At 39.1% G+C, this 72,089-nt stretch overlaps 1 protein-coding gene and 1 long non-coding RNA gene across 2 annotated transcripts; both read left to right on the forward strand.

The window, feature by feature from the left end:
* Positions 1 to 14,678: 14,678 nt before the first annotated feature.
* SYT10 (synaptotagmin 10) lies at positions 14,679 to 59,819 on the forward strand. Its single transcript, XM_042050784.1, has 7 exons — positions 14,679 to 14,944; positions 27,434 to 27,791; positions 33,768 to 34,332; positions 45,214 to 45,334; positions 45,691 to 45,862; positions 47,356 to 47,485; positions 48,580 to 59,819. The coding sequence occupies exons 1-7, from the start codon at positions 14,794 to 14,796 to the stop codon at positions 48,649 to 48,651; spliced, it is 1,569 nt and encodes a 522-aa protein (XP_041906718.1). The 5' UTR covers positions 14,679 to 14,793; the 3' UTR covers positions 48,652 to 59,819.
* Positions 17,345 to 24,665, forward strand: LOC121675373. Its single transcript, XR_006020064.1, has 2 exons — positions 17,345 to 20,995; positions 22,626 to 24,665. It is a non-coding gene; the product is annotated as an uncharacterized LOC121675373 (long non-coding RNA).
* Positions 59,820 to 72,089: the final 12,270 nt, after the last annotated feature.

Consider the following 72,089-nt stretch of genomic DNA (forward strand, 5'->3'; position numbering starts at 1 on the left):
CCTTAGTGAGCTCAAAACCATTGAATCATTGAATGGTTTGGGTTGGAAGCTTTAAAGGCCTTGTTGTTCCAATCCCCTGGCATGGGCAGGGACTTCTTCCATAGGTTGCTCAGAGCCCATCCAGCCTGGCCTTGAAACCTTCCAAGGATGGAACATCCAAACCTTTCTGGGCAACCTGTTCCAGTGCCTCACCACCCTCACAGTAAAGAATTCATTCTCTCTTCTCCAAAGCCAGGAAAAAGCATAAGATTTTTTAGGACCAATGTTACTTTAATACTCTTCTAGAAATTAGGAAATGGGAAAACTGCTTTCCCATGTAACTGTCAGATAAAATTGAAAATAAACTGTTTATTGGGATACATCTGATTTGAAATCTAATGTTTCTAACAAGTGAAAATGTCCTAAAAATGTTTCTTCCATAAAGTGTTTTTTCAAAGTAAGCTCTAAATAGAATTATAAAAGAGAAGATAAAAAAAAATATGTGAATGGGTAATGAACATGCTCATTCATTACTCAAGAACTTAAGGCATGTATTTTCTTGAGGTAAATGTGAGCACAGAGTTGGTGTTACAAAAGTTTCATGCCAAACAACACACGGTTAATTTACCATAGCTTAGTAATTGTTCTGCTTTGTGCTTACCATAAAAACTGAGCCATTAAATCTCTAAATGTCCTGAATAGAGATCAGATAAAACAGTGCAAAGACCACAGTTCTGCAGATGGCTTTGTGCTGAGAATCTTCTGTACCTACATGGAGACCCAGCAACAGAGATCATATAGAAAAATTTGCAGGGTAAAATTTTTGCTCTTTCACTAACATATTTTGTTTAAGAATTAAGATTAAAATAAAATAGAGTGCTGTTTGCTTATAATTCCTTGTGAAGCCTAAAAAGCCTGTGCTGTTGAGGCATCTATCAAAGCTTGTGCACATTCAGAAACTTGTTTTAATGTAGCTGTCAGGTACAGTTTCTTCTGCACTCCCGCTTTGTCATTTATCTAAGCAGGTATGGCATCTTGGTATAAAAATCCACATGAGAGAGTTTACAGCTGTGTTTGGATGAGGGCAATGACTTAGATATTTAAATAGGGATACACATTGCAAAAAATCATGTTTTCAATAATGTAAAACGTGTTGTGTTAGTAAAAAATGGATAATAGTCTTCTCTTTTGGTATTTTATTGTGTGGCTACAGTAGATGTTATTATGTAAAACAACAATGATTCCTCCAGCCATCATTAACATTTTATTTTTCAAGGGATGATAATTAAGTTCCCTGTAGTTATTAATATTTTAACATTATAAATGTGTATTAAAACAATCAAAAACTATGTTGTCTATTGTTGAAAGAGATGCAGAACAAATTAATCCTGGGCAAAGAGTGTAAAACCATTTCTAAGAAGATTAATTTGCTCTTACAATGCTTATAATCATGAACCTTTTTGTGTTTGACTTTTACAGCAAAATTCCTTTTGGCAGAAATATATAAAGCATTAAACTTTAAGTGATCACTGGAGAATATTTGCAGAAAACAAACTGAATTTATAAACATAAATATTCCATTCCCATCTTCAGTTAATCAGGATATGAAGCTTCCCATCTGATCTGAATACACATTTTAAATCAACCAACACAGTGCAGATTTCAGCTTTTGAATGTATGTGATAAGCTGCCTCTGCGTGGTTTATGGACCAAGAAATACTAATGAGAATTGTTAAGATATCTAAAGCATATCTATTTTGGGTTGTTTCAGCATTGCCTGTGTTACAAGCAGTAGAGCACAAAAGAAGAGTTGTGCAGGATGAAACCATTGGTGCTGAGAGCCCAATACCCCTGTCACACATTTAATGAAGTTTAAGGTGGTCCCCTGATGAATGAATGAATGAATGAATGAATGACTAATGAAAACTCAAGAGTGGATATGGGATGTTAGGCACATAACATCTCTGGATCTCTTCTTCAAGGTTCTTTCCCTAAGAAAGGAATTCAGTTCCTAACTCTGAGCCCACCCCAAGATGCAAAGCAAAGCACGGAACAAGGGAAGAGCTGGAATTGCACATGTGATCTGAAACAGAACCAGGGCTGTAGGTGTGCCCTGTGTGTACAGTTCTTTGAGTCAGAATTTATACTGCAAGGTACTTCCATGCAATATGGAAAAAATCACTCAATGTTTCTATTCAGCGTTTCTATTTCTGAAGCAGTCCCAAGTATTATTGTAGGAGTCTAAAATACTTGCACATGAACATAAAATACTATACACACATGGATGCTTCAAAGAGCATAAGCATGTGTATGTATTCCTTTTTGGGTCACAGTCCTCAAACATAACACATAATTTTATGAAACACATTTAAATGACTTTGTGATAAAGATTTTTTTTCCCCCTAATCAATCCAGAGCACAGACTAGCTTCCTTTTATGAGAAATGGTGTGTTACTTTAATTTCACAGTATGTACTTGTCTGACATGGAGGAGAGATAATATAATAAACTTTCTTCTACGGTGATCTTTAAAGTCAATACCTAAACCACCAGGGTTATATATTTCAAAAAATAAAAGCCTTGAATTATGTCACACAGTGATACAGGACTGGCTAAACCTTTAGAGTTAGCAGTTTGGTAGATTAGTTTTCTGGCTTTTCACCTCTTCAAAAGCAGCCTCACATCCTGGTGCCAATTTAGCTCAGAAATAAGCTTGCAGTTTGCCTGCTTATACCCAGTGGTTAGTTCCAGAGAACTGGTGCCTGGTTCCAGATGATTACCAGTGCTAGTTTTAAAGAACCTTATCACTAGCATAGCAGGGGGAGTGCCATATTAGTGACACACCAAATATCAGTGCTCCTCGTCCTCACAAACAGTGTGCTGGAGATTAACTTCAGCATGGCCAGTTTTCAATAAGTTATGCCCAGTGAAGAATTAGCAAGCAGATGAAATTTCCTTCTTCTCCAGCAGATCAAATTTGAATCACCCACTGGGAAAGCTATAAGAAAATTTGCTGTCTTGGTGTACATAATCTGTAGATAAACAGCAGTTTTAGCATTTCACAAGGATTAAAAAAAATTGTTTAAAAGTGTATAAAAAGGTATAAAATTATCTTTGGAAGAAATAAGTGAAAGTCTGTGACTGATGTTTCTTTCAATGAAGATACAAATGAACACACTACCATTTTCTGGCTTTAATCCAGATGTAATAGATGATGGACGCACATTTCCATGTAGGCCTAGAAGCCCTTCACGAACAAAAGCTAAGTGTTCATGGAACACTTTTGTGTGTACAAAATTTGTGGGCTCATGTTACTAAGTATTAACTCAAAAAGCACCCATTTTATAAACTACAGATACATAATCTAAGTTTAGACACTTGTATGGGAAAAACAACAACCCCAAACCCAAGAAATATAGTTTCTTTCCATTTATTGAGCAAAGCAGAGCTCTTACATAACTATGAAAAATATCACAAGATTTCATGCCTTAAATTTTTTACCTTGACTTCTTACATCGCCTCATAAAAGTCTTCTAAGTGACACAGGTTGATTCTTTTCTTGAATTTTATTTAAAATAAAGTTCTTTTGAATCGGCAGTTTCTCTTTATAAGTTAACATAATCAAATTGCTTATCCAGATTTACACAGCACTGCTCTTTTTATAATGGTGTGATAGGTGCATTCATTAGGATTATACTGGTATAAAAGCTAGATAAAGCTAGTAAGGAATCAGGACCCTTTTCTTCTCACCTACAGACCGGTTTCTGCTGGAAACAAAACGTGCATGTTTTCAACTTTGCATATTTTAAATTATCTGTACCAAAAAAGGGAATGATGTCTATTTCCAAGACCCATACACACCATTCATTATATCTGGAAAGAGAGGACAGGCTTAGTTCATTACAAAGCTGTTAAATTTTTTATTAGACCCTGGCTAGTTAATCCATTAAATGGAACAAACTGCTTTTTCTCAAAGTTTAATAGCTTGCTTACATCACGCTGTGAAACACGTAAGAATGTGCACAAGAGACAGCTCAAGTTTTGAAAAGTTTTATCTTTTCATACAGCTGCTTATCATATGAAACAGATGTAAATATATAGTAGCCTTGTTTAAGCCACAGGAAATTTTTTAATGAATACTTTGCATTATGTTTAGTGTCTTTTATACATTATTTTGATCTATGATTTGTTCTGAGTGCCCTCTACTGAAAAGTAAGATGAAGTGATTAATTATTTAGTACCCAAAGATATAATGCTAACAAGAAACAGTAGAGAGTCGTACATTCTTAAAAGACATATGTATTGATACACGAAAGCCTTTAGAGCAAATTTACTGCTTCGGAGATAAATGTGTTTATATATATATTAAAATATGCTGTATTTGTGCCTTCTGCTTCCAACTCTCTGAGCATGTTTTTTTATTATTGTCTAAGATTGTATAACAGCAGAAATCCAGTGCATTTGTTGAGTAACAGGCATCTCTTGAGAGCTTGCTCCAAAACCCCTGGAACTCAACAAGAATCTGCTCATTAGTTCAAGTGGCTCTGGATTGGCCCTGAGTAGGTATTGTATGATATTAATCAGTTACACAGACAACTTCAGGTCTGTTGTGCTACTGTAGGACAATAATAAATTAGAGGAAGCAAAAGCAGCGGGTGGCTGAAATTTGGACACCAAGAAACCAGCTTTAGATGTATGTTATGCATATACATCTATATAAATATCCAAATCTCTCTCTAAACAGCTAAATGAAAGGTTCATCTTGAATGCTAATTGAATTGCTACTGTTCAACAAGCTTCCCATCCACTGTGAACTCTCATGGTTTTACTCAATAGAGATTGGACAGAATTCATACTTTAAAGAGCTGCGTTATTATATTTTTTTTGGGGGGGGGGGGAAGGGGTTGGCATATTGGCATATATTTTTAAAAAACAAAGTCATCTCTGATTACTCCCAGCCAAACAGATTTTTGGTTGAAATTTAAAAAAAAAAAAAAAAAAAGTATAATTTTCTGGTTGATAAAACCAGCAAATGATGCTTCCTCAGCATACTGTTCATTAACTGTGGGTAAGGGATTGCTATCTGGTACTGCCAACCAAAATGTATGAGCTAGAGATCCTCTGCCAATAGAGCTGTCTCCAGCACAGTGTAATAAATAGGATGTGTCACCTGCTCTTGAATCACAGCTAAGTGCCTCTGAACTTTATTGGCCACCTTCACCAATTCTCTCCGGACACAATGCACTGTTCACTGATATTTTGGTGTCAATCTCACCTCCTGTTCCAGCCTGCTTTTCTTCTTCATCTCCTCTCTTACCGTTTAAACAAAGTTTTCTGCTTATTTGGTCTTTTTTTTTCTTTTCCTAGTCAGAGCAGGCATAATTTTATAAATTCACTTATCTTTTATTTCCCCAGTTTACTAGTATTTTCTTTGATTTTACCTTCTCCAGTGTGTTTCCTTAGTTCCTCTGAAGAATTTCTTTTTGTTGCTAATTCTCACCACTCAAGTAGCTCACATGCTGACATATACTACTCATATCATGTCAGTCTTTTTTCTATTTCACACTTTATTTTCTTTAGATATGTTCACCAAATACCATATAAATATTGTGCACTGCAAGTTTTTCTAAATGTTTTGTAACAATCTTATGATATTTATATTTATATATATTTATAACAATCAGTGTAGGCTCTGCGTGTTCCTTCAAGTTCCAGTGACACTCCCCAGCACTGGTTACTCCAAGGGAAGGGAAGTTAGGCAGGGCAAACATAAAATTTTCAGTTCTCCCTCCCGAATCAGTCCCATTCCCACCCCTTTTCCAGCCCTACCACTAGCAGCTGTCCCTCTGGCTCTCTGTAGCAGGCTGCCAAAGCAGCCACCATGTGCACAAGGTCAGTGGAAGGGTTCTGGCTTCCCAGAAGATGAGTAGCTGAAGGAGAAATCTGTGCAAGGAGACTCCAAAACTGTTTTGGTCTGTGTCTTCCATCACAGATGATGTTCGGTATGGAAAAAAATCCAAAAACTCCCATGAGATCAGTCTGTGTGAGTACTGGAAGGCTAGTGAAAGGGAAATCACTTTCCCTAGAACCTCTCACTTCCTTAGTTGTGTGGAATATTGCAACATCTTGATGCTTTCTTGATGCCACTGCCTTAGAAGACTGAAATTCTAGATCTCAGAGTTGGATTTATTGTCCTGCACTGTGATTCATGTGTCTGTTAGAGCTGGCCATTCCTCCAAAGTTGATGGAGAATAGGTATACTAAAAGAAAAATTTGTCTCATCTTAAGGTAACAAGAGGGCTCAGATAATGCCCAGTACAGTACCCACTTCTGTCAATAAGCTAAGAACAGGTGACAGATAACACATCTGCACTGCAGATAGCTAAACATAGGGGAAGACAAATAAATCCTTGTGCGCTCTTCTGTTAGAGGCTAAGGCCTTCAGCACTCATGAGCTCTGATTGCTAAATGATTTTAAGCTGATGGATAGGCACAATGGATTCACTATCTATTAATATATATTAAAAAAAGCTTTTAGGCTGCTCTGAAATAGAGCAAAATATCAAATCTTCATCAAAACATGAATATAGTACCAGTCTCACAGCTAGACCTACAAGTGGCCTTCTCTGTGAGCTACTTTCCATTAAATCAAATGACAACATGAGATGGAGAAGAGTGCAGCCATATATTTATCCTTTTTGCACAGATGAAGCTGCTGTCTGCAGTGCCTGACGCAGAATTTATGCAAAAGCTTTTAAGTTTACACAAAAAGCTTGCTTTTATTTTTTTTCCACTTTCGCTTTAAAACCTGCATTTTTAAAGTTCCTCTCCAAGTTTTCTCCTTAAGTGTATCATTCACAGTTAGGAATATGAAACACTCCATGTTCACAGTTATTTGGCAGTGATTGTCCCCTAAAACTGTCTCTTGATTTCTGAATTTTGCACTAAATGGAAGATGCTGTAATTTCAGTGCTCTGGAAGTTTGCTCAGTCAGGTAATATATGGTTAATTCAAAGCATCACTATATTATTTTATTATTATATTTTTTGCTTTTGACTATGTGCATTGTAAACCATTCAGGAAAAACATCTTTTAATAGAAAAAGTACTAATTCTGAAAAACAAATGTAGCAGTGCCATTTTGCAGGTATAGATTTTCTTTTGAAATGGTAAAGTACCCGCTACAAAGCTATCATGTTCCTTCTCAGATAGGTATTTCTGGAATTAAATAAATACTATAACACCTCCCTGTAAGGACACAGAGACCAGATATCAGGACAAGCTGCCTGTGCAATTTAGTGAACTACATGTTTTAGAGACTCAGTTGTCCTACCAAGAATGATTGAAGCCGCTTCCACACCTTTCACTTTGTGTGTCACCAGAATTTATTCATTTAGATACTGTTCATATATATAAATCATGATTGAATGACAAGTTAGAGGCCATGATATGAAATCTTTATGAAAACAGTCATGATTCAGCCACATTTGAGACATGATTTTTACATGTGTGAGTTGTTCCTGTGGGTGTACTTCCCTATATCCTTATCCTTTCTGACGTCTGCATATCCATCCCAGGACTCTTATCAATGTGGGGGGGCAATCTGACAGCATATTCAAACAAGCTGAAAAAATATTTTCTTTCCATAAACACAAAAAAAAAAAAAAATTGTGCATAAAATAAATAGCCCTGGTACAGCCTTCACAGTCATTAATTGCTGTGACCTTTAGGCAGGTTCTGCTGCTGTCAGTCTCCCCAGTGTTCACACACCAGATCAAGAAATTTGTAATTGTTGTACTTTGTGATGTGATAACTAATTCAAGATGGGTAACCAGACTTGAGGTGGCGTGGAAGGCATCAACATTCCCACCATTTATTTGTGCCATTTGCAAAACCAGAGTTGCAGCTCTCCACCAGGAAATCTTGCTCTCTTCAGGCTGAGTGCAAATACTTGCAGCACACTTTTTCCAGCGAGCCAGACTTGCTCATTTTGTCAGCCTGTGCTGGAAAAAAAAACTGATGCCATGGCCTTGTGCTCCCTTCCCGTCCCTTCTGGGAAGCTTTGTACACTGGAGTCCCCACGCCTTCCCAAGACCCAGTCAGTAGCAACCACACTCTGCTGATGGAAGAATCCATAAACAGTTCTCTGCATAGTACTCATGCATTGTCTTTGGGTATTGTGTCTGACTTATTCCCCTGACTACAAACAAAAGAGAGAGCAGTGATTCAGGGCTAGGAAGAAATCCCTGAAATGAATGATTATGCAAAATTGGAGTTGTGTTAATCACAATTACCAGGGATTAGTTCCTCTCTCTCACTGAAAAAAAATTAAATTACAAATTATTAGAGAATGGAAAACATCACTTTAAACCTAACAGAATTTATTTACCATAATTCAGATGGGAAACAGGCTCTCTGAGAACCAGAACATGAGATATCACTTTATGTCTGGGCACATTGCTAAGGGACCAGGGTCCAGCCAAAGTATAAAGCAACAGGAGTTTTAAGTTAAAAAAGGCACAGCTGGGAGAATCTGATTAGTTCTCAATTACCTAAGAGAACTGCTCTGGCTGAGGATGGTCAAGGAGAACTGCATTCTTTGCTGCCACTATCAGACCTTCCAAGAACACCTCTCACTGTGCAAATGGCAGACCTGGCTTGCAGGACATGTCAGAAACCCTGTCAGGCAGCTCTGCCTGTCCCCCAGCAGAATGTGACAAGGATGGGAGGAAGAGAGCAGGGTGACACTCATCCACAGATATGTGAATGGCATCTTCTCATTCTAAAAGTTAGTTTGCTCTGTTTATTTTCCAGCATCTCTTGTGAACAAGGAAAGTGAATCACGAGCCACTGGTTAAGAGCTGAGAATTAAGCAAAGTCCTGACACAAATGAACATAATTTCTGCTATGAGTAAATGACACTGTACCCACTTAAGTCAGAGCTGAATTTGGCCAGTAACATATACCAAACTCCAAACTAGTTATGACAGAGCTAATTAAGAAATAATGACAGTGGAATAGAACAATGTCACAGGATAAAGGTCTCCTGCACTCAACAAATGCTGAAATGAGGTTCATTTATCATGAATGAATGTCGAGGCAGAGCTGCTATCTTCTAAAAGCATGGAGCTTTACTCTTTTGATGATGCTGAGTAGTAATTATTTATGTGGAGCTAAATGATTTATATAGATGTAATAATTTTATTATCTATATATCTATAGATGTAATAAATTTATTATCTCTACAGTGACTATTGATAGTGTAGGTGAATAGGTGTTTATTTCATAAGAGCTGATCTATTTTATTTTAGTTACTTTAGGATATGAATTAAATGTATTGCAGCAAAAGTGTTGTCCTTCACAGCAAAGGTTTTTGCTGTATCTGCACTACCACAAATTATTTTAGTGAGGTTTGTGCTGTTTCATTTGGACCTAATCATACATTCACTAAATAGTGTTGCTGTGAGAGCAGGATGCAACAAAATAGGCTACAATATCCTTAATTTATCAGGACTTTTAATTAAATATTTTTTAAGCAAAATAAATGTGGAGCTGTTATAGGAGGCACTCTACCATGAAAATCAAGTACAGAGGAACAAAACTGGAACAAAAATTATATTCACCCAACAAACTCCTTGTGTCTGGGTTCAGGTTGATAATAGAGCTTGAAAATCATTAAGGAGCATGCTCACAGCCATCTCACTAGAAGGCACACAGAGACAGAAATTCGTTAGGTACAGAAGAATAGCCCAAATTAATCAGCAAAACCTGGCTGCACTGAACAATTCCAGTAGCAAAAAATACCTTATTTCACCAAAGTTTATGGTTGGCTTGTATTAAAAGACAGTATTTTAAGAAAGTTGGTTTTCAGGAGAAACTTTGAAAAGTATGCTGAGAGAAGAAAAATATTTTTTTCTATTATTCTATGAGTTCTTCAAACCAAACAACTTTGCAAATCATGAGAATATTATTTTAGTATGATATCTTGTCCACAGCTGAAGAAAGCTTACTAATGGCAGTCACAACCTCTTTCCTCAGTAAGTGCAACTCAGAAAGAAGGGAAGGCAACAGGAAGAAACAAGGCAACAGAGATTGTTAAAATGCTATGATTCAATGGAATATGTCCTTTTAAGGCACCATGTCACCCATACGTGCTCAAACACGTTGCTTCTGTGTGACCTTGCTTTTCTTCTTCTTCAAAAATAAGGTGAAAATGATAGAAATGAGAGCTTGTGTGGTGCAGGTGACAGAGCCACAGAGAGGAGACAAGGAAGCCCTTCCACTGAGAAATGGCAAACATAAAAGTTTAATTAGAGCCAGAAATACTTCATTTGTTTAAAAACAAAAAGCAAAACAATCAGAGAAGGAAACTGCCTTCAGTCTGCCCTTCTTGCCTCTTCCAACAGTCTGTCCACCAAGTGAGGACCAACTGCATCCATTCTCCCCCTCAGCCAGGATGAGCTCTAGCGATCTGCTGGCTTCCCAGTTAATTGCTCTGCTCTTCCTCCTGCTCAAATAGCCATAAAAAACACCATTCCCCATGCTTAGGACATAGCAGTAAAAAAAAGGATTTTATGTAATTACTTGCCAGAAGGTAAAAAGCAAACAACTCGCAGTGGATGCAGGGCTCCAAGACACCAAAAACTTGTCTATGCCATGTATCACTTACAAAGCATGATTTGAAATAAAGTAGGGTAATAACCACTTTTTCCCCTTGCCCTCTGACCAATTATTCTGCAGGACTTATCTTAAATCTTCATAAATTATTCCATGCCACATATCTTGTAAAAAATGTGTTCACAAAACTGCCAACATTGTTAGCTGCTGGCTCTCAGAAGTGGCTTCATCTCTTTGTGCAGGTCCTGAAGGACTTTGCTCAGATTTGTAGTCTCAAGTACCAACTGCACCAAATCAAGTGGAAAAGAAATAAAGTAACAGTTGCTCAGCATTTTGAAAATTGAAGAAGCATCTGTTTGAAGAAAACATGGGAAGGTCTCTTCGTGATTATGGCTTTTATTCACAGTGAACTAGAAGTTGGAAAAAGCAGCCCAGAGGAGGGGTTGTAGTGCCAGATATTATGAAAGTGTGGAAGCAAGAAGAACAAATTGACAAGAAGGGTAGAAAAAAAAAATTTTTTTTGTATTATTGCTAAAACTAACATAGGGTCCCTGTTCATATGTGCTCACGGCACCCTTCCTTTCTAATTCACAGGTAAGGAACATTCAGCTTTGACTGTCTCCTGGACTGCTGTATGCCTTTTTTTTTTCTTCACTTCTTACTCAAAAGTAGAAGGTTAAAAATAAGTAGATAGAGTAAAGCAATCTTTAATGTTTCAGGGTTTATTTTGGTGTTTACAAGGAATTTTAAAGTTACCGAGATGCTATCAGGGAAAAAAATGTATTTGTAACTGTGTTTGTAACCTATGGTTTCAATCTTTTCTTGTAGAAGAAAATGTTGAAACGTTTCTTTTCCCCCAGTCCCAATGCTTTTTTGGCATCCTTGTTGGATTCCAAATCAAGAGACCAAGGCCAAAATTTTTATCTGCCTTTATATGTAGGCTACCTATATTGCCTAAACTTCAAAACTCCCAACACAATCTTCATTAAAGGATACATCTGACAAAACTGAGCAGTTTTGCCATGTTTTTCCTGTCCAGAACTTAATACCCTAACCACTGGTTGGATAGTTCATGGACAACATGAAGATGTGAATATGTGCAATTTATTTGAAAAAAGAGAAATTTTCTCCATTAGTCAACAGGAAGCTTGAGCCAGTATGAACCTGGTAATGACCAGCAGCCAGTACAGCAAGAGTTGATATGGTCTGGTCTGGTCTGGTCTCACTGACTGGAACCCATGAGGCAAGAGGTTATTGTGTCCTAAAACACCATGTGAGAACACTTCCAAAGGGGAAATTAATGGTTTTTGTGGATCCAAGGGCACACAATGCAGCTGCATATTAATTTAAAAACTGCCAGGCTATTGAAAATCAAAGCAGTGGGAGTTGTAGCTAGAAAACAAGCTGTTATGTCCTTTCATATGCAGAAAAAGTAGTTTTCCACTGAAAGAACATACTGGAGAAAAATGCCATGATTGGTAATCTGAATTTACATTTAAGATTAAAATCCTCAATAGAAAAGTGAAGCATTTCCTCATCAATAACTTAACTCCAGCAACAAAAGTTGCTTCTGGAACTGGTTTAGGACAAGTCAGTCAGCATATCTCACCAGAAGAATCATGCATCTCCGAGTGAAACTAATCTCATAGTACTTAGATTGAGAAAAATTATTCTATTGATTAATTTAAGTTTATATCCACGCTACTTAGCGAAGAACAGGATTTAGATCCTTTAGATGCCTCTGATAAAGGTACAGTAACACTAGCTAGTGTGGCTGGTGTTTTCTGTATGCCTAAAAGGATCTTTTAAAATATTTAGGACAGTTAAGAGAGGTGAGTTGGGTATCCACTTCCAGATACCTAGCTGAAAATCTTCAAATGGTGGGGTGTTTTTTTTTTTTTTTAATTTACTGATGTAGAATCTACCTGTTTGTGATTTCTGCATCTATGTATATATCAGTACTATCAGTAACAACAACAATCTTCACTGAAATGAAGTTCTTGTGTGTGAAGACGAGCAATATAGAAATGCACCAAAGTCTCACTAGATAAATAAACAAGCAGGATAACAAACTGCTCTATGTGTGAAACATTACTGCAATCAGTGGCAATTCACTTCAGAGACAGAAAATTTCATTCATGGACTGTGTGGCACATCCATAGGCACAGTCTGTAGAAAAGTTCAGACGTGGAGGAGCTTTGGTCTCAGCCTTTCAATGCAGTCCTTACTCTCATGAAAACCAATTTCTGATTAAGATCCTTTCTTAATTAGGAAGTATATGTGTCTCCTGTTAGCTTTTGCTAGAGTTCTGGGTATGTCTGAAAGATAAACAGACTGCTTAATTATTAGTTGGTGATGCATGACAGAATTTTGGGAACAGGACTGTAAATGTCACACAGACAGTAAATATGTTCATATTTTGAAGTTTGTAAGTAGGCAGCAGTTGCCTTCACTGTAATGAAAATATCTACATACTTTTTTATTGCTAGCAAGCCTATTTTAATAATTATACAAATTTAGGTCCCTATGAGGGTGAAAGGAGTCTTCAAATAGACCCATACAGTTCTGTGCCCTGACTAGTTACAGTCTAAACATTCTAAGATTTGACAGAACATTTTGCAGCATTAACACAGGGTTTTGACAAAGCTGGTCTCTGGAAAGGCATTGAATGGAGAACAATTTCTTTAGTAGCATCTGATATTTCTGAAATATGTGTTATATCTGTGAAAAAAAGCTCTGTGGAACAGATTTTGTGTTGATGTTACAGTTTGTGTACAACTCGGTCTATTACTTTCCCAAGATCTTGAAAAGTGCATGTGCATGAATTGATCTGTATAAATGCATGATCCTTCAAAACACCAAAAGGCTGGGGTTCAGAAGTATTGTCCTGTGTTTTTAACAGGTATCTATGCTATATAAAGTACAGAACCTCAGAATTAAAACTGGAATAATCATTCATTTTATCATTCCATAATTCAGTTATTGAAGGATAGTTATAAAGTTTTCAACAGCTAAACTTTACAGTTTGTTAGAGATATTGTTTTACAGGTGACATATAAAAAAAAAAAATCAAAATCCAGAGGGGAAAAAAGCACAGCAGCACAGAAGTTAACTTTGCTTTCTTGCCTATGAAAGACACCCAAGCAGCAGACTACATGTACTGCTGCTAAGTAAACCCCTAGCAGACATCCTTCTAGCTGTGCCTAGTCAGAATTAAGTATTTCAATACATGCATGCCATCGAACTAGAGGATTTTTCCCTCACAAATATAAAATTGTATCAGAATTTCAGTAAGTAGATGAACAAATTAACAGCTAAAATCTTCTTCAGCTCCACAGTCAGTAACTGAAACAACCACTAGTGTTATATGCTCTGCTGATTTCTAGAAGTATGTTCAAACACACGCCGTACCTGCAACTTTTTTACCTATAAAATAACCCAACTTTACAGAATTTGTTGGGGAAACAGACCAGACAACCGTAAGGTTCCTCTAACTCCTTTAGAAGTTAAAGAAATAGGCAAAGTCAACTCGTCCCCCTCCTTCCGCTGCAGAGAAGCGGAGTGGAGACGATGATTTGGTCAGTGAAGTTACTTGACGCGGCTCGGTAGCCCGTGCTGAACATCACCCTGCCGAGGTCACCTCGGAATTAACGCCGGGGGAAGAACGAGCGGAGCGCCGGGGAGCCAGCTCTGCTCCGTGCTCGCAGCGCGATGAGCGGCCGCGGATGCTCGGCCCGGAGCGCCCCGCAGCCGCCGCTGCCCCGCGGGGCCGGGGGTCCTACGGCGGGGAGGGGACAGCGCTCCGCCCGCCGCCCCCCGCGCCGCCCACCGCACCGCACCGCGCCCGAGCGGGGCCGCGGGGCGGGGGAAGGAAAAGTTTCCCGGGGGATGCGAGGGCCCCCCCGCCCCCCCCGCTCCGGGCTCCGGCAGGCGGCTCGGCCAATGGCAGCCCGGCGCCACAAACGGCGTTGCTAAGTGGATGTTTATTTTTTCCCCTCTTTTTATTTTTTTTCCCTCCCCCCCCCCTTTTTTTTTTTTTTTGCCTCCACCCGCTCCTTCACTACTTCTTCGGTTCACTCGCGCCGCTCCCGCCGCCGCCGCCGCTCCGCCCCGCTCCGCTCCCCGCGGGAGGCAGCGCGGGTCGGGAGCGGAGCCGTCCCGCGCCGGCCATGGCCTAGCGGCGGCGGCCGGAGCGCAAGATGAGTTTCCCGGCGGAGAACGGCGTGGGCAGCCTCTGCCACAAGGCGCTGCAGATCATCTCGGAGCTGTGCCTGGGCGGGCAGGTGGAGCGGGAGAAGTGCGCCGGCATCTTCCCCTTGGAGAGCGCCCGGCAGGGCATCGGCGGCGCAGGTACCGACCCCCGCCCCGCCGCCGCCGGGCTCGTCCTGCCGCCGCCGCGGGGCGGACAGCGAGGCGTGGGCGGCCGGGGAGCGCAACTTTTTTCCTTTGCTTTCCCTGCGTACGGAGGGGGCGGAGGGGGGGGGGCAGGCACGCAGCCCGCTTTAAAATCCGCTCCCTCTCGCAGCCCGCCGAGGCTGCCGAGGAGCGCTGAGCGGAGCGCCGGGAGCGCTGGGGCGGGGACCAGCGCTGCGGGGAAATGTGGGGCAGCGGGCGAGGGTGCGGGCGTGGGGACGGGGAGCACGGACAGGTGCCGAGGGGACGGACATCGCCGCCGGCTGGAGCCCCGCCGCCGGAGACGGTCCCGTACCCCCGCAGCTCGCTCGTTTGCCGCCCGCAGCTCCGCTCCGGCAAGGTTTTCCCCACGACGGGAGTTTCTCTGTATGGAAAGCTCTTTACGGGCTGCTGCTGCATGTGTTTGCGGGGCCGTGCGGGCTGGGAGCGGGGCAGAGGGCTGCGTTCGATGCTCTTGTCACGGGTGGGCAGCGGTTCCGTGCTCCAGGCGCGGCACGCGTGGGATGCGCTCGCTCGCTCTCTCGGGTCCCCGGCCGTCCCTCTGGGTTTGGCGTGTGGCGCTGGGGGCCCGGGCAACAGGTTGGGCTGAGGGGAGTGCGGGCAGCCGGGGAGCGTAGCCGGGGATCGGGGCGCAGGTCGCCAAGCCCCGGCTCGCAGTCTCCCCTTTCTGAGTGGGGTTTGAGTGTTTTGCATCCTCTCCGCTCATCGCTGGGGGCGACAGGAGAGCTATCTGAGAGCCGGTGGGAACCTGTGGAGTCAGGGCAGAACTTCGCACCGGCCCAGGACACTTGCCTAGGAAAATTTGAGTAGGGTGGAAGGAGAAAATCCGGGTTAATTTAAACATTCCGTCACTAGAAAAATTGTCATACTGAAACTAAGATTTTGAGTCGTAACAGTGGTGTCTTTGGTCTTCTGGATTTTCTGCAGCTTTTGGAACCGACTCTGCACTTTTGCACTATCCTGTGCAGTGCTCTGTGGACACCTTGCTTTCCTTGGCACTTATTTTTAGGATGGGGCTTGAAAATCAGTCGAAGTTCTGTGTTTAACTTCTGCCAGAAGGGATTGATAGCCTCTACTGTCTGTCCATGAATGCAGATGAACAGCTTGCATTATGGCCAGAAAATGCCAAGTGTAACAGTGCAAATTAAATAAATTAACACCGGGTCATGTAAAGCAGCAGGTTCTCAGTGTGTGCCCCAGCTGCGCTGTTGCTGCCGCCGCAGCTGATGGGCTTTTTGTTGTTGTTTTCTTTTAATACCCACAGATTTTACCACAAATCTCGGGTTATTTGTAGTATCTCAGATCAAAATCGCTGTTGTCTGACCCTGCCCTACTCAGCCCAGCCCTACACAGCCGCTGGGGCAGGGCAGCAAGGTGAGGGGGGCGAGGGGGCTTCAGCCTCTCCCCCAGCACGGGTCATGAATATTCTGATCATGCACTGTGTTAGTCTTCATGGTCTGAATGGTAGAAGGTTGAATGAAAATAGCATTGCCCTATGGAGCCTGGAAAATTGGGCTCTGCAGAGTTGTTATATAAACAGGTGGGATTTTGCATTGTGTATAATAAGAGGAGCTGCTTTTTAAACATTCCTTGAAAGCCAACGATCTTCTTAGGTTTTCATTGGCAAACCCTAACTACCTTACAGTTGTTGGATTAGGAAAAAAATATAGTTAACAGACCACTGGGTTCATCTCAGCTGAATTCCTGAATCTCACTTTTTCTTCCTTAAAAAGAAACCAATATTAGATGATGGGTGTCAACTTTATTGAGATGCACAGTATATTGAGCATTGTGTCATTAATAACACTGCTAATGAACGTATATTAATATTCTGTCTCCAGAGAAGGAACAGACGTGCTGTCATTGTTGATAATTGACAATATTTTAATATGTAAACACTTGAGTAGACAAGATGTAAACATAACTTGCATCAATTTTATGAGCAGAAAGATTCTAAATATGGTTTAGGTTGAGAGAAGTGGTGTCACTGAAAAGCAAGCCACACCATATCTCCTCTTCAAATGGACATAGAGTTCCTTGTCATCTCTATGGATAATGTTGCCCAGAGCCTTGAACAACCATAGATCCTCCTCATTAGAGGTAGAAATGTTAAGTTCATTCAGTTTTCCTCATCCCAAAAAGATGCCTAAAAGTGTCACAAAGCTAGCATAGGCAAAAATCACTAACAAGATGTCACTAAAGGAAAGAAGTCTAAACAGTATCAAGCCTGACAGAGCTCAAGAAGCGTTTGGACAATGCTCTCAGGCACATGGTGGGATTCTTGGGGATGATCCTGTGCAGGGCCAGGAGTTGGATTTGATGATCCTTGTGGATACCTTCAACTCATAATATGCTGTGATTCTGTAAACCATCAGGAGACACATATTTGGAAAGGAAAGAGCGACCTTTCAGAAAGTAGAAGAGTAGATGATAAAAAGGAAAGCAGACCATTTCTATTTAATACAAGAATAAAAACATGTTCTGGAAGTTGAAAACACTGTGAAAAGCAACTAGAACTGCATTGATATGTTATGTTAGTGAGTGTGATAATAGCTTTCTGTTCAGCTAGACCATGAAAAGCAGCCAAGCTTCTCAGAGGAATCAGCTACTTGAGGCAGAAGATGCATCACCCTATCACAGGCTCAAAGCAAAATACGAGATTATATTGACCCCATGACACAAGAACTTTCAGAGGGAAGCAGAGAGGCTGGGCAGTGATTTTTTTTTAATGTAGATGCCTAGATTGGAGAAAGAAGCATAAAAAAGATAACACAAACACAAAGAAGAGGGAGCCGGAGACGCAGAACAAAAAATGGTGAGTATGGCTCTGGGAAGGCAGAGTATAACAAAATAAAGCAACAAAGTAGAAAGGGGAGATATTCAGGTTTCCTGCCAATGAGAGAACAGACAGGATTAGATCAAAGAAATGACTGATTATTCTACAATTTTTCCTCTCAGTGACACCACCAACGCCTTAGAACCCTCAATTACTGCTCACTACTTGGATCAAGAAGGGGTAATCATATTCAGTGTAATGAATAATTAATCTACAGAAGTCATGCAAATAATCTTCATGAGACAGATAATTTTTTAAATTTCTAAGAACTTTAGACAAGTGAATATAGACATCTGTTGTTATATGTTCTGCCCCAGTAATTACAAGAACTATTAATTTGCTCATCTCAGGGGAATGCTCAAGTGAAAAGATTAGGAAGCTGTTTACGTTTATGGTACCTTTGGATGATTAGATAGCTGTGAGCTTTCTTCTGAAACTTACAGCATTTTGGCAAAATGCTCAATTATATGTGCAGATGTTTTGTTTTTATTCTACACCTCCAGTACATTTGGGCAAAATAATTATGATGTCAATTATAAGAGTTCAAGTGGAAAATAAATGGGAGCTGGATGTGCAGCATTTTACATAATAAAATTTATCTCTAAACTTAGTAAATTATTAATTTTCTATAACTGTCCCAAACTCATATATGCAGTGTGGTTATACTGCTATCTTGTCTCAGGTTATCTCATTAATAAAGGACTCTAATTAATTTTTTCCAGCTAAGCATCCCTCCTCATTTTCAATGGAACCAAGCACATCAAAGGTCCCAGTTGTGAGCATTTCTGAAGATTAAGCCAATTGCATACAGCATAATGAGAGGAGTTGGGACATTCTGCTCTAGGGGCGCGTGTTTAAAATTCATTTTATGTCCTCTGCAAATGGTGGGTACTTTGTGCTGTCTTTGCCTTTTTTAGGCCTGCTGGTCATGCAAAACTTTCCTCTCTCATTATCAGTTCCCATGGGTGACAAATGTTTATTACAGAGCTGGAAACCCAGCTGCTTCCCTGGCAGGAGGGCATATTTTAGCCCACTAGAGTGAGTAGAGAATATCTTGAGAGTTATGTTTACTCTTGCTCCTTTGCTTGTCAAACAATTGATTTTTGAAAGTTGACCATGCAAAGAACATCAGCTTCTAGGGGATCATTTGTTATTAATCTAAATATTCTACTCACAGTTATTTTATTAACATAACAGTTTAACCTACCAAGTTTTTAACCCTACCCCTGACTGACAATTTGCTATGGAAGTACAGAGGGAGTAGGAACACACTGGAGCATCCTGCACATGGCCAGTCTGTAACACAGGCTGTAATCACTGTAATCATTCTTCCACCAAGAGCAATGCCTTGTGTCCTCCTGCTGTAGCTGGCATGAGCCTCCTGTTGGCTGTCAGAAGCTTCCCTGACAGCTCCCAACCTGCTGGATGGCAGCTGATGGTTTACATTTAGTCCTGGTTCCTTTGAACACACCTGTGTTCATGCACACAGTGCACACACATCCACGCCCACAAACAGGGTAAGCTGTGGCTATGCTTACACTGCCTGGATATATTTTGGGGAGGGGGAAGAACAGATTTACCCCATAGAGTGCTTGTAAATTCTTCTCAGCAGTGCCAAAGTAAGTAAAGAAGGGCACAAGAAATGGCATGAACAAATGTGAAGGCTACTGCGATCCGTGTAGGATAAGAAAGGGGCATTTTTCTTCCCGATAAAGTAACTGCTGTGTGAAACAAGTGAGCATTCTGTTACAGAGAAATGAAACTGAGTATTTCTGCTAAAAGAAACATTTTAGCAGTTAACAGACCGACCAAATTATTTAGCATACAGTTCATCACCTGGTTAGATCAATGTTGCTACCAGAGAAATAAGGCTTGGTGGGTAAAAAGAGCAGGGTTACAGAAAAACATAACTTATAAAATCAGTGTTAGCAAGCTGTGAAACTCAGAAATTAATCTGATTTAGCAGTGTAAAGGCAAAACAGAGGGGTAAACATACTACTGAGACCAGCTTTATTTACAGCAAATGTGAAGGCAGTCACAACAATGCAGACAGCAGCAATACACAGTAAGAACAAGAGGTTTACAAAAGAATCTTCCTCTATACGCATTTCACAAAGAAATACAGGGGGGGAATACAGAAAGATTTATACCATCTGGAGGACAAATCTGTAATGACAAAGAGACATAGTGTTTTCCTGGGTCCTGTCATATGTGTGAGGTGTTTGTTATATAATGCTGGGTAAGAATAAACATAACCATGACAATTGAAAGATGACACTTGGGCTGCATGAACCTCCTTACAGCTTACGGTAGGCTTACAGTGAACAGCAGTCCAGTGATCTTAAGATCAGTTCTCATTTTCTTGTCTCAGCTGAAAGAGGATAGTGAGAGCTTCTTGTAGACACAAAGAAATCCTCTCAAGTGTGAGAACTGTGTGGGACCAAGCCTAAGGCTGGGAGTTGTTTGTTTAATGAAAAGCTAAATGGGCAGGTGTGGGTCAAGCGGAGAGTCTCTCCTGTTGAGATTAAGTGAGGGTCAACAAGCAGAAAAGCATGTCAGCCAGAGAAAGCCTTGGAAGTGAAGACCAATAATTTACATGTGGTGTGTTACAGTTGAGAGGACAATGTGCAACATCTTCTTCTTCCTACACTTAGCCAAAAAAAAAAGACCCAGCCAGACAAAAGTGAGAGCCGTCATCTCTAATATAGCTTAGATAAATTGATTTTGACAAGAGATTAATAATTCTTTGTGTAAATCACAGTGATACCTGACTTCATGTGGTTCCCTTTCTATCAGGAAACAAGCTACCATAGAGCTCTGCTAACATTAAGAAATTATCTGCCAGCCAGAAGATGGTGGTGGGTGTGGGAAAAACTCAGACACCAGAATGAATTAACAGGGAGGGAACACATTGACAATAGGGCCAGAGTAAAGGTTTGAGGAAGATCCTCAAAGGATGCTGCTCCATGAGAACAGGAGAGGAGGTCACACCTACTCTTTCAAGTGAAAGGTTTTTTATGCCATTTGATATCTAAGTCAGGTGTTTTGACAGGTTCACGTTAAGAGAGAAAATACAAGACTCTGCACCTGCCACTTTCTGAGGCACGCTAGAGCATCATGTCCCCATCTGAAGGGATTTGGATGAGACAGAGGTAATTGTGGAAGATCTGCTAATGCAGAGTAAAAGTTAATACCAGCAACATTTTATGTGCTTAAAATTTCCCCAAGGGAAACAGAACAGCAGAAATGATGCGTTGTACCAACTAGTTCATCTACATGGGGATAAGAGAGATTTATTTGCCCTAGACCTTTTATAATTTATAAGGGCCCTGCTTCCCTTCAAATCCTAGAAAATCAGAGACATTAATTTATCTGATTGAGCTGAATCCTGGTATTACATACACAAGATTTCCTTTATTATGGAAAGAGTGAAGTTTTTTATGTCTTGATGAACAAGCAAACAAATTCAAAGTTAAAGAAAAAAAGATTTGAAGACAGGTTACAGACATTGAGCTTTAAATATTTAAGAGAACCAAGACCAGATATAGACAAAGAAATGTGTCAAAAGAGACTAGAACCACCCCCCCCCCCCCTCCCCTTTCCCCAGGTGTTCCTTTCATCCCTGCTCCTTTTCTGGCAAGAATCCATTCTCTTTAGTGTGGTTCACATCAGATGTGCCTGACCCTCATACACCTGGGCATCTACATCACAGCACTATGGGGTGTTTCTGTCTCCAGTCAAGATCATGGGTTTGTGGAGCATGTTTTTCCAAAGTTCAGCCTCAAGAGGCATATGTTGTCTAAAATGTAAGCGACCCTAATCTGGTTTTGAAATTGAAGTCTACCAATGTGCATGTTTGCAAACGGATTCATGGGCAGAACTTTTCTGAGGCAAGTTCCAAACAAAAAATTTTTGGAAACCGTAGTACAGAAACTATGCTCAAGACATTACCCAGAATCCAGACAAGAAAATAAAAAAAAATAAAAAAAAAAAAATAAATAAAAAATAAAAAATAAAAAAAAAAAAAAAACCAACACATGGGGATTTTTCTGAAGTACTTGCCTGATACAAAAGACTTGCTATCAAGCAGACTATTATGGTACAAATGTATCAGAGGATATTTACAAAAATACGGAGAATTTTTGAGGCTTCTCAATAGACATGCCTTTCTCAAATGAGAAATAAAAAATTGTCCAGAATTCCATACCTTGAAAGAGTTGTTTTAAATATAAGGCCATGAGGAAACAGGATGCTTTTATTTATTAAATTTTATCAAGACTAGGAATATGACAATAAGGACAGAAGTCAGTAAAGGGAGTTCACCAGGAGTGAAGTAGTAATTTCACTGAAGTCATTGGAAGACCTCCCACTGACCAGAAGGGGATGGTGTGAGAAAAAAGATCTTGGCATTCCTGGGTGTACCAAGCGTGAGAACAAGAGTGGGAAATGCATAATTCTGTAATATCCCTGAACATTCAGAAGGATGTCCCGTTCTGTGCAAATCTAAATCATTGCAGACAAGCTGCAGTTACCAGTTCAGAGAGTAGTTTGAGATGGTTTTTGTTTTCTTTTGGACCAGAGACCAGTGAGAACATTGTTCACAATGCTGACAATTAATGCTGTCCTAGCAGAGTGTCTATTTCTCCTTTTGCCCCTAAAAACTTAGGCAGTCTTTGAATTTGTCAGCAGTCCTATATCTTTAAATAATACTTATGTATGTGAAGTGCAGCCCTGGTCTGATGACAAATCCATCCTTCAGTACCCATTTTTCTTCCCAAACAGGTTTCCTTGGCAAGGGTGTGAAGAAGTTCCAAGTCTGCACAACTGTCTCTTAATGTTAATGTTTTACAGTCTTTAACCAAACTTTCTATAAAAAGTTAATATAAGAGACATATCCAGCCTAACACACGAAGGGTTTGACTGCTTTTCAGATGGTTTCAGTCTTCACATAACAACAAATCTCTCATAATTGCTCCACTGAGTGACTGACAGAAGGAAGGACATGAAACAATTTGCTTTCTATGTCTATTTTTATGGCATATTAATTGCTTTTTAGTAATTGTGGCAATAAATGTAACTAAATAGGTTTTTGTTTTGAACTATTTTTGGTCAATTTTTTTGCAATTCAAATATTTCATGTATTTTCTGCATTATGAAATTCAATATGTGAAGTTGCTTAATTCATTAATAAAATAGCAAAAATTGAGACTGCAACTGTTTGCAGAATTAGTTCCTTATCTCTGCTCTTGACACTTTAAATGTTTCATGGGATCGTTTTATGACTATAAAGCATAAATTTTCTGTAAAGATTTTGGAAGCTTTTTCAACTTTGAAGTAGTTTAATGGAAATACAGAAAAAGAGCTTAGAGAAAGTTGAAGTATAGGAGTAGGTGTTGAAAGGAGACAACAAGTTATTTGAAGGCTTGAAAAATGTCTTGCAGTGAAAAACTTAAATTAGAATTGGCTAGAAATGCTTTGATGCAATGTTTTTCAGCTGATAATATCTATTCATCAAATTGAAGCCCTGCTGGAAGGGATCAATTTTCATATTTCTGGTTTTGAAATATTTCCAGCAGTTTCAAAGTTGTTAAAACATTCTCCTTCAACATTTTCCAAATGAAAAAAACCCTACAATTTTCAGCTCTAAAAGTCTTCCTCTCAAAATATAACCTAATTATGCCAACCATCCCTAAACTGAGCTGGAAATATTGTAGATCACCCAAAATTGAATTTCTTTTTGTTTTTCTCTTTTTTATTTCTTTTTTTTATTTTTTAATTTATTTATTTCTGGTAAACCATCAACATTTTCAAGAGTTCTTCTTTGCATGAGGCTTTAAGAGCGGGAAAAAATTTGGCCAGGTTGCCTGCCAGTTCATCTGGTTCAATCTATCAAAACTAGTCCTTCATTGAGGCATACCTCTGTATGAATATATTAAATTCACTTTTGACTGTGTATTGGGTTTGCCGGGCCAGGTTTTGGTAGCAGGAGGAGCTTCGGTGGGGTTTCTGTGAGAAGCTGCTGAAGGCTTTCCCCATGTCCAACAGAGCCAAGGCCAGCTGGCTCCAGGATGGACCCACCCTGGCCTAGGCTGAGCCCACCACAAAATGGTTGCAGGAGAATATTTTTAAGAAGGGAGAAAAAAATCTGCAATGCATCAGCAGCTGGAAGAGGGGAGTCCCAATATGTGAGGACCCACTCTGCAATGCTGAGGTCAGTGAAGGAGGGGAAGAGGAGCTCCAGGCGCCACAGTGATTTGCCTCCCACTGCAGGTCTTCACTACTGCAGCCCATGGAACATCCCAACCCCAAAGCAGGTGAATTCCCAAAGGAGGCCGTGACCCTGTGAGGAGCCGACCCTGCAGAAGGCTCCTGGAAGGATCTGTGGACCTGTGGAAAGAGGGAGGATCCCTTGCTGGAGCAGGTTTGCTGGCAGGGCTCATGACCCCATGGTAGACTCTGCTGGAGCAGTCTGCTCCCAAAGGTCTGCACCCTGTGGAAGGGACACACACTGGAGAGATGCCTGAGAAGGACTCACACTGGAGTTTGTCAGAACTGTCTCCTGTGGGAGGGACCACGCACTGGAGAAGAGGACCAGGGGAGAGTGTGAGGAGTCCTGCCCTGAAGAGGACAAAGCAGCAGAGACAATGTGTGATGAACTGATGCAGCCTCATTGCCCATCCCCCTGTGCCACTGGAGGGGGGAGGTAGAGGAAGCAAGAATGAAGTTCAGCCCCAGAAGAAGGGAGGAGTGGGGAAAGGTGTTTTATGATTTGGTTTTATTTGCCATCATTCTGCTCTGATTTGGTAATAAATTTATTTCCCCAAGTTAAATCTGTTTTGCCCATAGCAATAATTGCTGAGTGATCTCTCCCTGTCCTTATCTTGATCCACAAGGTTTTTTTTGTTATATTTTTTTTCCCTGTCCATCTGAGGAGGGGAGTGATAGAGCAGCTTTGATGAGCCTCTGGGATCTGTCGATCAACCCACTACAGACCATTTCTTGTCACTGAGGTCATGCAAGAGCCTCTCTCCTTGCTATTAATGTCTGTTGTCTGCTGAAACAGAAGGGCCACATCCAAACCACCCACTAACAATGTCCTATTCTAATTCCTGATCCATGGCTAGGAATTGACTGGGAGGGTATGAACTAGCCCAGTTTAAAACCATTCCAGGGAGTGGTAAAAGCAACTTAGTTTTGAGTCCTGGGTTTGTTTCCTGGCAGAGTTTATTTGCATTTTGTATAGGGTGTCTTATGAAGCATAGCATATCTTCTAGTCCATCATGCAGAAATATGAAAGAAGCAATGACTGTAAATTACAGCTACAGAAATACAAATTTGCAACAGAGTGACTAACCATTGAAAGAGGCTGTAAACTCAGCATCTCTCAATGCCTTCCCTTGCCAAGGCAGGACAGTCTGCTGCAGAACAGACAAGACAAACAAAAATTAGTGGGCTTGGAAGGATATTTGGGTAAATAATAGATTAAAACAAACAGCCTAATAATCCCTTCTGGGGAGAAATTATCTAGAAAAATCATTAGTAAAAGTATCATTTGCTTCTTTTGTTTCATTATTATTAGATATAACTGTGCACCCATTCATTTTGCAGAAGCATCTTCCATCCAAAATTTGCCATACAAATGTCTCAATAACTGACATGCTTATTCCAAGGGCTACATTTTGACATTTACCTATGAGTAGAAAAGGAAGATTTTTTTCAGGTCTCTCAGGAAATGGCCAAGGAGACATACTTCTGTTCAGGGCAGAACAGCAGCTTGTGCCAAACTCCTTAAATCCAGAAGCACATCTGCCGATTTGCCCATGACAAATGACCCTGGCCAGGACATATGTGATGCAAACAGAACTATATGTATCAAATCTCCAGACTACAACATTTTCTTTACATTTTTGCTTTTCTCATGCATTTTCGTGATGAGTGGTCCATAAGTTCAGTGTTTGTTACTGAGAATTGCACCTGGATATTATATATTAATAAAGAAAACCTCCCCAAATTTTCATCTTCAGCTTTCTATCCTCATCATTCTGCTTCATCTTTCTATCTTCATTCTCATAAGGGCTGGTGAGGTACATACTGTTTCATGGAGCTAATCCATACATTTTTCCTCCTGTGAAAATCTATAAAAATATGCTCAAACTCTCTTTGCATTTCTCTGGTGATTCAGTTTAGTAGCCTGTAGTCTGGAGTTATGGATACAAACTATTAGCTGTTAAACTGTTAAAACTTGTAACAAGCAGCAGCAGCCATTACTGAGGGATATTTAAGCAGGGTTTAGTGAGTAATTTTAAGGCATATAAAAGTCTCTTTTGAAAAGGAAAGGGATTTCTTGGTTATAATGTTACAGGATACTGGACTCCTAATTAGGACTCAAATGGCAGTCCTGGTGATCCACCATCTCCTAAAATACAAGCGTGTCCAAGGAATTTTGTTGGTATGAAATCTGTTCTCCTATCTTCTATCTTTGGCCAGACTATTGGACATGTTAAGCAGTTTTGGCAGCAAAAGTCAAATACAGGGCAGCAGGGGTACCTCAGTGTACAGCATGATCTCCGAACAGCTCTGGACATTTCACTGTGTTCTCTGAAGCCAGCTGCATTTTCATAGCAGAATTTTAGATACTGCTATTTAGATACTGCTATCTATCTGTGCTGTCTTGGTCTGACACAGACTTGGTCCAGAGCTGATGATTTAACCACAGAAATTTCTTATTTATGATAAGGAATAAAGATAAAGTTCCTATTTACGCCTAAATGTTAGGGTTTAAAATGTTTCTGAAGCAGTTGGCATACAGAGTCAGAAGTTTGGCAAATCTTGAAGAAATCTGTGCATTAGCCTGGAAGTTTAGATCTGATCTGTCTTTATGTGCACTGGTAGAAAATGTTGGCTGTGGCTTAACTTTTTCATCAAGACATGTTCTTGATGTTCTAATTATATGTTCTAAAGAACTAAGCATCAACAGCCTCTCACTGAAATGAAGGTTGTTGATGCTTTCAGGTGTGTCCTCCCCCTGAAGCCAGTAAGCAAAGGGATGTGTACATTACCTATAAGCAAAAGGCTGTCTCTCCCCACAACATAGGTGCTGGTTATCAAACTTGGAACTCTAGATTTGGGAACAGAATTCCCATCTGTTTTGCTTTAAATCTCTGTGAGGATATTGGTTGTTTGATTATAATAACTTTGCTTCAGCAAAGTAGGTCAATATTTCTTTCACCTACTGATCTCAAAGTCCTTAGCCAACAATGGCTGGGAGATTTTGGGATCATTTCCTTAGTCTCTTACTTCCTGAGAAGGGTGTGTGAGTATGTGGTGGGTGGTACACCTACTGGCCCTTGGCCTGAACAATTAAAGGAGTGTTTGTGAAGCAGATATTAGAAAATAATAACATCTTAAAGATACAGGCTTAGATATCAAAAAAAAAAGAAGAAAAACTCACAACCTTAAATAAGACTTTAAACCTCTACACAAAAATAGTCATAAAAATGCTTCTATCTCCTTGCCGGTGTCATTTTTAATGATTTTTTTTCTCTGCATGTTTGTCTGTCATGATGATTTTTGTTTCTAACTCCTTGCAGATGTCTCAGTCAGTCTCTTAGCAGTTGTCGTCAGCTTCTGTGGGCTCGCCTTGCTGGTGGTCTCACTTTTTGTCTTTTGGAAGTTGTGTTGGCCTTGCTGGAGGAGCAAACCTCTCACCTCCAGTGCCAGCAATGTCCCACAGAGCACCTCCAGCGCTCCTACAGAGGTTTTGGAGAACAGTGAGAAAAAGGAAGTTAAAGAAAATGGGAAACCTACAACCAAGGTACTTGAAGCTGCACTGAAAATTAGCCACACTTCACCTGATATTCCAGCAGAGGTCCAGAACGTGCTGAAGGAGCACCTGATCAGACATGCTCGAATGCAGAGGCAGATCACTGAGCCCACATCCTCATCAAGGTAAGTCAGAGGCACTCGCACTTGGGGCACTGTTCCCAGGAATAGGTAGAGCAGGAATGTTGAAATTTCCAGGATCCTGGATTATTCACAGGTTTCTTAGCAGTTAAGGGGGAAACATCAGTCATGTGAAGGCGAAGCCACAGTGTTCTTGGAACAGAATATTCTGAAACATTTTGTGTTCCTTCAGTTACGTAATCGTTTTAACATATGAAAGTGAAATCTACATCTTCTACTACTTTGTAAAGATACATGTTGCTACTTTAAGTGTTTCCCTTTCAGGTTTTGATTACAGGAAAACATTTTTCAGTGTTGTTTTTAAAAGAACTGCAAGTTTAGCTTTTCACAGAGATAGATAAATCAGTTGTTTTTGCAGATGAAAGTTTCCCTCTCAACCAAATAAATGATAGACTCATTGTTGATGGCACATTTCCTTAAGAGATGGTTTGCTGATTACAAAGGAATTAAAATTCCAATCTAAAAATACAGATCCTTATGGACTGATCTTAAAGCTGTACAGATTCCCTATAGGTCTATAAATAAATGACAAGCACCCAGCATTCCTTGGTGGTTTCTTTTGTATTAAAGTGGAGGACACAAACTTTAGTTTTGCCTTAGGTACCACTTTATATTGAAAAGCCGTGAAGACATGCCAGGACCTATAGATTCAAATGGGATTTTCTTCAAATGCTGTCAGCAAATTTAATGCATGGAAACAAACAATGAACTGCAAAGCTCAAATCCTACATTAAAAAGGGGAGTGTTTTATAAACAAAGAGTGGGAAAATTAAGGATATTGTGTAATGGCATAAGTTACAGTATAAATACTGTGTGGGAAGTAGCTTTTTTCTTAAAATGCCATTTGCTAAAGAAACACATGCTACCAGAAAACAAACAGGCAAAAACCCCAAAACCAGATACCCAACAAAAAAAACCCCAAACCAAACCCAACCAACAACCAAAAAGTCTCCCATTCACAATAAGAGGCACAAGGAGGAGAAGACACGTGCTTTACTCTCAGTGTGCACATACTTTGCTGGCCTTCTGGGAGCCCTAAAGACAATATTTTTCCAGCTCAGTGCACTTGTTGGGGCAGTGAGTGCTCGAGTGCTTTTTCTCAGCTATTCCAACCTCATGGAACAGCCAACAGTAAGCCACAGGAGGCTCCCAAAATCAGAGCACTCCAGCCAGAGGAGGTCTGACTGACTTTAGCAGCCGAAGCATCTCCTGAATTATGAGACTGTCCAGCTGGCCCGAAGCCACACTGCCCTGGCTGTGCCTGCTTCCTGCTACTGTATCTGTCTGCTCAGAGCAGGAGTGCAGTATCCAAACCACACCAAGGAACATTTCCACAACACTCAGATGATAATTCTGAACTTATAACTCTTACACTAAACACAGAGGAACAAAAATTGGTTCAGTTTAGCATGACAAGACTATTACCCAGCTCACTACTAACTAAAAGGATATTAAGTGAAAGAGTTTTATCCATCAAATCCAAGTATTCAGACTGTCTGACCTCCAGAATAGACAGAAGAAATAGCTGGCTGGAAAATGAACTTGAATAGTCCCAGTGGTACTATAGGGGAAGAAACAAGTTCCAGGGATATGCTCCAGATCTACTTCAGGTGGTGAAAATATTCTCACAGACCTCTAGAGTGGTTTGGACTGGGATCTAAACGCATATGAAGTATCTGTGAAGCCAAAGACAGTTTTACAAAAGTAAAACCTGCTATCAATCCTACTCTTTCTGCAGATGTTGGCAACCTTGTAAGGGAGTTTTCTTTTTATCTTCTCAAGATTATCAGGGTTAAATCTCCTCCGAAAGGGACAGTTCCTTTGCTTTGAGTAACAGTGATTGTCCCACCACAGCCAATCAGTAGCAGGGTGCTTGGAAACATCACCTTCTTTTAGAGTTTGGTGAAAAATTCTGCATCCTTTTACAAAACATGTTTATAATTACATTTGTCTTAAAACTTACCCATAAATGGTAATCTTTGTGCTTGTAAATGCATTTTATCTACACCCCTGCCTGCCTTAAGGGAGTTCTAATGTAACAACCCATACTAATTGTTGCTGGCAATAATACAATGTATAAGCAGAAGGCTGGACATTTAGACCAGCTCTCTGAATTATTCCTTATTGTGTATTAACCCCAGCTGGCAACTATGTACCAGAAAAATGACTGAAACCTGATTCTGGTGTCTGTAATTGGGGGCCTCCAAACAAAGGTAGCACAACTTCTCTTGCACCATCTTCAATGCAGCACTGCTTTGTTGTCCTCAGGAGTCCTGAGGGATTCAGGTGCACCATCTCTTAAATGTATTCCATTGACAGAGGATCTAAGAGAAATGTTTGCTGTCTGGATTGTCTCCTGTACACTGATCTCACCTGAGCTGGGGCAAATTAAAGGGTTGTAACCAGTTTTGTGATGGGTTCATGCAGCCATCAGCTCTTAATAAAAGAAATTAAATCATACTAAGTCATTGCAATTGAAGCATAAGAATTTTAATAAGCCAATGAGAGAAACAATAAAATGTGCCTGATCACAATTTTTAGACTGTACATTTAACAAAGAGACATGTTAGTATGGGGAAATAATGCATTTCTGCTTGGTTAGAACTATATCATTCTCATAGTCCCTGATAATATGAAAAGACCTGTTTGTTAAAAGCTCTTTAGTCTTTGATACCAATTAACCAGAACACTACAGAAGAACTGCAGCAGTGGTGCTCATTTGCAAATATTTTTGCTCTGCATTATTGAGAACCACCCTTTCCCACACTTTGTGAAAGTATTTTGCAATATATTTTATTGCTTCTATGAAAACCCATTCTTCAAACATTCACCTGTATTTTCCAAGAACATGTGTTTTGCTCTTTAGAGTTAATTGGAGAGGAATGTGTTGAGCCAGTCAGTTCCCACGAGGCTCAAAGGCAAAAGTGAGGGGCTTGGGTTGTTAAGGTTAAAGAAAAACAAACATATCTGTTGATTTTAGTGTTTTCAAGAAGAGAGAAGCTTTTGTTCTGTCTAAATACCACCAGTGATCATGCACTTTTCTGGATTTGGTCCAAAAGATTGGCCTAATGCCATCTAGGAAAGCTAGACCAGAGTCACCCCTCATTAATCTCAAGTTATATCATAAACAAGCATCCTATTCCTCCCTTTTGTCACAGACGTGGCAGCCTTACTGGGTTAGAAATCAGCTTCATACTGTCATGATGCCCATGAAAACACAGTTTTATATTAGCTTTACATACAGATTTGCTATCACTCCAAATGCATTTGTTCTGTTAGGGAAGGCCAGTCTGCTCTAGGAGTGCTGTGTGTAAGAGTCAGTAGAGGTCGAAGTACCTGGATTTGCACGTTGGTAGCTCTGCCACATTTTCACAACCTGGTTTTCTGACATCCTTGTACTTCATTATCCCAGCCATTAATCCCTTTGTTACTGCAGAACAAAGGAAGATAAATATGTTGCCATGACAACAATGAAACATCTTAATTATTATCAGACCAATTAGCTATCTTGGTGAAATGCTGTGACTCAGAACAGATACTAGGCACTGTGTAATTAGGACTCTGGCTTACTAGAGCAGAAGTGCTGCTGATTCCCACAGGGAACAGCCAGACAGATGCATTCTTTTACTTAGGAACATCTCGCAACAATTCAGGAGAAGATCTGAAATGCATAAAGTCCAAAAATTTAAAAGCAAGCTGGTATCTTAGAAATCATAGATTTCAGGTTTTATACATTGCTTTTGCATGCATTAACCCACACTGTCAAAAATGCAAGAGAGGTTGAAGCAAAGACAATTTGTTGTGGACCTGTTTTCACTCAAACTGATGTCGTACAATGAGCTCCACTGTTTCCCTGCAAAGGCAGTTTTAGCCACTGCTTATGTACAACAGGGTTGGAACATGATACCCCCATGGCAGGGGGATTGGAACTGGATGATCTTTAAGGTCCTTTCCAACTCAAACTATTCTATGATTCTGTGATCATCTGGGCATCTCAGTAGTGCAGGTGCAGGTGTGAGGAGCACAGGTTTCCTTAGCACTGACAGAAGTAGCAGTATCACAGGTCTTCCTGGACCTCATTACAAGTCAAAGATACTAAAAAGATAGTCCCTAAACTGCTGCCTGCCCAGACATTTATTGTACTACATTCTGGGTGGAGCTCAGCTCCTTCCCTATGTTTGGCACACCTATGAGGTTGCACTTCTTGGAAGGCACAAGAACAGCTGTGAAGCTCCCCGAGGACAATATTCTACTTTTCTGACCAGTCAGGGCCTTTTCATTCCTCACTCCATTCCAGTGTGGGCATTATACACTATGAATTCAGGGAGGTTTAACATTTAAGAGAGAAGAAAATCTTTCAACTTGTCTATCTGTAAAGAAAGGCAAAGTGTGTTACAAGAGGGGTGCATTGTTCATTTACATTTGAGATCAAAACACTTGGATTTTGTTGAGCTGCTTCAAGTCTAGGCTATGAAGCTCTCCCTCCCCTGTTCTTTTGTTGAGCTAAGACTGCTCCCTGCACCGAGCAGGACTGAAAGAGCTGAAAAGGGGAAACATTCTTGTCTATTATTCAATAGCTGCAGATTACCCTCTTGTATCTCTGCTCAGCTGAACTGCAGCAGTTTTGTGCTTCTTGCCTTTTGCAACCTCTTCACTTACAGCAAAAATACAAATAATATCTATGAAATGAGTCCTGGTTGTTTTCAAATGGACAATTTGCATTTCTGATTTTAAGAAAGAAACATGCAGCTGTGACACCTCTTGTTTTCAGAGCACAACACCACAGGGAAACCAAGCAATAAGGCAAGGCTACATGTGGCACTAATAAGCAATTGATTGCAAAAAGCAGAGGAAATTCTGACAATTGGATTGTTCTTTAATGGCAACTAAGTGTGCTCACAGGAGGAGGTGGTAAGCTTCTGAAGCACAGATTGTTGGGGTAGGGAAGCACCAAGGAAATGTGAAAATGCCTAAAATCTGATCTGGATAGTGCAGTCATAATGGCATCTGCTGCTGATAAATGCTGGGAAGCTTTTTGACCAGTGTTTTCATACTGCTGTAGGGCTGTATGGCACACCAGGGGTTTGATTTCACTCTGAGTAGTAACGGGACAACTTTCCTTTTGGGCTCATGAGCCAAGATAAACCCATAAATACATATGTTTATACAACATTGTATTCAGAATTACAAGGAATTTAACATATTGTTTCTTTCTAGTGGTACAGGAATCAGCTTTCTAACACACTGCACAGCAGACCATGAGGACAAAAGGAATAACAAAACAATGGCAGAAAAATGTTGACCAAAACTCTGAAATGCATTGCAGGCAGAACAAAATGTTCCCAGTGCTTTTGGAGAAGGCAGCCTGTACCTCAGTGTAGCAGATACCAAGGAGGTGTATATAAAATGCTGTAGGATGGCAAAGCACTGTGCTAAAAACCTCCAGACACAGCTCTACATTTCCCTTTCAGGTGCCTTTTACAGTCATCAGTGTGAAGGCTGGTAAATATTTAATTAGAAAACCACCATGGAATGCCTCCAAAAACCAGGGAGTACTGATGAAAATTCTGCAAGTGCTTTTTTTTTCTGTTTGACTGTACTTTACTCAGGCCTTAACACAGTGGGATCATGCAATGTTGGAACTGTCAACTTGTTCTGTGAAAGAACATGAGTTCAGTTTCAGCCACGTAGTCTGAAAGCAAAGTTATAAATATATTTATTTCCAGGACACTGGGTGTCTCCTGGGCCAAGAAATTAATTCTGAATTATCTTTTCCTCTCAAGGATGCTTTAACACTTGCAAAACACTGAAGGGGGTGTGGAGAAGATTGTTTTTTAATTAATTTAAAGAGAGGAGCCCTCACTAATTTGTTCTTATATTTTCTATTGAGTGATGGTCTTTTCCCAGAGATAACCATGGCTTGTTTTGTGTGTCTTTGTGTCTGTGTGTCTGTGTGTGCAGGCACAATTCTTTCAGGAGGCACTTGCCAAGGCAGATGCAAGTGTCCAGTGTTGATTTTAACATGGGGACAGACCCGGTTTTGCAGAGGGGAGAGACAACAACCAGCATTGGGAGAATAAAACCAGAACTCTACAAACAGAAGTCTGTGGATTCTGATGGGCAACAAGAAGATGTGAAAACATGTGGAAAACTTAACTTCACTCTCCGGTATGATTATGAGAATGAACTTCTGGCTGTCACAATTGTCAAAGCCTTAGATCTGCCTGCTAAAGTCTTCACAGGAACATCCGACCCCTACGTTAAGATTTATCTGCTTCCAGATAGGAAAAAGAAGTTTCAGACACGAGTTCACAGAAAGACATTAAATCCTGTCTTTGATGAAACCTTTCAGTTTCCTGTAGCCTATGATCAGCTCAGCAACAGGAAATTGCATTTCAGTGTTTATGATTTTGACAGATTTTCTAGACATGACATGATTGGGGAAGTTATTCTTGATAACCTTTTTGAAGTCTCAGATCTCTCCAGGGAAGCCAATGTATGGAAAGACATCCACTGTGCCACCACAGTAAGTAATGTATTCCAAAAGCATTAACATGATATTTTCATTTCTCTTTTGTAGATTTTGGCAGGGTACCCTGTTTATCAGCAGAGTCTGAAATTTTTAAAAAATAAATAAATAAATAAAAAATAAAAAGAAGGAGCTGCCAATATTTGCTTTGAGCACAGAAAATAATGCTTGGGAAGATATAAAATTTAATTACCAAAAAATCTTCTGGGAGCAAACTGTCACCTTTATGGCTCACTGTGTGTATATAAATTACATTTATTAATTAAATGCTACATCATGAAAGTCACTGCTTAGCCAGAACTAATAACATTTTCCTGTTAGCAAAACACCTTGTCCTGCAAAATGACCATCTATTAAGAAAAAGGGCCTGTCCTATCCTGCTCTTGTTAGGAAATTTTCATATGTTAGAAATCTTGGGAAGGAAAAGAGGCTGAAAGTGCTTGAAGTCTAAGGTGTTCTTTGCTGGCTGCACTGTGCATAAGGGTCCCCAGTAGCTGTATCTGCATTGCTGCTGGTTCCTAGCAAAACTCAAGAGACACAAGCAAGTAGAATTAGGAAATAGAAATTAATTTGTTTATTGTTGCATGCAAGAAAAGGAGGTGTGTGCATGGATGACAGGATGAATGACAGGCTACCAGAGAAGAGCAGTCTCCAGATATTGTTTCATTAACCTTACATTCCAAACTCATCCTCCCTGGCTAGGATTTGAAGGGGGAAAACAAGCAGTTAAAATTGTGAGGTGTAGAGTGTTTGTTTTGGTTTTGGATTTGGTTTCAGTTTCTTTTTAACTAGCATGCTATTTATAGAGAAGTCTTCCCATTGCTTGTTCTGTGGGTGTATCCAATCTGCGTGACTCATCCCAGGGTTTCGGCATGGGCCAGATTTCCACGCAGGGATGAACAGAGGACAAAGCAGAACTAGGGAAAAGTGACAGGAGCTTCACACCATCCCTGCTCTACAGCCAGAGACTTCCCATGCCTTTTCCACCAAAGGCTTTCAGGATGTTCATACCTGTTAGACAGAGAGGTCTGGGTCTGCATGACTAGAAGGACAAGGGGTGCTCATATGTCCTCACCAAGTTGAGCATGAGCACTGTGATTCCTGAGAAAGGAGAAATACCGGAGAGTGTAGAATAGTGGGGGCATTTTTCAAATATGAATTCACAACAGCAGCAATTTACTTCGACTGCTGTGCCTACCAAACTGCTCTGCACAGCCTTCAGCACACCTCCAGAAATCTGAATCTCTGTATGCTTAGTTTGACCAAGCTCAGATTTCAGGTACATTTAAGAATTGTGTTCTCACACTTGAAACTGAATCTGTGTTTAAGGTCTTGGAATAACAGTCCAAGTAACCATTTCTAAAAATTTCTTCTAGCATTTATATTGTGTTTAATACTGTAGTAATTACTTAAAAGCTCACTGGTCAATTGCAGCGGGTGTGTCTGTGAGACTTTTAGCTGATAAACTAGAATGGTTTCAGCAAATATGAATCTCTGGACTGTTCATCACTGGTTTGAGCAGATTGAAATGTCATACCAGATTATTCAGTTGGAGTAGGTACTAGTACACCTCTGGATGAAGATGGTTGTTAAACTTGGCACTGGATCTTAATCCAAGTTTCTTCCTCACTAAAGGTTAGTGCATGCAGTTATAATGCCTAGTTCACTGTGTTGATGTTTTGGTCTGTGTGAAGCTTAAGAGAAAGCATGAGGTTTTTGGCTTTCAGCCTTTCTGTCATTACAGTTTAGAGCACCGCATGTGTATGAAAAGGTCGTCTCCACTTAAACCATCAACAATAGGTGCATAAGATTGTGATATCTTCTAGTGCTGGGTAACCTCATCAGCTTTCACAAGCCTTACCCTATTCTCAGAAAATTATGTAAGAAACTGAAAATTGATTTTTTTTTGAAAAAATGAAACCCGCCTAGAAGATGTCCAGTAATTCTATGCGCAATGGGCTTCCTTGTGTTTTACTTGAGATGTTTTATGGAATACTAGCACAGGCTTCTAGTTTTGGCAGTTCAGAAACTGTAAGTTGAGAGAGCCAAACCTGCACAGAAATAAACACTGTGTGAGATGTAAATCAATGGGTACTTACAGTCTTAAACGCCAGATCTAATGTTTACCAAAGTCACTAACTAGCAGTTAAATGACTAATGTTGGCCAGAGTCAACTGAACTTTGATAAGACTTGAAAAAGAAAGATCCAGCTTGTTCTACAATTGGTGGAAAATAATTCTAGTCCAGGTCAATATGCTTTGGTCTTCATAAAGAATCTTTGAAACTCAAGAAGGCTGTGTGAAAGGAAAAGGCCACACCCACCCAGTAGAGCCCAGGAACCCAGATGCCATTCTGCAAATATATTTCTCTCATGCTTTTTTCTTCTTCACCTTTGCTCTGTTTTGTTGTATGTTCTGAGAAGTTTCTCATCTCTTTGTTCAGACATGATTCCTACACCCAGTGGTCTGCTCATGCTGTCGCTAAATGATAGATGGTGGAAAATAATAGAAGTAATAGATCACAGAATTAGTCCAAAACTTTAAAAAATCAGTGGAAGCAGCCTCTCCTCAGCCATGAATCTTTTACCTCTCTTCCACAGTCAAGAATTTTCTAGTCAGAAGTTAAAATGAGGGTAAAAACAATTCCTATTACCTGTGTGAAAAGAATCTATTCTTATGACACAAAACTCTGCAGTCTTAAACACTATTAGAGAGATTTACCATGAAAATGGATTGCAACATTTTGCCTGTGAAAGAAATTGCCACAGGAGATCAGGAGATACTTTGTTATGCAACAACCCTTTGTCAGTAGCTAACATAATTTTTAAAAGATTTGCTTGCACAACCATAAAGAGTTTTTATTTGGTACAGGAAATACAATCTGAGAAAGATCAGACTGGATAGTTGCACTGAGTCTTTTTGGCTGTAAACCCAATGATTCTGTGTGAATCTACAATTTTAATACACTTTCTTTGCTCCTAATAATCATTTGAAATTGTTCTATGGAAGCACAGGATTGGCTCACACACACACACTCATTTTTATTCTCATTGTTTTCAGATGCTGATATTTGTTCACATCTTGTAGTTTGGATTTTTACCTTTACTTTTCACTTATATTATTGTTTCTCTGTTATATATTGTGTTGAAAACATACCACATTTTATAATATGTAACATGTACCTGTTTTAAGTGCTAAAGTATATCTGTTTCTTAATGTTAGATTATTAAGATAAATTTAGTGCAAAATCAGGAGAAAAAGTAACTCAGATATCTGATATATCCCCAAATTTTGCTTATACATGGGTGATTGAATTTTCAATAAATAATTCATCATTTGCTTCTGTTGACCTTAATCAAAATGTGAGGCTTCTGTTTTTGTCAAGTGCTTGTAATTTTTGCATACATTTCTGAGGTTTTGTTACTATCAAAATATACTGCATATTTTAAAAGAGGAAAACTCATTTATTTGAATTGCTAACAAGCACTTCTAATATTCATTGTTTTAAAATTTTCTAGGAAAAAGTCCACTGCCTCCAACAATTTCTGAATGTAAACATTTATTAACTTCCTATAATACTTTTAAAAATGATCTTCTGCTTTGGAAACTTCCTCTAATGCTGTTGCCTAAAAAAATTGGCAAGTAACTGTCAGGAAGATTGTTTTTCTGAAGGTATCCTGTGAAGTCTTTTAGAGTAACTAATTATAGGAAACCATGCAATTGGGAAAAAAATTAATGCACAGAATTTAGAGGTAAGACAGTTCCATTTCCAGCAGTGGTAGTCTCTTGGGGATCTTAGTCATCCAATTGTCATGAACTTGTAGCCTCTTGAATTATCTCATGCAGACAGATGGAACTTGATTGTTGTTTAGTTCTCCAACACCAGGCTTTCCAGTGCTGCAGTTTGCTCTTTTGTGAAGTAGAATGTCAAAGCAGGTTTTGTAAGGACATAGTCCTCCTGTGATGTCCATGGTGCATGATTGCTGCTTCTAAAGCAATTGGAATATAGTTGAATAGCATCACTGGGAAAGACAGAAGTGCTTAAACACATATTTTTTTTTAAATAAGTAGGAAAGTAACATTTGTCTCAGTTCATTTATTTCAAACACTTGCCAGAGTAGGATATCACACAGGTAATTCTGCTGGCTGCTGGCCTCTGCTATGGAAAGAGATTCTTCTGATTTCCTCATCAAACAAGAATGAAACCCACCTGTGAAGTCCAACCCAGAGCATTATCTTTGCTTAGTTTTCTCCACATCCCCTGTTTTGTAAGTGGACAGAGCATAAGACCTTTCCCTGAGTAAGGCAATTGTGGCAGAGAGCTGACAGAGATGTCTTTTGCAGTCATGCCCTGAGGCCACGTTTTAAGGATTGTCCTGTTCCTCAGTGTTCAAAGAGGAGCACTATGAGGAAATGTTTTCTCACCAGCACTGTAGTGGGCTAAGCTCTGTAGCAACCCATCTTCATCAAAATGCACTTAGACTTATGAATGTTCCTGGAAATGTACCTGAAAGCTCTAACAGTCTTAAACAGGTGTGAAAGACTAAGGGCTTGTCAGTGTAGGAACATTTATCATCTCTCTCGTGGGAACAGCCGCTTCTAAGCCAAAAATTTCTGGCACCTGTCTCTTCTGCTCAGGGCCATTGCTGAAAAGAACCCATGTGACCACTTTTGTTGCTGAGCAGGTGAGAGAATACTCTGGATCAGTCTTTAGAGGGCACATTTTGGAGACCTTCATTTGTGTTTGGAACTGCTTTAGGTCTGGTTGATAACTAGAAAAGATGATGGAGAAAGGGTGGGTTTCTGTCCAGTTACTGAAGGCAGGGAAGGTTTCTAGTATTATATTTAATGTTTCTTTTCATTTGAAACGACAAATTATTTGAATATTTTGATTTGCTAGGGACAAACTGCTACTTTCAGTCTACCTTAAAAATTATAAATATTAGGTGAATGAAGGGCATGGTTTCCACAAGGGGTTTTAGTATCTCTGCATCCAGACAGTGCTGTGGCAGCTCTGCTAAGGTCCATGGCTTGTCTGACCTGCTGTGCCCTGAGAGGTCTCTGAGTGTCCCACTGCAAACAGTCTCTTTGCAGACAAAGCACTGCAGCTTCAGAAAAGCATCCTTATGTGGGAGGCTATATACATTTTGGTTCATTCTCATGCCACAGTTAGTTCACAGAAGTGCCTCTGTTCTCAGCTGCTCTGAGGCAGGAATGGGCTTCCTTGCTGCCTGGCAAGATGTAACAATCCCCCGGTGCACAAGACAGATGGTTCCCTACAGAGGGAGCAACACAAGGAGCACCCAGGAGGCTTCCAGGGTGCTACTGAGGGCATTCTGCAATCTCAGGGAGTCCTCCCTCTGCAATCAGGCCTGCAATCAGCAGCAGTGCTTACCCAGAGCAATCAGGGTGTGAGGCTCAGGCAAACATTAGCCCTCCACAAGCAGAAGACACAGTCATTACAGAGCAACAGGCCCCACTGCTTCCATACTGTCTTCCACAGAGGCAAGAACAAACACAAACTTAATTGATTCATTTCCCAGGGCAACAGCTCAATCAGTAACCAGTGCTGAGAGGAAGGAAAGAGCTGGGTTTGATATGCAAAGAATAACGGAAGACAAAAATAAATATTAGCAGTGGGGACAAGGTTTCCAAAGGAAAATCCCCTTGAGAGGTGGTAGAATTAGCTCTGCAGTTTGAGCCTCTCAGAACTTTTAATAATTTCTGTGATAGCAAGGCTACCATCAGATTCTAAATGCATAAATGAGAAAAAAGACTGGTAGATTTCTGCTCTGTTCTTTACTACCACTCCTTTTATCTATACCTCAAAACCAGAAATACCTTAACACATTCTTAGCTAACTGTCTGGGGGGACAGGTTTCCTTTCTCTTTCCATCCAATTCCCAACATTCATCGTTATATTTTATCCCTGATTCTTGAAGCTTTACGTCAGTAGCTTTTACTGGAAAGCAGAAATATATATAATATATTTCTAAACAGGGAAAGAGAAATCTGTCCTATGAAGGAATTATCTTCCTGTAATATTCGAGTAATCCAAAGGTCTAGCTCTGCCAACTCAATTTTCTTTAAATTTGCATACTATATAGAAAAACTGGTTTCAGTGCTATTAAAGGTAAAACCAGCTAAAAGTCTATAAAATTAAATGCCTGAATACCTTCTTAGGTAGCTAGAAAATTACTATTATTATTTATTACAGATTCTTGCCCATAATATAGCAGGAAAGTTGAGAACGAAATTTGCAAATAATTTGTTTAGGAATCAAGTACAAAAGAAATTCATGCTGCCCTTAGTATTTTTGCTATGCTACTCTTTCACACAGTGTTTAAAACAGCATTCCAATTACAATTAATAGGGAACTAGTTCCAGATATTAAATTTGAGATTAAGAATGGACATTATTACTGTGAATTATGATAATCTGAATGATAAATAAAGTAGCAACAAGTAAGTTTTTGAGGGAATCGAATTTCTACTGCACTATTATAAAGATACTTGTTACTTTAACCATGGAAATTAATTACACACAAGTAACAATAAAAACATATCGATTTTCCAGTTCCAGTAGCATCTACATCGTTCATTGTAAGAATACACAGCAAGTTGCTCTTTTAGGACTTTGCTTGAATTTCAAAACTTGAAAGTCTAGTGGAAACAAACATTGGTGAAAAAAATGGTCAAAAGTCAGCTTGTGACTCAAAAATGACACCTTTTTCACATATCAGGTCCCTGTAAGTGCAACAGTTCACTGCAACTTATAAGCTTTTTACTCCTGCTGCCATAAGAAACCAGTTGAGATGCTGGCACAGAGGAGGGAGACTGCGAAAGTTATTAGACTGTCAGTACAGTCAAGAAACAGTTTTCCTGTTCAGTTTCGGGGTTACGGGGATTGATATATGAGTAGAAACCACCCTGAACATGGAAAGATTTATAGTTTCCTTCCCCACTAAACTTATGGAGGTTCCTAGTTAAAAGTTGTCTCTTTTATTGAATTTAGTGGAAACAACTGAGAAAATTAATTGGAGCAAGTGACAACAAGGCTTTTTCCAGCAATAGCAGTTCAAAAAACTCAATCAGTTTAATTGATGTTCCCCTACAAGTTCTCCGAACTTCTCCTCACATCCCTCCCCTTTTATCCATATTGTGAGTGGGGAGCCCAGCCTCTGTAGAAGTGCTGCTATTTCTCCAGGCATAAGTGTGAAAATGAGAGGACTGGTGTCCATTGGGTATGATAACAAATAGAATAGAAAAAGGAACTTTTTATTTGTGACTGTGCCAACTCTGGGACTAATTTCCCAAGAGCCCACAAAGCAGAGAATGGAACTAATGGAAAAAAAATATTAGCACATTCATTCACGTGCTTGCTAGTGTGGGATAAGAATTATGCTATTTAAAAAAATCTGCATTCTGTAGCTCAAAACCCACAAAGTTCATCAGAATAACTGATATGTGCACATGAGGTCATTGTTTTCTTTGTTTTATTTTGTTCTAGACCCACCATACCAGAAAATGGATGGGATAGAGGTATAACGGCTGCTATCAAAATAACTGAAGCTGGTATAGTGCTAGCCACTGTTTCAGGTCCTTAGTACTGTGTGATGGTTTGTGGATACAGAAGGGAAATAAGTGAAGAAGAAACATGAAGTGTCAACAAATGCTTCCGTTAGTATAAGTGCAGCTGTGCTCGATGCTGGTTTTTCTGTACCTGTTATTGGAAGCCAGTGGGAGGCAATCATTACAAGCATCTGTGAAGCTAGCTGTTAATTGAAATCCAAATTTAGTTCAAGAAGAAAGAGAAAAACTCAAAATAGGTCTATGAAAGAGATGATGTGTCATGGGAGTTAACTAAGTCATGCAATTTTCGGTAAATGTGTGACACATGTAAGGCAATCTGAGGACTTCTTAAAAATATGCACAAATGGCAGCCACTGGATTGTGTCTTTTGAGTTGTGTTTTGTTTGAGGTGCACTGTAATGCAGATGTGACTGTTGAGGGCAGTCTGTGTCTTGGTTTCTTCAGATTTGCTTGTATTGAAGGGTTCCTGTCAGATTACTTGTGTCAACTTAATTATCTAGTGTATTACAAGGTAAGAAAAAGATGAATTTTCTATACCACTGAGATTCTAAAGTAGATTGAATCCTATATTTAAATCTCAATTAAAATCAATAATGCTTAGGGATCCAGGGAATTTAAAAATGTTACTCATGTTAATCAGTGGGATTGAGACTGTCATGAGAAGTTTAAAAATAATCAAAAAACCAAAGCGTTACTATGTTTATTATCTAGGTCTGAATCTGTGTTTTCAGGTCCAAATTTATGAACCTCTAGTGCTCAAATTAACACTAAAATGTGTGTGTAGAAATGGAGATATCGCAGGCATTTTATCCAATACCCAGTCTCTGATACTATATTTATAATTTTAATCTTCATTCTTCAAAAGAACATTTAGAACTTCACACATTCACACTCCTGTATGAAGAAAGACCACCAATCTTGGCAGATATCCAGAGCAGAAACTGCTTCTCTCTGCTTCTTAAAAATGTACTGTACAGTAACAACAAAGTGAGTTTTGCAAGCATTTTGAGCTATGCTTCTTTTAAAGCATTTAAGTCATAGTACATAGTCCTGTCTGTATTCTGCTTTATCAGCTGAGCTCACACAAACCTTAGAGTGTCTACCCAATTTCTCTTCAAAAAAAAATAATAGAACATGCAAGTACATACTCCCACCTTCAAAAATTATTTTTTCTCTATTCACTTACACAAGTCATCTCTCTGAAGAAGGAAAAATCAGGTCTTTTTATGAGCTACCCATGGTGTTTCATGATACAACCCATTTTCATCACCTTTCTCAACACAGACCTTAGATAACTTTGAAGCACTGAAACTCAGGGAACTCTATTTTCTTTTATACAAAAGAGTGAGATCTGTTTGATACATGGATGTGAGAAACAACCATCACACTCTGAATTCATAAAGTAATGCCAGTAACAGAAGCTCTGCTTGAAACAGTGTTCAGATATGTCAAGAACTGTAAAATATAGGAGACCACTTGCCACTTTAACAAATTAGTGGAAAGAATTACCCTTCATTTGTTCCAGTTTTATTTGTGTTTTCTGATACAGGAAAGTGAGTTTGGTCATTCACTCTGTGGCATGAAATTCTGCACTCTTCGTGGCAAGGAAAGGGAGAGGTCAAACAGATGTATTTGTTCTGTGTGGACTGAATGAGCTAAATAATTTTGAAATTCTGAGAAATCTGAAATTCTGACAAGCATGGAATTTTCCCACAGTGCATGTTCACCTGCTTATCAAACCAGTAATTGTCAAAACAAACTCCTAGCAAAATGACTGAACTTATTAACTGACCAACCTACACAAAAGTCAATGTTTTATTACCACTGCAACATAAACTTTAAAGATATTCCAAAACTGTATTTTTCAATCCAGTCTGCAATGCAGGGGGAAAAAGCCAATAAAAAAAAAAAATAAAAAAAAAAAAACCCCAAACCCTGAAACATGAGATTAAGTCCATCTTTACTCAAGAAAGATGTGAAGTACTTGTTTCAATTTAGACAGAGTATTAGCCTGAAGGGAGGCAATAAAACTGTTCACATAAGCAGCTGAAGAATGTGAACAAGAAGCCCAGTCTAGCCTTATAACTGTAAACAACGTATTTGTCATCTACCCAGCAACCATTATTTTAATACGTTTCACTTAAAAATGTATTATGCTTGCCTTTTGATGCTAGAACAGCTGTACACTAAATCCAGCAGCTCTCAAGCAAATTTGTACTCTCAGGGTAAGTGTAGGTTTGACAGATAAAATATTGAAGCTGAGATGTTAAAAATAAACTTTTTAGTATTAGTCAAAAAAAAGGCCTTTGAGATCACATGCTTGAGAGTGACTGCCTTACATGCCACTTACAAACTCATTTGATAAGTTCTTAATTAGCAAATTTTTGGGGGTGTGGAAGTAGCAAAGGTCTGTTTAAAATTTAGAACAGAACAATTTAGAACATAACATCTCAAAATCCAAAATTTTGCAATGTTAGGATAATTGTATAACAGTGAGAAAAGGGAAAAAATAAGAACTGGTAGGAACTCTCTTCCTTAGGTTACACATCTCAAGTATTGTGGCAACCTCATGTTGCACGAGTATGTAGCACATGGTCTCAATACAGAACCTGTCTCTTTGTGAGGATTATTAATATTCATATGGACCCTATCCATCCTTCTGAATATATTATCCTCCAAAAAGTGGCTGCTGAGCCAGGAAGGCTGTAGGTGCTACTTCTTTACTTTGCTTTTCTTCTAAAACAGAACAACCTCTCAAAGCACATTAAGAGCAGTGAAGAGAGCAACTTTTACAAGCATGTTCTTCTTTTTGAAACCCTTACACAGTATTAGCATTTTATGTACATACATGTGCAGAAATTATTCTCCTACATAAATTCCAGTGTCTAAAGGGCGTATAAAAGTGTATGGTCTAAATATTCCACCAGGTTTCTTTCTACTGGGGCTGTGTTTTCAAGAGCAGAACTTGACATTCTACTTTCAGCACCTTTTCATTTGTGTGAATTCAACACAAACATACCAGGGATCCAGAAAGTTTTGTGTCTGATTTTTTTTTTTAATTTCTCAGTTTTGTAATTGAAGATCCTGTCCCTAAAATATTATTTTGTTGTTATTCCTCCTGTACTTTATGGAAATAATTTTTGAAAGTCACTTGTGTCCTCTCCAAAAGCATCTGAGGCTGCAATAGAAGCCTCTCTCCATGTTAAAAAAATTACTACTGTTTTGCATGATCTGAACTGAATTTTGGCAGTATGATCAGGTTTCTAATAATTGCTTTTCTGTTTCAGGAAAGCATAGATTTGGGTGAGATCATGTTTTCTCTTTGTTATCTGCCTACTGCTGGGAGAATGACATTGACAGTCATCAAATGTCGGAATCTCAAAGCAATGGATATAACTGGTGCATCAGGTGAATCTGCTGTTTCTAAATAACAAGGTGGAGTCTATTCAGGAAGGGGATGAGTAAGAACTCCTTGGGTTTTGTGTGTTTAACTTGGCTCTGGGATGGAAGCAGCAGGAGAATGGACACAGACCCTGTTTAGCTGGACTGCCTATCTTTGGTCTGGCAGCCAGTGTGTCTGTTTGGAATGCCCGTAACTTTCCTTTGCATTTACAGCATGATAAAAGCATTGTTTGCCAGGGTCACTCAAATCTTTGCAATTTTTTACCTTAGCAATATAACATCCCTACCACAAATACTGTTCTTATGCTACACATGTGAATGGCTTTGAGTCCTAATGCACGAACTGATTCTCTGTAACTCAGATCCCTATGTCAAAGTGTCGCTGATGTGCGAGGGACGGAGACTGAAAAAGCGGAAAACGACCACGAAGAAGAACACGCTAAATCCCATTTATAACGAGGCCATCATCTTTGATATCCCTCCAGAGAATGTGGACCAGGTCAGCCTCTCCATTGCAGTGATGGATTATGACCGGTAAGCACAGTTTGCTTTCTGACCATTGAGACAATTCCTGATCATTGCAAGTGACTGCTTTCTGCCTCCTTGAGCTTACAAGCAGCTTCAGTGTCACAAAACATAAAGCCTTGGGACCTCTTCCTGAAGATGTTTAAAGTTCCCACACCTTTTAGAGCACATGGCAACTTACCTGCATCGTACATAACTGGAATGAGGAAGAAATATGGCTCAATCTTCTTTTGGGCCACTAGCACTGGCATACATTGTTGTCAATATCTGGTGGCTGGACTGCGTAAAAGCTTTATAAATCAGGTATGTCCTCCAGCTTAAAAAAGCCCCTCACACTTCTAATTTTTATTTAAATAGCAGGTATTTGAAACTAAAGAAAATTTGAATGACTGAAAAGGAATTAGATGCTAATTACCTCATTGAATTAGTTTGTAATTAATTCTTCGGTTGATTCAGTAAAATAACCTTTCAATATGTAACCTTCAACATGTAACCTTTGGGTTCAGCCCTCACTGATAACGTGTCTAAGTCCCAGTTATCTATGGCTTCATGGAGAATTGACAAGAAGAGAGTCTGCCTAGAGTGGCTCAAGGACTGCCGGTTGAACAAGACAGTGACTGACAGAATCCTGCTCGAGCCAAGTTTGCCTCATTCTAATGCTATTAATAATGAGCTCTTGAGATTGCAGGGCAAATAGACAGTGAAAGTCCAACTAAGTAACATCACCCTTCAGATTGTTTTCCCTTGCCATCAGATTTCTGGCTGTTCTCCAAGTTCTGCCAGGAAGGCTTTCTCAGTCAGACATGAAATGGCACTGTGGTGCCATTAGCAGGGAAGGAGCACAGCAACTTGCACACTTTCAGTCCTCCTCAGCTCTTCCTTTCTCAGCACACACTAGGGAAAATTGGATAGCATTATTATAAGGTACATAGATTCAAGGTACAGAAAATTGCTTTTTGGGGGCCCTCAACAAGTTTATGGCACACATACATGAAGTATTAAGGTATAGCATATTACATCTATGACTCTTACCTTTCACATTTTTGACTGAACTTCCAAAGATAACAACAGCTAGAGCTGAGAAATAGTTTATGAAATGATATCTAAAGGATTTGCAGCAGGAAATGTATTCCCCAGCACTTTCCTTCGCCTTCTTCTCCCACAAAATTCAAGCATGTTCTCCTTCAGATAACTTTGTGTATTATGGTCCTTTTCTGTCCTTGTGTCTTATGGGTTGTAACCTTTTAATGGCAAGGGTTGTGTTTTCATTGCTATTTTTATAGCTGCTAGAAGCACTCTGGTAGTGGCTGGAGGTTTTTGATGTTACCATTACAGAATTGAATATTACGATACTACCATTAAAACTAATATCTGCAATAAATGATGTGAAAACTTTGGTCATGTATTCTGTGCCACGCTAAACTGGTAAACAGGACTGTATATCAGAGGTTATTAAAACTATTTTTTATTAAAAATAAATTCCGTCTCTCTACAATTCTCAGAGTAGGGCACAATGAGGTCATTGGAGTATGTCGGACAGGAATTGATGCTGAAGGGCTTGGAAGAGATCACTGGAATGAAATGTTGGCTTACCCACGTAAACCAATAACTCACTGGCATCCTCTAGTAGAGGTAAGAAGTAGCAAAATTTTCTCCTTTACTTTGAATGTTTTTGTCCCTCACATTTATGGGCTTCTGAGAATCACAAAAATCAGTGCAGGTCCTATAGATCAGGTACAAGATCATTAGCACAACCTAAATCTAGTTGCATGGGTTTATGAATCACTTAAAAGAGCCTTTTCAGCAGTTTCCATGATGCTCTGACAGCATTGTAAGAGTACTTTTAGACATTTAACATTTCCAGATATTATGATAAAGAGCTTACAGCTACTTAGAAGAGATCATTTGCAAAAATTTCAAAAGCAATCATTTCCTATTCAAAAATCTTTGGCATAAACTGCTGTTGCTAAAACATTAATCTGGAACTGGCCTGCAAATTAGGCTAAATTGTGGCAACATACCAGCAGCTCCCTCCAGAGTTATTCAACAAACGCATACGGGAAGCTTATTCAGATGTTGGGGTGATTATATCTACAAGTTCCCAGGGCTGGACTCCCTCTTCGATCTGCTGTGGCCACATATTGTTGGTGTTCTGTACACAAAATCCTCACAGCTTTGGCCTCAGAAAGATACATATTGAAGGCTTAGGATGCAGCAGGGACACAGAGGCACTGTTTAGCCCATCACAAAAGCAACCTCTGGAGAAAAACGAGTTGCTGCCTGAGGCATTTGATTTCCCAATTCTGTAGCACATGGCTGCACAACATGTCCTGTGGCAGGTAGAAAAAGCATAACATCAAGGTTTCAGTAAAACACCAAGAGTGTGGGGGCAAGGAAACTGAGTCAAGGCAGCAGAGAAGTGTCTTTTAGAGATTCATGGCTCTGTCTGGTTTACGTAAGTTTGGAGACAGAGGTAACGCCTCTGTTGGTGAAATAAACCCAGTCCTGTGAAACAACCCAGAGGCATTTTAAGAAGGTCACTTAGGAGGTTTTCTTTCCATTATTAGTTCTGCTGGAGACTTTGATACCAGAGACTTTGATCCAGAGACTAGAAAGGGTCTAGATGTGGTTTGGATTCTTTTTTGAGAGAGTCTCTCATCCTCTGTAAAGAGCATGATGCACAGTCAGGTATGATGACATTTGTAAAAATAACACTTTTCTTGCAGCTACCTGGCCGAGCAACGAGTTTTGATAGCCAGGGATCCTGTTCCTCACCCAAACCACCGCTTACACCCTAGGGAGCAGGAGAGGATTCATCATGGTCAGTGGCCAAAGCTCCCTCATAGCTCACATCTACATAAACAGAAGGTTTGGCTTCCGCAGATGAACTGTATCCATATTTTTTTATCAAAATACATTTTTCCTATTCCAAGTCTTATATGACAGTTTATAATAATTTGTTAATGTATGAATGAAGTTGACTCGAGTCAAATACAACCCTGCCTCGTGCAAATTCATTCACCTGTTTTATCTCTGGCATATATCCAGTGTCATATTCAAGCAGTGTTTTGACGGGACCTATATCTTTTCATAGGCAAAGAAATCAAACAAAAAGATCCCTTAAGCAATTCAAAACTACTGCAGCTTTTAACACCTAATTCTTTTGAGGGAGAGCAAATAGTCATATACAGCTCATGTAGTCGATTTCTTCTAAATTGCACTAAATCCTCTATGACTTTGCAAGATAGCACTTCAAACTGAATGTTGCATGAAAAAAAACCAGCTGTTGTCATGTTTTGAGTATCTGGAAAATCAGTTCATTCCTTGGGCAGGGAGGAAATGCTGATTTAAAGTCCACTGAAGGCAATGAGAAGGATCTACTGACTTCAATAGGTTTTAGTCCAGCCCTAATGGAACAGGTATGAGAACTGGATCTATGCAGTTATAACCTTCCAGCACCCATGATGACAGCTGCGTCTCTACACAAGTCAAACTGCAGAGGAGACAATGCTCAGAAGTAAAGGAATTTATTTCATGTGATTTATCTCTTCAGAAAATTGACCAAATATTGCAGTTACCTACAACATTTTTGTGATTCTTGATTTAATGTGACAGACTTAGATTTCTTTGAAGTTATTTTGACTGAGTGCACAGCACACATGGAATTTAGTTTCTGGTTGCTGGCTGGATGCCTCTAGACATATATGCTAAATATGAATTTGAGATGTGTTTTCTGTCAGTTCATGAAGAAAGAAATTGAAATGTGGCTATTTTACAAGCAAGTTAACTCATCTATTAGAATACACAGTGACAGCAAATGCAAAAAACTATTGGTTGTTGTCAGATGATTTAAAAACTAGAAGAGAACTACATAATATTTCATGGATTTGTCTCTAAACACTGCAGTTTACCTCAATCAGATAAATAAGATAATTACTTTCTCTTTTCCTTTTTTCTTTTTCTTTCTTTCTGTGAAGAGTGTAGCAAAGACTGCATGATTGGGTCTGACGTTTTGAAACCTGGACTGCAATCACAAAAAAGTTGTGGTGGTGGCACTTTTTGTATCTTTACAATATATATAAAGAAAAATTAGGAGACCATGTTTTTTCCAAGACAGCATTTTTGCAGAAGTATCATGCAGGAGAAAAATGTCAGTGGAAGATTGATTTAGGATAATGAAAGAAATTTTGAGAATTAATCTAGATATGAAGGCAAAAGGTCATTTTCGCAAACTTCTGAAGAACCATTTTGGGTTGGTTTAGCCTGGTTGGCACAGAATATGTTCCTGAAGATCCAGTCCCTCCTTGCCACTGACTAATCTCTAAAACAGTCAAACATGCCTGGAAGTGTCTTAACTGCTCCAGGAAAGCTAGCAGGGCTGGTCTTAACACTACAGGTGTATCTAAGTCAAAAAAGGGGGTAGATTTTATACCTTGGCTCCTGTGCCTATGAACACAGCAAGCAAGCAAATAAATATAAAAATCAATCTTTCGGACAGTGTTTAAAAATTAAAAATTAAAAAAAAAAGAAAGAAAGAAAAAAGGGGAAAAGGGGAAAAAAGAAAAGGCTCCAGCCCAAGTTTCTGAATGCCTGTTTCAGGTTGTAATTCATAGCCTCTAGGCAGAAATGGTTTCTCCCAGAGAGGATTGGTAATGCTGAACACTGATCCTCCCTGCTTAAGATTGTATTTTCATCACCATAAATACAGAGCAGCCTTGCAGAATTTCATTCCTCCATTTGCTCTGGATGAGTAATTTTTTTAATAGGAGAACAAACTCTCCTCTGTGAGGTTTTTTTTCCTCCCATCATTATTATCCTAACAAAATTCTGTGGCCTAGATCATTTTCAACATGATTCCGCAAGGCTGATATAGAAACAGATATATATGTATATATATGTGGAGATTGAAAAACTATTTTATGTATACATTTATCTTAATATAAATTATATCTGCAGTGGCCTTTGTGGCCTAGAAAATACTTTTTGTAATGTGGTACTGTAACAGTTAACTAAATATTCTTTGCACTTTTTTGCACCTAATATCCAAAAAGCGAACAAATTCACGATCAAATGTAGCATAGGTGTTCAGCAATGAGCAACGTATTTTTACCTATTTTATTGTTCTCTATGAGTATCCTGTATGTTTCATCATAGGTAGTAAGGTATTTTGAGATTCATTTTCTTAAATTTTAATTGTTGTCAAATACCAAAGGCTCAGTTTATGCCCCCTTGTTGTGTTACTTTTGGTATTGTTAGTAAAAATAGTGAATGACTTCAGTGTCTAAACTTGATGGATGGGTGCTCTGCATCTAGGAGAAATCAGGCTGCAAAATCATCAGGATGTCTAACTTCAAAAATGATCCCCTAATTAATTATACTTATTCCCTTAGCAGTGATTAATAGAATTAGCAAAAAATATTTTTTTTCCCCATTGTTTCTTTAGCCATCTCAAGGGACAGGATATGTACTTAGTATATAACCCATCCATCAGCTCTAGGGCCTGGCTCACAAGTTACTCTCAGTGACATCACAGAAGCACCAAGGAAGAGCTTAGCACAGTTTAAGTCAAGGAATAGGTTGCTCAATGTATATCTTTATTTAGGAATTTTAGATATTTTAATTTGAAGAAGTTGCAAGTTCCCTGCTCCCATCCTGATTGTTTTCCCTGCTTACCTACATTTCTCCCATATCTCATACATTAGCATAATTTGGGAAGAAACAAATGTGGCAAAAGGCTGGTGTAAAATATATTGTAGTACTTCTACAACAGTTAAAAAAGTTTCATTTCCTAAAGGCCTGAGTTATTTTTCTTGAAGAAGTTTACTGGAAACAGCACCAGTACTTAACAAGAATTGTATTTTGCACAGCCTAGCTTTTTTTAATACTTTAACACTGCACAGGTGAGCACAAGCTCAAGAAGATTTAAGTCATGTGCAGCACTCCATGGCCTCAGCTTTGCATCCCAGAACCATACAGTTCTGCTGACATGGCTCTTCTCCTCACCCTCCCAGCAAGCAATGAGCTCTTTCCCCACCATCTTTTTTCTATGCTGGGCTTAGGAATATGAATATTGGCCAAAGACAAAGTGGCCAGGAACTTCCCCTGCAAAATTTCCTCTTCTATAAATGGAATTCCTTTGACTTCTTATGTTTAAGTAAAAAAACTACATATTTTTCTTAAAGAATCAGCACCACATTCAATATTTTTGAAGAAAATATTGAACTAACAATAACTGTTTTCATTGGGTTGATTTTTTTTAAGGGGAAAAGCAATTACTTACCTAATTTCTTTCTGTGGATGCATTTTTGGAGCAATATTAAGAAAAAATTTAGTTAAAAGGCTCATTTAACCCATCCTTTTCTCCTCTTTCTCAGTTTTTTAATTGGATTCAATGTAATCTTTTTAAAAATTTTTAACATGATCATGTACAACATATACATGACAGTCTAGTTCCAAGATTATTTTGCTATCTCTTTTTTATAAACTTTTATATGTATTAACTTTTTATTATACTCCATTAATTTAATAGGCTTTATACACCCGAAATCATTTGACTGTAATTTTTGAGTGAGCAAACATTTAAAAGAAGAGTATTTCAGAACTCAGTAATAGAGTTCTTCTTCTGCTGAAAATGTAAAATTTTTCAGAGATCCATAAATGTGCCTGCAAAATTTGAAAATCACCTTATTCAACCACGCAAAAACCCAGGTTTGCACATACAAGTACTTGCACTGGCTGGATGTACAATCGCTATTATTTAGCACTTCTGTTACAACAGAACACCCACACCTAATCAGAAATACATTTCAGTTCATGATAAACACAAATCTGCATTGAGTGACAGTTCCTTGGCCTGAAAGGTTCCTATGATGTTATTTCATACAAATGAACATGCTTGAAAATTCTGTAAGTGTTAAAATATGATGTGTATGTTAATCAGACAGGGAGGAGACTTTTGGACAAAGTTCATGCAATATGTATTGGACCATCCAAAATATGGATAAAATATACCATATATATCAGAAATACAAATGCATGATTTGATGGGACATTTTCTCTCTCATTCACACCACAGCAGAGACTCAGTTTAACTCGAGATTCACTGTCATTTAGCTTCTGAGGCTTGCCAGTCTAAACTGAGCTCTCTGAAAACAGCTAAATCATGGCACAGAGATGACCACAGAATTAGGAAAGACCAAGGAAATTGTGGCAGTAGACACAAAGTTGTTCACTGCAACTGCAAGTGCTCTGAAATGGAAACCTTCCTCCTGAAACTGATAATAATTTCAGTAGTTTTATCACTTGTCCTTTTTTTCTCTGCTGTAAAACAGCACAAAAGGAGCACATTCCTGAAAAAGCATAAGCATTAGGCATAGGAGTTAATTGAGGTGCTGATCACAGCTATTTGCCTTTTCCAAGGCAAATAATACCTTAACTTCAAAAAGTGTCTTTTGTTTACTCATCCAGGTGAATAATATCTCCTGCACACTTTCCCTTTTCCTTAACCCTGGAAACTGGCAGTTTTTTAACAGTGCACAGGAAACCAAGAGCTAGAAATCTAAGAGAAAGTGAAGATGCAGGTGGGATTTAAATTTCACAGGGGAATCTGGTCAGGAGAATGGAACTAACACCTTCAATCTTGTGCTGAGTGGTAAGGGATGCTTGATGATAGCAGGTGCTCAGGGCTGTGATTTTATGTTTTATCTGATAGTACCTCTACAATGTTGCTGTTGCTGGGAAACCTCTTTACAGGCTCAGAGAGGAGAATGCCTGTGGTATTGCCATGTGAATTTTTTTCCAGCCAAGTGTAGACCATGACTCGTGTTACATGGGACTCAGTCATCTGGAAGGGCACAAAGCATGTTAAATTTGCAGGACAGGAAAAATCAATTTGGTACTGTGCCACCATGGGGACTATTCACTTTGTTGGTACTAAGGACAAGTGTTTGTGCCCTGCTGATCCAAGGGAGGACATTTCTTACAGCACTCTGTGGCTAAGCCTGTGTTGCTGATCCACGTCAATGCTACTGAAGATCCTCAGTGTCAACATTATCAAAATATAACTGATACATATAAATACAGGTTATACAGGTTGCCAGAATACCAAAGCTCCCTCCTGTGGAAAAGAAATGATGACTCCCTGAAATATAAATCAAGGCAGTGTGTTCTGGAAGTTGGATCTGCAGGAAGTCACAGAGCTGCTGTGATGAAAGTGGAGCTGCTCTGTAATAATTTATGAATACAATATGTTGAGTTGACTATTGGTCTTGAATTAGGTGAGTTCTGTAAGTCTACTTAAGGGAAAAAATGGGCAGAAAATGTTTGGCAGGGGAGTGTCTCTCAGCAGCAAGTGAGTTTTATAAAATGTTAATGTCCATCTTGGTGGCCTGGGAGACTCTACTGATGCTATAGCCAGTCTGAAAAATGCATCTCATCTAAAATGGTGAAATCAAACAGGCATAGGAAAAAAGGCACAGGAAAGATCAAGAGCTCTGACTCAGAGCAGACAAGATTTAAGTTTGAGCAGGCTGGGGATGCAAGCTGGTACTGTAGTTCAGAGGGAAAATAGGCTTGATTGCTCTCCCATTAATGGATGGAAAAGCCTGGGGCAGCACAAATATGCATATAGACTGTTATTTTCAATTCCATTTATTTGAAATATTTAAGTTTGCATATTTAAGATTAAATATTTAAATACCATTCTATTTTTAATGAAGTGGCGTATTCACAGACTCCCTAAAAGAAAAGTTGCAAATCCATTCAGACTGCCTGGGTTGGCACAGTTACAACAGACACAGTGTCCCAACACCCAGCAAAAATTAAAGAAATGTGATATCCTGCCTCTCCCCTGGAGAGATGAAGTTGGGAAGCCTGACACAAAAAGAGAACTGAAGACAGACCAAGGAAAGGATGAGGCCACAGCTATTTCATCACAACTTCAGGGCTCACAAAGTCATTGATTAGACAAGAGTGCCAGAAACATGTTTTCATGGCAGCAACATACCTTTTATTCAATTTTCTTCTCCCTCAAAAAACAAGCATATATGTGTTTTTGAGAGACGGCTTTTAAACATTTTGGGATATTTTCATACCTTAAAAATTCAAACTGCTGAAGTAAAGTAAATCTATCCATGCATCTACCCATGAGGAAAATAAAATTTTAAAAAGAGCAGGGAATAAAAACTTTCTGTACAATAAATAAAGCTCTAGAACATGCTTCAAGTTGCTTTTTTGTGTAGAATAATGGTACAGATTTAAGACCTGATATCCTCGGACCTCTTAGGTTAAAAAGGAAATACTATGCTTCTGATTAAAAAAGTAATATTTTCCTGCAGGTATAGAATTCCCAGTTGTCTGGCCTTGTGTAATTTCAAATATCAGAAATGTTCCAACAAATGCTTGTCAACATCACAGACAAGAATTTTAGGCACTTAAATTAGCACTGACAAAAAGGAATCTGCTTTTTTGGGACACTTTCTATGTTAATTTCAGGAGAAATTGCAGGCTGTTGGATGTTTTTGTGAAGCAGATACATTCCCATAAAAACAGTCTGCAAGAGGAGAGAGTAAAAGGGTCGAGTTGCTTTTTTTGATGTGCTATGAGTTGAGACTGATAATAGGATCAGAAGTGAAGAGGACTGAACAAGAAGACGTTTAAAATCTCTTGTGACATCTGAGCCATGAACAGGAGACAAGAGAACAGGAGGAAAGCCTATAGAGTATGAAAAGAGCCCTCTAGAAAGAAAAAAAATTAAAAAACAAAACAAAACTGTTAAGAGGAAAAGTGGAGAATATAAAAAGGGGTTGAATAGTCTTTTCAATAGAGAAAAATATATGTGTAACAAATACTTCCAAATAGACAGGGATTTTTGATGTGACTCTCCTACCTCATATCTTGTGGGGCCATTTGCAAGCTCACGAGGGTAGTGGGGGCCAGTTTTAGAACCTGAGTCTGTTCTTAAAAGAAAAAAAACTCTCACCTCCCACAGATCTTGCTCTCAGTGGATTCACAGTGCAAAGGACACTGGTAGTTGCTCATGGCATGTCCTTCCCCCCTATCTTTTTCTCGCAGCACAGTTGAGGCAAAAAAAGGGCATTTCCTGCACGTACTCCGACACATTCCTCTCAAGATGCTGTAATGGCCTCCTACTTATTTGCACCTGACATAGGTTGGAAAATTTCTAATAGTTGAAAAAGCATTTTTATATAATATCACCTCTTCACATTATCAAAGCTTCTGACAAAGAGTGCTTGAATCACCAATAGGAAACACCTCTGGAAATGCTGGTGTGGTACACAAGGTACTGGTTTTCTATTCAAGTCAAGCCTCAGCTAACACCTCACAATGGTGGACAAGTCATTAGTTTGCTGCAGGCACTAATTCTCTGATGACTCAAAAATCTGAAGTCATAGTTATGGTGTATTTCTCACTGAATATACCACAGGTCTTTGCGTATGAATAGAGTCCTGACGTTCCAGCCAAATCCCTTCTCCTCCTGTTCTTCGTATTCATGGAGGTTTGGCTGAATAATGAATTCTTATTCCTTTGTCCTAAATTGTCACATAGGAGGGGGTGTACTGTGAATGTTTCACCCTGGGAGTGGCTGCCTCTTATTAAAAATCAGAGTGATCAATAGAGGACCATTACTTCCCTTACCGTGGTTTTCTGAGGCTTAATTGTGTAATAATAGTTATGAGGGAAATAACTGCATAGCTGAACAAGACAGAGAATTGCCAGCTGTTATTATTTTTGTCAAATAGGTGTGTGGATGGGTGTACCTTTCTTCTTCATGTAAATGGAGATTTGGCTACCACAGAAAATTGAAAAGGAGTTCTCCAAAGAGAACTTCACCCTTACATTTATTCCTTTCAAGCTTTATGTATTATAAGTGTTTAATGATCTTAATTTTAGCACAAGAACCTGATTCATTTATTTAAACCTACGACCTTTTCAGTTCTTAGTCCCCAAAGGTAACTTTGGGCTAGGGAATCAAAATCACTAATGAGAAAGTATAGCTTTATTTTAGCCAGCAACCGAAATCTGCACAGCTGGACCTTTTCTGTGTTCCTCAGAAAGGGAGCCTGGCACTATTGCACTTTAGCTTCTTGCCAGTAGCAGACAAACAATTGTAGGTCATAGCCAGGTTTCAGAGAAGCTCTGAGGATTAGCCCCTAAAATCCTGGCTCTGATTCTGCCTGCCCTCCAGGCACAGGGCAGTCTGTGAAGTCGAAGAGCAGTCCTACCCAAAGAGGGCTGAGAAATCTGTGCTGAGAAAAGAGATTTCATTCAAATTATACCAACATGGCTTTTAGAGTTTTTTTGTCTTTTTTCACATACTGTTGTTAAAAATTGACTTTTTCTTAAGACCATACTTTATAATTTCATCTCTAGTGGGGCAAAAAGTGGTACTAAAGTACCAATATACTCATGCACTGGAACTAATATTGATGCAAAAAAAAAAAAGTAAAAAAGCCTTTCAGCAAAAAATATCTGTGGCAGCAAAATATAAAGGTGCTGTCAAAAGGCATTTTGCTTTTTTATGTGACTTTTTCTGACTAGAATTAGAATATTCCACCTCCCTTTTTGGGCTATCTCAAGAAAAACACAAAATGGTAAATGTATCTAATGTAGATTTAATAGTTATTGAAACAATATAGCACAATAAAAGTGATTCAGTTCAGCCTCTTAAGGTGTAGTATTAACAATACACATTTATTTATATATTTTGCATTGCTAAAAAAATCTATTCATCACCTTATTTCAAATATACAAGAATTCTAGCACGCTTTCAAAAGAAGCTTTCTTTTCAAGCTAATCACTTGCTACTTTATATGCCTATTGTTCTTGTATTAATCAAAATGAAAATATTTTCTTAATATCATGACAATAGACCATTAAATGTATCCAGCAAAATCATTCTGTAGGTCTTTTTAATATGGCCTTTCCTCTCAAAGCACAGCCCAGTGCTGAGATCCAGCAGGACCACTGCTCTTGATTTCAGTTCACTCCGCATCAGGTTGGGCGTGATGATGTCTCATAGCCTCTCGTGAAATGAACCCAGGCCCAAGGCAAGCAGAATGATTTCTTTTACATGCACCATGAATTTTTGTCACTTTCTGGCAACTCAGACTATATTAGAAGACTTCAGTGCATCTCTAGGGTATGAGCTATTATTGCAAATGCTGATTTTACTAATACTGGTAGGAAAGATGAGCCTCAGCTGCCTGACTTGGTAAATAAAAATGTCTGGTCTATGTAGTCAGACATGGAGGTGATGTATTTTTACAGATTTTTCCTTTTTAACGGTGGCCTGCAGTTTTCCACAAAATGCCATTTTGTTTTGAAGCTCAGAGGGTGTGTGTATAGACTAAACCTTTCATATGGAACTTTTAGATAGTCCTGTTGCACATCAGATATAAAGCACTTCTTCTCAGTCTATATTTCTATGGAGAATATATTGAACAAAATTTAATTTTGTTAAATAAATAGAAAACTGTTTCTCAATAGAACAAAAAAGTATATATATATATTTAGTATTGCTCCTTGTTTCTCTTTCTTCCAAGTGTAGGTCTAAATTCTTTCTATTCTTCTCTGTTTAGGTTTTTGTAGGATATGTTGGACTTAAATGCACGTGTCTAAGGATGGGATATGGCTAGCTTTCTATCCTAGAAGTAGGTACTGCTGGCGTCCTGATTTGGAGAGGCACTTCTGACTTGTGCTTTCTCCACTTTCTGAGGGACATCACAAGGGTGTTTGTTCAGCAAACCATGTGAAATATTTTTTAACTTTTGACCTGTTAATCTCAGTTCCCTCCATGCCAGTATAGCCATGATGGCTGGGATGGGAGCAGGCAAAGCCAGACGGCATCTCTTCCTTGCCCAGCTCTGCCCAGTCCCCACCACCTCAGGCAGCAGGACTGCAGCACTGATTCCTCTGAGCCGGCCAGATGCTCCTCCAGCCACCACAAGGGGAGTCCCAAAAGCTTCTCCTTCCTTTCCACAAGCTTGTAGTCCATGCTGCATTCAAGCTGACTGGCTTCAGTGCAATGCTCATGAAAACTGAAGCAGGGGGAGGAGAACAGAAATTAGCCACAGAACATCATGTTTTCCTAGTGTATGCTTGTTGTGGGGAAGGCATTCTCCAGAGTGTATGCTTCAAAAGGTAGGAAGTTAAAATGGAGTTCCTGGCCATAAGAAATATTGACAGCTAAAAAAACCTACTCATATTTAAATATTTAGTATCTTGAAATCTTAAAAGAAAGCACCCAGCACACTGTCAGGATAAGCATCTTTGCTCTGACAACGAGGGTTCTGGATTAGGCCCAAACTGGCCCAAACTCTAACAGAACTCCCTACCTTTAAAATAATCTTTATGATTAGATCAGAAATGTTGCCAAGTCTATGTAGCTTACAAAGAACTGCAAGTTCTTCTAAGATTTTGTCTCTTCTTGCTATGTGGTGTTGGCTGACCAAGATCTAATATTAAATACCTGACTGTTCTAGTACCCTTTATTCAGTGTTCATGATGTGACTTTTTAAATGAAGTCTGTGATTTGATACCTAGACATTGTTCAAGTCAATATCCTTGGCTTCTGCGTTATAGAGACAAGAAAACAAAACTTTTGGAACTTGTGTTACTGGCTTTTTGTATGCGCTAAATGGCCATTTGTGAAACTTGACGACATAAATTGTACTACTGATAGTAAATGGGGTTTTTTTTGCACTAGCCTTTGAGAGCTGTAACACATTTCAGTATTTTTACAATGTATCCTCTAGAAAGTGTGAATCTATTTGTCAGTTCTGAAAAAAATATGTAACAATGAAACCTCAAAAGATGTTATGAAGTGTACAGTTTGTGATAATTTTATATTTAAAAAAGACAAGAAAAATAAAATAATTCATTTGAAATAATTTTATTCTAATTGTTTCATATGTATTTTGAACAAGAAATAAAGTGATTAAAATTACTCACCTTTTTCTGTCATTCTTACAAAACCAAACTTTCCAAAGTAAATAAAGATCAGTGGATTACAATGGCCTCCAGTTTAGCAGCCCTGTTTATATCCAAGGTGTTTTCTTCTCATGAAACTGTTACTTTAAAATTCTACACTATGAAGAAGCAAAGGATATTTTTGCCACCAGATTTGCAAGGTTCAAGACAGAGTGCCTTTGAGTGAAAACAATTAAATCAAGCAGTTCCATTATTACTTTGTGCAATTCTTTTCACATTATCTTCCATTTCCTGCTATGATATTGTTTACCGTAATCTCCAAAGTCATTAGACCATGTTTTAAATAATGGATTAACTATTCAATTTAATATTATTACAGTATTTAAGAATATTGAAGTATTTCACTAAAGAGACACAAGCTTAATTTCCATCTTCCTTTCTTCTAGTTGCACAATCATGTAGATAAACAGACAAGAACTTTAACACCATTAAATGGAAAAAATAGCCAGATTTGAATAGGACTTATGTTTAAACTGAATTGGTGTTAATGACAACAAATTCTGAAGCAACAATGATCCACACTAGGCAGGTTCAAGCACGTCAGATCTTTGCTGACACTTACAAGGACTGTTTAAAGAGGAAAATGAGGCTGTAAGTGCTCAGTATCATCTGGATGTGATCTATTTCCATTCTACCTGATGCTTAAGTTCCATACTACAAACCCTGAGGTAAGAAAAAGCATACAAGCAGTTGCCCTTTGGCAGAGTTATGTAATTCTCCTGAAGTGAAATTAGATATATATATTTGAGGTTCCCATCCTGTTTCTGATCTCTGCTGGCTGAAAATTAATCTATCCTAAGTGAGGTTTAAGATATCAAATGCAATTCAGTTCTCTGCTTCAATTCAGGGACTTGGTTCACATCTCTGATTGAAAGATTCTGTTTCCTTTGAAAAACTGCTTGTCCTTCTCTAGCAAGGGTAATATCATTCCAGTTTGCCACTGCCTTTAATCTTAATATTCTCTCTTTCACATATAAAATGCTAATTTTCATTAGAGTGATGGGTTCTCAGGGTTATGAATATTGTAGTTTATTTTGAAAACTTGTCTGCAATTTGCATAGAAGCAACACAACCATCTCTAAGATTTCACTGCAGTCTGTGAAATATAATTTCTGCATGAAGTCCTAATCCTTCTGCTTCAGTCACTCCCGAATATATCTTCATTCCTTACAATAATCAAATTTCCTAGCCTGCAGAGAAGCTGGAGGATGTGCATCTTAAAATGGTGCAAGAACCAGAAGGTAGAAGATTTGTCAGGAAAAGAGGAGAAGAAAGAAAGGCAAACGAAGCCCAGAAAAAAACATACATGATAAAATTTTGCAAGTCATTGAGTATGCTTGCACTCAGAGAAAAGCACTATCTTTCAGTCACTGCACACTACTACCACACCTTTAAAAGGGATGCAGAGAAAATCAGGGATCAGAAGTGAATCCAGATCTCCCATCTTCTAGACCACAAAACTCCCACTCCTCTACATGGATTTGTACTTTGCATGGAATATGTGGGAGTCTCCCAAAGGAAAAGCTGTGATGCATAAGGAGGTAGCAAATGATTTATAAAATATATATAGTAACCTCTTATCCTGCTAAAACATCTCCTTATCTGGTTCAGATAAGGAGACAGAAATATGATTTTCTCACAATATTGTTTACTATATCATTCTGAAAGTTGAATAAAAGCCCTCCTGCTGCTTCTGCTGTAGATAACAGAACCTGCTTTTCAACTCGAAAGACAGACACAGGTATTTTCAGAACAAAAGGTCCTGAATGAACTCCCTTCTCTGTGCTGCTTGGATGCAGCTCAGTTGATCACAATGCTGGTTACAGTAACACAAAACATTATTTTAAAAGCTTTAAGTCTATGGCAGAATAAAGACAGAAATCTTTATCACTCGTCACATTCTGAAAAGTGGCATTTTGGGAGCAATGCAAGTGCTCTGATTTGCACATGCATTGATTTTTCTTAACATGCCCACTGTGCTTAAGTTGATCTATTACTCTCCCCTTTGGAATTTTAAAATGCAGCAATCACAGCCTAAGCTCTTCTGCTGAAGTGATGAGCATGCTCACTCACACTCAGGTGCTTTTTCTGCCTTCTCCAGAATATATTTTATGTCCTCAGCCTTCACCTTACACATCTTCAAAAAACAGCAATTCTCTTTTTGTGTGTGTTATACATCCCATAGAGTAGTGCTTTTCCAGTTAAGGTGACCAGCCACAGTTTCCCATTTTAATTTCTTTCATAGCTTTTCAGTTTATATTCTCTTTGCTCTAGTGCTGTCTCTCAAGAAAAATGGTGAACACAATTGCCTTCCTCCAAAGAGTGAGACTGATGAGAGTTTGTTACATGTCCCAACATAATTTCAAACTCAGAGCATTTGAGGTTCAAAATTTTCTTTGGAGTGACTGCAGAAGACTTTCTGTGAGGTTGGCTGTTATGATGTGCTCACTGAGATTCAGGAACCAAGTCAATATCTGAGACTTTACATATTAAGTGCTATATGTGATGTTATATAAAAATAAATTATTTGTAAAGTCTTAATAATAGTGGGACTGTGCAAACATGTTTTATGCAGAATTTATAGTGTTTCACTCATTGAATATTAATTTTGTTAGTAGCACCAAAAAAAAAATCCCTAAAAATACTGAAATATAATAATAGTTTTGTACTTAATTATAGATGAAACTAACAGAATGGAAGTATGGCTCACTTACACTCAGATTTTATTTAACTTAGAATTTCTATTTGGGAATTCTCGACTTTTCATCCCTTCATTTCCGAGGTCAAAGCCTATTAAGCCTACAAAGAACCTGCCTAATAAGTTTCTCTTGCCTTTAACCTTGTTCTTTAGGATGCATTTGTCAAATCCACCTAGTTAAATTCAAGTCATAACTATTGGTTTTGGACACCCCTGAATCATATAATCACTAAATAGTTTTTGTTAAGGAAACATCCTACCCAAAATCCCTGTGATACCAAGTCTGAAGCAAGCTGGATAACCACCCTAGTCACCCAGCACCTTCCTCATCATTCACAAACTACAGCCAAAGAAAGAAGTACCTGTGCCCAGGTTCTTAAGGCCAAGGCCCTGACCAGCACAGCAGCCAACCTTGCAAACCTGGAAGGCATCCAGAGGGACAGCACCAAGCAATTCCTTCCTTTGCTTCTGTAGCTTGTGCCTCTGGCTTAAATGTGCTGAGGTTTAGACAATGCCAGATTTTCTAACTGCTAAGGTGGGCATGGGAAACACCTGGCTGGAGAGCACCACCTCCAGGCAGCACACTAGGATAGGGAATCAATCAGCTCTTCACAGGAAAAAGTTGAAGCAAAACTTTGGTTAGAAGTCGTGTCTACTGGCTAAAAACTGAAAGTAGATGTTGCTGGAAATGTATGTATCTTTTTTATGTATAAAATTTCATTCCTAAAAGTGTTGATCAGTCCTTTATTCCTGAAACCTGATAAAATCAATCCACTAAGGTTAAAGGCTGGGAATTGAACCCATCACACAAGCGTGCAATAGTGGCAAGCATCAGAGGAAACATTTGCTTATCTTCTTCCCAAACTCCATGAAATCACTTTTGTATTCAAAACGACCATCCTCTGCAATAACACAAGGGATCATTCTCGTTGTCTCACAAGTATTTTCACTGGCAGCAGAAACTGAGTCACATGCTCATGATCTTAATGAGATCAGCATAACCATAAATTCAACCACTATTCAGGGGGTTTCAGAGAAGCAGCTTTTGAGGTGAGACAGAAGGAAGAAATCCAGGGTAGATAAGAAAAAGAAAACAAAATATATTGTCAAACTACACAATGTTTGGTTGCTTTCAGCTGCTCCCATTATTCCCTTGGCCTGATTTTAAAGTGATTTTACATAAATATCTCCAGCAGAAAAACAAATGTCAGTCAGGCATATAGAACCATTTATCTGAACAGCAGTAGAGCTTCGTTTCTAATTCTTTCAAATGAGAGAAGGAAAGCTGTCAGACACTGCCCAGCCATGGCACCACATGGGGTCTTAGCTAGAGGATTGTGATAACTGCCTGCAGCATGGTAATGCAAGCTAATTTTGGTATCCATTTAATTGCATAAAGCACTCACAAGCTCATATAAACTCTGATTGTTTTGCAAGTGCACTGAATTATGTGTAATTTTGACTGACATTGTAGTCTGGTAATATTTATCTGTGTGCTTGCCGGCTAGTAATAATTAGATTTAAATATTTACATTGAATTCTTATTGAATTTGGATATTTAAGTTCTATTATGCAGACAAATGCAGGCTGCATACTCAAGTAAAATGATACCAAGCAGAGCTTTGAGAAAACTAATTGAACATCTGCAAGTAATGTTTTAAAAGTGTGTGCTGTATGAATAACTGAGTCAGCATACTAAGAAATTAAACTCTTTTAAAGAGTCTATTTTTTTTCTCCAGCTCAAGAGCCATATATGTGCCTAGGACACTCACATCTAGATTCTTTCCCATTTTCCGATGAATATAAGTGTCTATTTTGTTCCAGCTGGAGACCCTACCTCAGCAAGCTGTGGGATTGAAAGGAACAATTGTATTGTTCCCTTGCAGGCATGTCACCCAAAACCCCCTTGCACCAATCAGCTCCTGTCCTTTACCCTTCATGGATGATTTTTAGGTGACTAGATTGAGCCTCACTTCTCTTCCCAGAGAATTTGCAAAATCCAGGATCAGCCTGGGGCAGTGCAATCTGTGACATTTCTCTGTCTTGATGGGGTCTCTTTTTTGCTTCAGGAAGAAAAGCACATGTGACTCTTCTGAGAACAAGTTATCTCTTCAATCCAGGTCATTTCCATTTGAAATGATACTTTGAAAAAGCCAAGCTTAGCCCTTTTCCTACCTTCTCTACTTCCCCACCTTCATGAAGAGGAAGAATTTGACACAAAAACCACCCCATTCTCCTCTTAATGACTACAGACATGACGTAGAGCAGTTGTAGGAGATAATGTGGGATGCTGCTCTATCTTTCTCCACTGTGTAAGGAAGAGCATGTCCTGTCCTCAAAGCAACTGGCTGCACCCAGCTCCTCTGCTCCCTGCAAAAGCAGAGTCCCACCAGCACAGCTTGTTTCCTACCAACACAATTTTCATTGCAAGGGTGACTCTCTGCCTTGCCCATCAGTAGCTGCTCTTATTAAACACTTCCAACCTAACTAGATTGGTGAGTTGACAAAAAATAGGAAAGGGAAGGAAATGGAACACACTAAATTCTAGTGAAAGTCATGTGGTTTTGATTCTGTAAGTGTACCAGGTCTGGTGTGGCTTGGTTTTGTTTATACAACCCAGTGTGCTCAACACTGCAGATTTGCCAGATATATCTAAATAACTGCTTTGTCCAAAGAAGTTGAATTAAAAAATGGAGCTATCTTTAAACTCCTTGTGCAAGGTGAGATGCTAAAGGGTAATAATATATTGTTCCATGTCTTCAAAAGCTTTCAAAGTTCCGGGTGATTGTCTGCTGAGTGATGACACTTCCCAAGGGCTGACTTCAGCCCTAGGCTCATGAGAGATCCACTTAAAATGTTTTTCTATGTTGAATTCATGCTGCTTGCTCCTGTTGGTATTGAATTAGTCACCAGAATGCGCTATTCTTCTTTTGGTCCACTGGCACAGGGCTTGGTGATGTCAATATTAATCCAAATGCCCTAGGGCAAGATTAGAGGAGCACAGACACATTTCCTTCAGCTGTTTACCTAGGAAGCAGAAAAACTCAATGAGTTTTATCATCTATCTTCAGAAGCAATGCTTGGTGACAGCAGTCAGACAAATCACTCTGAGTGTTCAGTGTCACTTTGTATTATTTAGATTTAATGCATCAATAAAGAATCTTACTTTGGAACATACATTCAAATTGCAAGTTTCAATTCAAATATAACTATGCATTCCAGAGGAACAAATGAGATATATAGATGGATAGAGCATGTCTCTGCATAGAAAGGTGTATTTTTCCCAGGAAAAAGAGGGTTCTTACTCCCTGCATCCAAAGCAGAGTTTCTGAATATGCAGGTGGATTCATTGCAGTTCACAGTCCTGTTTTTGGAACAATCCCTTTGCCCTCTGTGAAAATTAAGGCCAAGGTAATGCTGATCAGTTCTTGTTTCTGAGGAACACTGGCACACTGGCTGCTGTATACAATCTGTAAAGGGTTTTCAAATTGACAGATTTAATTTTTGCCTTTCAAGATTACTTCAGCCTTGGTTTTAATCTTGGTAAAGGGCTTTTGTCTGTATAAGGAACAAATGCAAACACAGATGCGGTCCTTTTGACCAGGGAGTTGCCAGGTATCTCAGGTTCCTTAGGAATCCTACAGTATTTGTTCTGAGGGATTTGGGAGTTTTTGTTTCTCAAAACTTCAGCCTTTGCCCCCACAAGAAGGTACTAGGAGTTAAGTTAAAAAAAAATTTAAATATATGTAACCGAATTTGAAATTCAAAAATTTGAAAAGTGCAACTGAAGCACATGTGGAAGGCTACAAATTCAGATACATGTAAATGTTGACATAAACCACCCATAAGTAAGCACCACATAGGGTTTTAGATAGTCCTGTGAACTTGGGAGTATTGGAACTGGGAGCATGGCACTTACACTTGTGAAAAGTCTGTAGTTTCCTTCACTTTTGAAGTCATTTGACAACCAAAGCTAAGGATTTCCTGGGTGGATTAGTGGAGTGAAGATGGACAAGAATTTGCAGGATAGCTCCTTCTTTATGAATGGCACTGTTAAGATCCCTGAGCTGTAGAGAGTATGGGCAGACCCAACGTTTATGTATTCATTCCCTGTCCTACCCATCTGCATGGACAAATAGTTCCTGTTCTGCTCATCCCTGAGAATGTGAAATTATTTCTTATAGTGGTAGCCTTCAAACCTCCTCAGTCCCCCTCTGCCTCCCTCAGCTGCATCAGCTTCATGTACCTCAACCTGCTGCACACCTATTTATTTTAAAATTAAATTTCGTATCTTCCCTTTTTGTCACAGCTAATGGAAGATTTTCCCTTTTCCTTTGCTGCATCTTCCTTTGAAACACTACAATGTCTTTCTGGTACATTTCCTCCTGCACTGCAGTCTCCTGAACAAGCATATGTAGGTAAAGGTAATTTGTGTCATGCTGTAATTAGGATGAAGAAATCACTCCTTCTTTTTGTGAGAATTTTTTTGTAAAATCAAATTATCACCATAAGTAATTAATATTTTTTCCTCACTGCCTTTCTTCTTACAATATCTTGCCTTTTGCTAAATTTTCTCACCGTATATGCATCCTGAAAAAAAATTGATTCAAACTATCTAAAACATAAGATCCTGTGGACAGCACATGGTATAGAACTAGTTGCTGGGTAGTATATCTGGTGATACCTCCAACAACTCAAAAAGCCCTGATCAATTTCACCTGGTAAGTTGCACCAAAACTATGTGGAGAAGTAGTGTAAATTACAAATTATAAGATCCTCTTCTTAGGCACCCCAACCAGAAAAAAAGCAACCTCAAAATAAGCCCACAACAAACCCAAAAACCTTAAAGCAGCACAAATTAATACTAGCCATACGTAACACACGTTTTGGTAACATGACGTCTAAACCACAAAAAAAATAAAAGAGATTTACTCCTTTCTTACTTTAAAATGTTTTAAAGTAATTCTAAAGGCTCAAAATATATATCTATAAATAGGGAAAGCAAAATACTCCTTGGGCCTGCCTCGCTCTTGTATTAGACATTTATACATGTGCCAAATGTCCACTCTTCTCTGCAGTAAAAAAGATCTTTTGTCAACCCAGAGAGGATGTTGCAGAGAGGGCCTGGAACAAGGCAGCAGGGAAAGCAGGTTGAATCACTTCTTTCAGGAGACCTCAGACACAAGCACTATATATAGCTGCACATTTCCTAACATTCAGATCAGGTCATAATCTTACTTTTGTATATGTCACTAATAAAAAGCTGAATAATTCAGTTTACAGTGGCTACCTGGGCTAGGAATAGGAGTATAACTGTATTCCAGATGCAGGATTAATTCTTGAATGTACAATGAGAACACTTGCAGTAGTGAGAATTTGGAAGCATGCAGTATTCCCACTGCCAATTTATAAAAGCATAAACTGCAGCCAAGAGCCAAAAAAGAGTCAAAACAAAAGCAGCAGAAGGAAAAAAGTTCTTGAGAAGTAAAAGAGAATGCAATCCTTTCTGAAGAGAATTTTTCCCCTGAAGAGTATTAAATTTCCCCTGTGGTTCCTCCTTACATATAAACTGCAATTCCACCTGCAAGTCTGCAGTTCTGTGTCTGTGTTTCTCCACCAAAGATGATAACATTTGTGCCAGCAAGGGCTATACAGAGAGATTCCCAATAGATTACTCCTCCAATAACACTATATCTAACACTATTGAAGTTCAATTTGATTTGGTCAATAAAATGAAAATGAGTCCTCTGACAAACAAACTGATTTGATGCCTTTTGAGGCATTCAAGAGAAGTAAACATATCCCTCTTGGATGCCTTCTTCAGAGCCCCTTATATACCCAGAGTTTCTCATGTAATCAATAATAGATGCAGGTAATATGCTGCTTTATCTCTTTTCCACAATTCGCCTATGGATACCTGCCTACAGTAGTAATCTTGATAATCACAGCTGACATTTCACTGTGTACCTAAAATCAGATGTTTTTCTAGGTGAAAAAAATAATCCCTGCCTTTCCATATGTCGGATTGTTTGATTGGTCTTTTCTGTCACTTAGTGCTTGGAGAGCTTTATCTAAGATTAGCATCTTGTAAAAGGTGGTGTGCTGGTTTTACAGCCACGGAGCAATGACAAGGCCTCTGTACCAGCAGTCTGGTTTAGCAAAGGGCTTTTGTTAGGATCCCCAATGCACAGAGATCTGCTGTGCAGTTGTGACCTTACTTTTGCAAAGACTCCTCTAGTGAGTGGTTATGGATAATTTAATTCTAAACTTGCTGTCACATGTGAGCCGACACATACTTATTGTATCAGATCTGCCATTCGTATTGTGTCTGCTGAGCATGTGATATCCTCAAGTGTGCAGGGACACAGAGACTTTTTGAAGACTCAAATAACTCCCCTCAGTGGAAATTTTATGGGAGGCAACACCTGGAAAGAAGACGAAATTTCTTTTCTACCGTTTGGCTTTTGTTGTTTTGTTTTGCTTCTATCAGAAGAAATAGTGTGGCTGTCCTTGATCTTAGGCTGTCCAGTGTGAGTACAGAGGCTGACTTGCTTCCCATCCGACTCTGACATTTTGGACCCAAGTTTAGTTCCTTGCAACAATTTCCTTCCTCACCATTACTCTGCACTCGGTCTTGTATTATTATCTGCATTTTCAGGATTACCTGATTCAGACAAATTGTTTCTTGACTCACCTGAGGAACATAGAGTCCTACACAAAGAAAATTATATGGGATGTTACTGGATTTTTCCATATCATTACTGCAAATCATGGAGTCAGATAGGACAATTCCCACTTCTGCTGCTCTTAGAGCCAATATGTTAATTCACAGGCTAGAGGATCTCTGATTGCCCACTGTCTCTGGCCCATTTATTCCTAAAAAATCCACAAGCCAATGTGAGGCAAGTGTGTAAAATTCATTTCAATAAATTTAAGCCTGTTCTCAAAAGGAAGTCAGGAATGTAATTTTGCATCCTAATTTATTTGGATGCATTTGTGTGCTTTTTCTCATCAAATAAACGGTGTCAAACAAGCATCCGTGTAATTTACTTTAGTCACAAACTGCAGCTATTTGCAGTGACTAATATCTTGTTGCCCATCAGCTGGGCTATTACAATGCCAGATATGCTAATTACTTCCTTGAATGTGCAGTACAAAATGTGCTTGGCTTGAAACCATTCTTTAGACAAGTAAAGCACGTTGGTTTTCTTTCCTGGCAGTTTAATTGCACAACTGTCAGCTGGATCAGAGCAAACACCTTTTCTTTCCTCATCTTTCGTGCCTTGGTCTGTCTTCTTGCAGTGTGCTTGCAATTGCTAAGTAGGTAAAAAAAAAACAACCAAACAAGCCAAAAAAAAACCCAAAAAATGGAAAAACCTTTACAGCTTATATAGCCATGTATGTGGACTAAATAAGTATAAATATAGTTGAGTAACACAGTCTTCAAGAGAAATAAAGAAATGAGAAATCATTTAGAATAAGCCCAGTTTCTGGAAGCATTTTTGGTATGTCCATGCTATGGAGTTTACAAAGGCCATTGACATAAAAGGGAATGTTTACACAACAGAGGGAGTGCTTGATCTGCCTACATCAGGTTGCGTCCACCTGTGTGAAGGCCTTTCAGAGAACTGAAGAACTACTTTACAAGTGAGTAGGGATGAAGGTGAACTGAATGGCTGACTGCTCAAGTGTCACCAAGAAACATCCCAAAGGCTGGAGCAGCAAGGTGGATCAGGGAAGGACATGGACAAATGTCAAACAGCGGCAGGGGACAGTCATCCTAAAAGTTCCTACTTTTTATAAGTACTATAAAATATAGATTCCTGTGTCTAAACTAGCTAGAAATATCTAGTGTTTATCATTTTAGATGCTCAGGGTAAGATTTTTGTCTCCAAACAATGCACTTCCATGATTCTAAAATTAGTTGTGCTTTGAAAAACAGTTTTTCCTCTCCTCCCTATCTCCCTTGCTTCTCCAGGTAAAAATACGGAGTTCTCAGAGCTCAATCTTTACTTAAGGTTTCTGCTTTAGAAAACTACCAAGGCCAAATTTTTTATCCACTTTATCTACCCCCAGGGGTACCCCTTGTCCACATGAAAACACTCTCCATTGTAGAAAATATCCAAAAAGATTTTTACTCTTTGTCTAACCCAACAGCCTCCATCTCAACTCTGTCTGTGTGCTGATGTCCCATGACCTACTCCAGGTGGACAAGACAATCTGTCATGCTTTCCTGCTGGAAAAAAATGGTGGTGAGGGATGAAAAGATAATTGGATCTGTATTCCTTTGAAATTCCAACCGAGCATCTGTTGCCAATAAGGTCAACAGGGACATGAGATGCCAGATATCTGGAGTATGCTGGGTGTTGAAATAGCTTTGAAGGACAGCTATCTTAGATGTAATGTTAGCATAGACCCGACATCATCTCTGTCTTGTTCATGCATACCAAGAAAGGCCTTAATGTTTATCCATAAGAAAAGTACTACTTTAAATTCCATCATTTTCTTCATTTCATTCTGCTTCTATGCTGAGATAGGAAGGACCTTTGCACTTTGTTTCTTAATAATAGTAGCACCTCTGCAGCCAGACTCCCCTCTGATGTTGCTCAGATCCTCTGTACCAGCCTGTAGATGTCTTCTGAAGTGTTTCTTTGAAGTTTGTGTGACTTCCACACACCCTGCATGCTGATAGGTTGATAGTGCACATCTTGCCTTGGGCACATCGAGTTGCCTTCAGGTAGCCAACAGCTTAACAGTGCTCTAGCAGTCTAGCATAGCCAGAAAAACTCCACAAAAGTGAAGGCACTACATAATGCTATGGTTCAAGGGGGAGAGGGGAAGAATGGTGGGAGATGGCTTTTGTCACTGCTTTTTTGTCACAAATTCAGCTGCCATGCCTTACAAACCACATGAGCAGCGGCCAGTGAGGCCACTGCAGTAGTTCAGGGTAGTTACGACCACACAGACGCGCAGCAAAAACTCAGTAAATGAAACCTGTGCCCAGCCCAGGAGCCCACATTTTAAAACCTTCCTGTTTCACCTGGAATCTTTATTTTAATGTAAAATGGTAGAAGAGCTAAAAAGGAGAAAGAAAAGATTCAAAAAGCCTCCAAAAGATTATAGGATGTGTTCCTTGTTCACTTGAAATTAATTAGACTTCAGATTTCTGTGTGTCTGTCTCATGCTCCCGAATTCCAAAAATAAAATGCTGGGTTAATAGGCACAAAAACAAGGAATAAAGAGAGAAAAGGTATTGTAGTGTGATTGCCCTGATGTATTTTGTCCTGTAAATGAACAGTTGTCAATCAAAATAAGAGAAGGTTGTTATTTCTGCTTCTGCCATTGTTAACTTGTTCCAAGAAAACTTGAAGTGTGAGTCCCATGCATTCAGCATCAGAGGTGTAATTCATTAGAGGCACATTTGGCACTTTCATTTATTACAGTGTCATCCTGGCAAGTTTCCCATTTTGTACTTTCAAAAAGGTGATTGTCAGATACAGAAAAAGAAAGAATAAGCTCCAGCTAATT

Source organism: Corvus kubaryi, unplaced genomic scaffold, assembly GCF_017639235.1.
Source record: "Corvus kubaryi isolate FWS band 111438036 unplaced genomic scaffold, C.kubaryi_AGA036_p1.0 74, whole genome shotgun sequence".
Taxonomy (NCBI): domain Eukaryota; kingdom Metazoa; phylum Chordata; class Aves; order Passeriformes; family Corvidae; genus Corvus; species Corvus kubaryi.

Excerpts from the sequence above, each read along its gene's own strand:
- SYT10 (XM_042050784.1), top strand. The coding sequence starts at position 14,794 with ATGAGTTTCCCGGCGGAGAACGGCGTGGGCAGCCTCTGCCACAAGGCG. Across the intron at positions 34,333-45,213 it reads ACATCCACTGTGCCACCACA|GAAAGCATAGATTTGGGTGA; the intron begins GTAAGTAATGTA and ends TTTCTGTTTCAG. Across the intron at positions 45,863-47,355 it reads GCAGTGATGGATTATGACCG|AGTAGGGCACAATGAGGTCA; the intron begins GTAAGCACAGTT and ends TACAATTCTCAG.